The sequence below is a fragment of the Platalea leucorodia genome (assembly GCF_965183815.1).
Source record: "Platalea leucorodia genome assembly, chromosome: Z".
Taxonomy (NCBI): domain Eukaryota; kingdom Metazoa; phylum Chordata; class Aves; order Pelecaniformes; family Threskiornithidae; genus Platalea; species Platalea leucorodia.
Window position 1 is genome coordinate 72078145 of NC_138858.1, and position 69487 is coordinate 72147631.

Genomic DNA, 69487 nt, shown 5'->3' on the forward strand with positions numbered 1-69487 from the left:
GATAGGTCTGTGGAGAGGAAAACAATGCCAGGACACCTGCGTAGGGAGACCCGTCCCTTCAGGAGCTGCCTGTGGGGAATGGGCTGCATTGGCTTGGTTATGGGGCTGCTGGATGCTTTCTGCTTTGACACCCACCAGGTGCTTTAGAGCTTCTGGTGGTGTAACTGCAGAGGTCATCCCAGGATTTCGGGGTGTGGAGGCTGTGCTAAGCACTTGTGAGCGCTTGCCCCTTGTGTGATGTCTCTGGGACTGAAGCAGGAGCGGGTGTCAGTGATGTCCATCCTGTCACTGGAGAGATGGTGTTACTGGTGTCACTGGTGAAATGTCACATCTGCTGAGATGCAGAGCCTGCAGGGCTCTGGGACAGCAGCAGCGACATCTCCAGAGACACAAAAAATCCATAAATCTCCCAAGTTGAGGGTGACCTCAGGGCCTGGCCAGCCCTGTGCTCTAGGACACAGGCCCTTGGTAAGTCAGATAACAGCAACAGAGACCTCCACCCCACCTCAAGAGGAGAAAGACCCTCTGTGTCAGGACATTACAGGAAAGTAAGAGAGCCACCACCCCTGCCATGCACGGGAGAGAAGACCGCAAGACCCGAAATGTGGGAAGAGAGAGAGGGTGCCCCATTCCTTCCTGGCTTCAGGAGGAATCCTCAGTGTGTGGCTGGGGAGCCAGGGACACAGCAGCTGTGTAGAGCGGCTCCTGTCTCTGCCCTAAATGGCATTTCCCTGACAAAAGTGTATGGTTCAGCCAAGTTTCAGCCTGTCACACTGAGCTGTTTTCAACCATCTTTTGTTTGCCGAACGCAGAGGCTCAGCAAGGTCGGACTGAGGTTGCCCAGAAATTGAAAACAAAACACTTTCCAGGCTTTAGGAAAGCAAGCTGTTTACCAGAGAGGAACACAGACTGTGAGAAAGACCTTCAGACTGAAGATAATTAAGGCAAGTGACTGTAGAGTTTATCGGGTGGAGGAAGAAGGCCAAGCCAGGCAGCTCCAGCCAGCTAAAAATCACGGTGGGTTTCAGCTTTACAACACCCCTTGCATTTCTGCAAATCAGAAATGCCTTTCAGAAACATGGATGGATGCTGGTCTGCATGCTTAAACTGTGGCATGGTAAGTGCAGCCTTCCATGGGACCACCACCCAGGTGAAACAGCCTGCTAGCAGAGAGGGCAGCGGGGCTCGTGAGCTGCAGGCAGCAGGCAACTCCCAAAGGACTGCCTTTGCACAAGCAACTGCATTCCCCCTCATCATAACCTGAAAGAAGCATAGAAAGCAGAGTGATGAATAGAGCTTTATTACTTACAAGGAAGGGACTGGTCAAAATAATTTTTCAGTACGGACTTATCAGTGTTTTTCAGGCAGGAGTCAAAACATTAACCAAAATCCCCAAACATAGAATCAGAACGAAAGGTGAGTGCTATATTTGTTATCCTGGTGATCACTTTCCAGAGGAGTATCCAAATCTTCTGGTATTTCTGCTTCTGCTGCTTTCAGTGCTTCCTCTTCACCTATAAAGCATATAAGAGACCGATCATGTCATATTGGGGAGGCTCTCATGTGTTACCCCTCCATGCCATGCTAAAGCCCCCATGGCCAGGCTCCTGCGATTGCCTGTGGTATTAAGTAGCTCCTGGTGGCCTGCCTGTTTTTCAAAGGACACGGCAGTCCTAGGGGTTGTGGAGGGCAGTTGGAGAGGGCAAAGCCCCAGCGGGTTTAAAGGCAGGAGGCAAATAAATGCAGCCCTGATGCTTGCCCATTTCAGGATCTCAGAGCTGGGAGCTGGACTGGTGTGATATGCCCCAGTCAGCCCCAGTCCCCAAGATGCAGAGTGGTTGTTTTCCATGGCACGAGGGCATTGCATGTCCCTCAGCGAGATGCCTCTTCTTCTACCTGGCACAGACATAGCTGGAAATGCAGTAATCAGGGGTCAGAGGATGGTCAGCTCCTCTGAAGCAGATCCTAGGTTTTCCTGGTTTTGAAGCAACCTGCATGCTTGGCCCACTGACCGCTAAAGTAAATGTGCTCTCCTCTTCCTAAGCCAGATCTGAGAGCAACTGCTGCTGGCCGAAGCTGCATTAGCTGTAGATGGATTTCCCTAGCCCAGATGGCAATCTGGCATTCAGAGCAGCTAAGTGCCCTCCGTGCCTCAGTCCAGGCAGGTCCCATAGGGGTAGTCCCCTGCAGACACCCACCCCTTGCCCTGGTGCCCACCTCTCCCTGCCCCCCACCCTGGTGTCAGCCCCAAAACCGGGTAGGCTGTGGACAGAGCGTGTCCAGGCTTTGGCTCTCCCTAACTAGCTCTGGCCTCAAGAGACCACATCTCTCCACAGCATCTCTGCCCTAATCTGGCTTTTGGCAGAGCCACAGAGGCATCCTTGGGACAAGGAGCTATTTAGGACCAGGGACTACAGACCCCATGCCAGTGACTCTACTGACAATAGTGGGCTTTCTATCACTCCCCATGACATGGACAGCGGTATCTACCCCCACAGCCCCAACATCACCCCCACCCCTTTCACAGCTATCCAAGTCACATTTGGTGGGGTAGGGACCCGTGCCCTAGTGGTGCCACGGGCTGATAGTTGATAAGGTCGGCAGCCTTGGCTGACCATCCTCAAGAGGTGGCACTGCACTGCTCCCCAAGCCTCCACGGGGCCAGCGGCTCTCTGGCAACTCACCTGCAGGATCCTGCTTCTCGGCTGCCAGCTCCCCCTCCGCTGCTCCCGGTTGCATCTCACTGACCAGGTCTTGGAGAGTTGGCACAGGCGGGTGTTCTTGCTGCACTGGCTCAGGTGGTGCCGGTTTGGAGGGTGCCGGCCCGGCCTTCTCCTGTGAGTCTGGCTGGGTGTCCGGCTCCAATTCTGGCTCCAGGCTGGGCTCCACTACTGGCCGGCGGCCCTGTCCCCGCCTGGCTCCTCTACCTCTCCTTTGCCGTTTGTTCTTCTCCTGGTCCCTGCCAGGGGATATCACAGGGGTGAAGAGTTGTGCATGGGGTGGATGACTTTCCCTCCTGCCCCAAGGCTGCTTTGCTGGGCCCCTGGCTGTGACTGCAACCCAGTCCTTCTCAGCAGAAGCTGCACTTCTGCAGCCCTCCTCCCCAGCCCTTCATGGCAGCCTCCTGTGGCTGCACTGGGGGGTGCGAGCTTGGGCACCAAATTTTTCCCTGGCCCCATGCTGTGGTTGAGGATTGCTTGCCATCCAACCCACCACCTACATAACCCACCCCCAGCTGTCTTTGCCCCCCAATGCCTTCAGCAGCTACTGGCTGCAGGTCACCTTTCCCCACTGAAGGCTGATGGGGCCCAGGTCAGCTCTGTCCTTGTGTGAAGATGGAGGGGCTGGGCTGCCATGCCTGGGCTCAGGTTAAGTGCACCAAGAAGATGACTCCACAGCATAAGCAAGATTTACCTCAGAACCCACTGAACTGAGTCCTTCTCCTGAGCTTCTGCTTTTCTTTTCCGGAGCAGCTCCCGGTCTCTCAAGCGGCGGGTGATGATGACATCTACAAAGACAAATTGAGTGCTAACATGAGATCCTGACCAAGAGACAATTCAGTCCCTCCCTGCCTGGTGACAGAGCACTGATGCTCTTTTTGTCATGAAACGGGCCTTGATACAAAACTACTTGGGTCCTGTACTTCCAGCTCAGCCTCAGTGGGTAGGATCCGATGACACACCACCCAAAGCTCCCAGGCTCCTGTGCTGGAAGTTACTCTAAATTTCTAGCTGCAGTTTTCTTCCTGCTGCTGCGGCCTTGGGGTGACCCTTGTCCAACCTACTCACCCCTGTAGGGACCTGGAGCCTGATGGAAGCACGGGGCAGGCTTCCCATGCCATGAGGACACCATGAAATCCCTTGGCTAGACGTCACTACAGGCTGCAAGATAATAATTCTTTGCTCCATTGTTACCCTTTTCCCCAGATAGCTGCAACTGGCCACTGCTGCAATTAAGATGCTCATCTAACTAACTAACTAAGGAGAAAGCCTTGCCCCGCAGAACAGCCAGCCGTACAACATAGGAACAGGTCTGTGGGGGCGAGGGGGTGAGCCAGAGGGCACAGGCTTTCCCGTATACAGATGCTCATGTGTATTAGGCTGAGAGCCTGTTAGGGGATGGTGACCCAACCAGAGACCAGAACAGGGCTAGTACACACTGCTGGGTGTGAGGAGACTAGTCCCAAAGACCACACAATCAGCCCCAAGCTGGTCTGCAGCTATGAAGACGACCATGGCAGAGCTGAAGACAGGCTGACTCATGTGAGAAAGCTGCAATGCTGACTCTACCATTTGAGCAATATGTGCAGGTTACCTACAGCCACCAGGAGAAAGGGGCACCCCCTGGGTCCCAGTCACCCTGTGCAATGCCTTCCTAGGCCAAGGTAAATTGTGCCCATTTCACTGGCTGCAAAGGGCTCCAAATGCCTTCCTGAGGCAACGACATCTCAGCCATCTACACCTGGGCAAATGAATTCCTAAACTTCACTGAAGCCAGCACTGAACTTCCTCCCCCATATCTTTGTCCTAACAGACAACATCCCTGATGATGTGGCCATAGGTCTTGTGGTTTCTGATCCAGTCAGCCCCGAATTTTCTAGCTTGGTCTCTAGCCTATGATAATAAAGATGCGGCTTAGATCAAGTTGCACGAGACTGCTCCCTTGAGATGAAGGGCATTATTCAGGAGCAACACCACTTCCCCGGGGCCAGGAGGGAGAGAGGACTCTTCCCACGCATGCACTGAAGAGGTCACAAAAGCACTGATTTTCATAGTTTCAACAAAACCCACACAATGAAAAAGCAAAACTACGACCTGCTCCTTCCAGATGTAATCAGATCCAGCTCCTTCCACAAAAAGCCTCAGCTTACACTGAAGTATTAGGTCAAATCAGTGAAGAATGGGCATTTTGTCATTCCCTTGTCCAGCTAGGACAGCTGGCAAGGTGAAAAGGACTTCCGAGGCTGAGCTGGGACTACAGCTCTTGTATCCCAGATGTCCGTTAAATGCAAGAAAAAACATAGTCCAGGACAGAAAAAAGCAAAACTGACAGCAGTAGCCAACTTCTACCCAAAGCAGATCTTTACACAAGACACTTCTGATAATTTGTAATAGTCTTGCAGAAATTTAGCTTGGAAAGGATTTCTGTTCCAATGTCCTCATCAAAGCAGGACCAACTTTAAAATTACATCAGGCTGTCCAGGACCTTGTCCAGGGAAGTTGGGAATCCCTCAAAGCCCACCCCTCTGGTCTCTGCACCACTCTCACTGTTCATTTTTTTTCCTTTCTATCCAGCCACGTTTGCAACACGGACCTGGTGCCTCCTGTCCTTTCCCTGCGCACCCTTAAAAAGAGTCTGGCTCTCCTTTTTCTGTAACCCCTGTCAGGCAGAGGATGACTGCAATGAAATCTCCCTCTCAGCCTTCTCTTCTCCTGGCTGAACAAGCCTGGTTTCCCCTGCCTGTCCTCGTATGTGATCTGCTCCAGCCTGCAGCAGTCTTGGTGGCCCTGCACCGGACTCATCCCAGTATGCCTTTGTCTCTCCTGTGCTGAGTTGCCCAAATCTGGGCATGGTATTCCAAGTGCTGCCTAATAATAACAACAACCACCATCACAACCACAAAATAAAAAAATAATCCTACTTTCTGCTGTTGCCTGTTAGTTTTTGTGTTCTTTTATTGCAGTTTTTTGTATGGTAGTTCCAGGAGCCCCCTTTGCTCTGAGCACAGTAGAGCCATAAGATGATGGCTCCTCTTCTAAAAAAATTCCAGCCTAACCAGACCAAAGAGAAGCGGCAGAGCAGAATGCTATACAGATGTGAAGGCTGCATGCAATGACAGAGCCAGAGTTTCTCAGTCGTGGCAGGAGCATCTCGGCATGACCAGAGATGGTGTCAGCCTCTGAGATAAAAAACACTGCACTTGGACGGCACAATGTACAGCCAAGTAGACGTTCCCCAAAGGGGAGGCTGTTCCCTGATGTGAAGCAGTATCAGAGGCAGCAGGGCACAGCCAGCAGGAGATGACTCTGCCATCCACACAGCAAAAGGCAGGAAGCTGCCTGGGAAGATGAGGTTACAAGTCGCAGTAGCAGGATCTGCACAGGCCTTCAGTTTAACTGCTGAAGTACATAACCCCTTGCACATCCCTTTGCAGCCAAGGTACCTTTCTTTCCCTTTCAAAATGTCTAGTGAGCCATAAAAGCATTTTTAGCTGCTTGCAATCACTCTCCTTCTCAGCCCACCCTAAGCAAGTTGTTTTCAACAGGTAGCAAACACCCCTCATTCACTTCTAACAGGTCCAAACGAGCACTCCCACAGCTGCTCCAAAGCTGTCTGTCACCTGCTGGCACTAGGCAGGAAAGATCACAGTAACACATCTGCATCCTGATAAAAAATTATTTAGCCGAGGACACAAAGATACAGAGAAGAAACAAAAAGAAAAAAAATCCATCAAGCTAAGAGAACAATGAGACAGTATTGCCAGCCTGCAAACAAGCAATACACTGGTGCTGCCTGAGGAACTTGGTCTGAGTTGAAAAGCCTTTATAGGTGCTACTGCCTTTGTGATCTGTAACACAACACGGAAAAAAGCCACATATATTTGCAGGTAAATGTGCATCCTCCATCCCCCAAGCATAAACTGGTAATTATTAACTCCCTTTTTAGAAACCACTGGTGCCAAAGATCATTCTCTCCCCTCTTTGAAAACTCAAGTTAGGAATGGTCTCATCATTACCTGGCACAGCATACTCTTCATGGGCTGAAGACACTGGCAGGGAAGAATCCGAACAATGATGGTCTTTGCTTGAACTCTCCATTGCTCTTTGCAGTTTTAGACAGAAAGCAGCTTAGTTCCCTGGGAAGAGCATCTGGAGATACTGGTGCAGGACAAGGAGAGCTTGAAAAAAATGCAGACTGCCCGCCCCAAGCCTCTTATCTGGCCAGGCCACTAGGAGGGCAATAATATTCTCCTTATCAGAGTGCAAAGGTGTGTGAGTCTCTGCCCAGGATCTACTGTGCACTTCGCAAAACATGTTAGTGCTTTCATACAGCAAATAATTCCACTTCAGATGGGAAACTTACACTCACTGCTGCTAAACTGTGACTCAAAGACCTTCCTTTATAGTAGAGAAAAGCTGCACGGCCGGGGAGGATGCAGCACTGCCTCGCTGCTGCTTTCCAGAGTGAGATGCAGGGAGGTGTTGTTAATCCTTGAGGACTCCTTGCGAAGTCTGAAACGGGATATATGCTGTTTGCATAGGTGTTTGCATAGGTGTTTGTAAGGTGTTTGCATAGGACCCCAGCAGTGCTGGTGGGAAGGGACCTCCGTCTCCACTCCACTCCCGCTCACAGCAGGACTGTCTGCTGCATGAGGTCAGGGCAGCTGTGGCATCATATGCTTTGGAAACCCCCAAGCCAAAATGTGATGTGTCCAAGGGCTGCACCACCTTCCTGGGAAATCCAGACAGAATAATGAATCCACACGGGGACTCCCGCCAAGGGTCTGTGCATGTTGAGGACTTTCCAATGACTTGTTGGTCCAGTACTCGGTGGATCAAGGCTATGAGCAAAGCACTTCCCTTGTGAAGCAGGATGGCAATGGGCAGCCCCAGTAAAACCAGTGGGAAGACCCAGCTGGTCCCTTGCTTCCACAGGAGGCTATCCCTTAGTGGTTGCTCCTAGCTCCCTCTTGCCCATCGTGGCCCCAGACCTGCACATCATGCAGGCTCACGCAGCCTCTCTAGGACCGTCTTCGGGGCCAGTATAGCTGCAAGGGGGAAGCTTCTGCTTGGTACAATGGCTTCGATCCTGAGATCCTGCTCCTTGCTCTGTGGTCTGCATGGCCAGGCCCCCAGGTCGGTCTGCCTCAGTTTCCTGCATGTGAGATGAGGTGGGAATCCTGGCCTCCTCTGCAAACTGCCTTCAGAGTTTCTCATGCCAGGATAGCGCAGAAAAGCTTAAGATTATACCTGTGCATAACAATTCTGCTGCACCAGGGGCACATCGCCACTTTGCCAGTTTCTAACACACTCGGTGCTGGAGTATTTGGGATTCAGCTTCTACCAGCGCTTTTCAGATATTCAGATATTCATCTGCTTATGCTCTGGTGAGATGCTAGTGCTCCTAACCCCACCTCCCCAAATGAATTCAAAGTGGCTGCAAGGTTGGTAGAAGACCCAACAATGTCGCTACCCCCAGGTCCTCTGGGAATTGCTTGCCTTTCATGGCAGGGATGATCCCACCTCCTTGTGCAGTCCTAAGACTTGCCATGGAGCAGAGCAGCTCCTCAGGGGTGAGCAGATCTGGCCTGCCTCCAATTCTTGCCAGGCTTTTTTTTTTTTTTTTTAAATGTACAGCCTTTGCTCTCTGAAGGTTCTCTCTCTAGGTCCCTGGGAGCTCCAGAGTTTGAAATTCCATGCATGTGGGTTTCTTAAGACGTAACCTGGGTGTCCGTGGTCATCTCTGCTGCCTTTCTGCTTATCCCTTGAGTTACCACGTCGCTCTAGGGCTCCTCCCCTGTGTCCATTGCAGATTACATGGTACCTCCAGATAGGTGAGGCAGGTTTAACAGCCCCAAAAGAAGCAGCAGGGTGGTGGCAGCAGAGCAGATATGGAAAGGCTCTGATATGGGAGGGTGGGCCAGGAGCATGGATGGCATAAAGAGATGTGAGGCTTCCAAGTGATTCACAGGGGAGTTCCTTGTAGCTCAGTCACAAGTGAGGCAAGGTGTCCCATGCTGGTGAGCGTGTCCATGTTCCAGCACTGTGTGATGCTGCACAGCCCTGGGGTCACCCTGCCTCATGCAGACATCCTGAAAACTGTGTCTTGCAGGATGCTCAACCAAAGACAGTGCTTGGGGAGGAGGAAAACATATCACACCTCGAATACTGCGGTTGTTGTACAGCTTATTTGAGGACAGAAACTTGAATGCGGTGTTTCTTCACCGAAAGAGTTGTCAAGCACTGGAACAGGCTGCCCAGGGAAGTGGTTGAGTCCCCATCCCTGGAGGTATTTAGAAGACGGGTAGATGTGGTGCTTAGGGACATGGTTTAGTGGTGGACTTGGCGGTGCTAGGTTAATGGTTGGACTCAATGATCTTAAGGGCCTTTTCCAACGTAAATTATTCTATTCTATGATTCTATATGCCTGGATACAGAGGGACATCACATCTGGACAAGCTCTTACAAAGAGCTTGACATATTCTGGGCTGCTTGCAGGTGATATGAAACATGGAAGAAAGGGTGGAAATCCCTGGGTGTTTCAGTGCTCCATGGGAACCGGGTGCGTGCTCAGGCTGTGGCTAACTCAGCTTCTCACACACCACATCTACTCAGTCACTCCAAAGCCTGGTGAGGTCTGATAAATCACTCTTGACTCAGCAAAACATTACCATATGACACTGCAGAGCTGGTACTGTGAATGTTTCTCCATTCCAGCCATCTTCTAGCTGGGTAGATAAATAAATTCGTAAAGAACATTTGTAAAAGAGTCGCTGTGCCCTCAGAGTCTTTAGAGGTGCTTAATGGAATAGATGGGCTTTGAAATCTTACAGAGCCTATGCTTGCATCTCTTAGGGCCGACATCCCTGTAAAGATTTGGCTTTTGTGTGTGAATTAGTTTAAATCCCAAGGAAGTGATTTTATTATCCCATGGGAAGGCTTTGGTGATGGATAACAGTGTGGAAATTACAGACTCCACCATCTAGTTTCAAGTTGTCTCTGCTCTGAAGTGGAGAGACTGAGAGGCAGAGACTTGCCCACCGTGCCAGGGACACTGGGCTCATCTTAGAGCCCAGTGTTGCCACCCTGTCCCCTGCCAGCACCAGCAACACAGCAGAGCTCTGTAGCAGATGTGGCCAAAGCTGCATCCCCTTTGCTATGGACGAATTTGTGCAAGGAGGTTAAACTTTATGGCCAGTCTCAGTTGCATGAACTGTTGCAGCTGAACACTTTACAGTGTGCCAGGCACTGCTTCCCTCCCCTTTCTCTCCACGTTTTGATTCAGCTAGCCCTGGGCCACCTTCACTGATGCATCCAGTTTCCTAAGTGAGGACCTGGAGGAGCTCAACCAAGTGTCCAGCAACCTGAGCAGCTCCAGTGTCACAGACTCCTTGAGTGTCAGTGTTGCTGCTCAGTAGGGGAACACCCCCAACCTTGGGGACATCTCATTGTGCCAGCCCCCCACATGGCTTTTCACTGCCGCTTTGTCCAAGGGACAGCTGGACCTAGGGCTGTATCCTGCCACCATGCCCGTCTCCTGGCACTGTTGGGACTGCTGTCACTGCAGCCACAGCAACACCAGGCTTTGGATCTATGTAGAAGTCAAAGCTCTTTATGAGCCTCAGTGGTATCTCTGTTTACCCCTGTCTGGCATTGCTACTGCAAGGCAATATCCAGAGACCTGCCTATCCCTCCCTGCAGTCAGGGATGCACACCTAAACCCACGGTTGTCTGGGGGATCAACATGGGCAGCTGGGGAAGCAATGCCACTGTCACTCTAGCAGGGTGTCAGGGCACTTCTTCCAGTTCTGTTTTACATGACAACGACAGAGGAGCAGTCTTCAGGCTTGTCATTCACTCCCTGACTTGAGGCAGGTTTGGGGGCAACTTGCCTGGTTGCAACATGCTTCTCTGGGAGCAGGACTACCTGTACCTCTGCGTGACGAACTATAGTGCCTGTGAAAGCAGGTAATCCCTTCCTCCCTATGCCTTGACTGAAGCATGAAAAGATGGGAAACGGATAAATTCAACAAGCAAAACTGTATGCAAAAGTGCAAATCCATGTGCATACCCCCTGCCACAGACCAGTGCATTGCAGGCATCTTGCTGTCCACCAGCTGCCTCCTGAGTCTTGTCTGAGCTTGCTGGACACAGATCTGCCAGGCTTCAGAGTCAAGCTCTCTGCACCAGGCTGGATCCAGCCATCCTGCACCCACCCCTGAGGTCTGTGGTGGTGTTAAATCACTCCCTTCGCCTTCCCTTGGTCTGCTGCTTGCTCTTGAGCCATGTGAAATAAACAGGCAAATCTACCAGTTCCCAGGGAGGATGGGTATCTCTGAGTTCTCTGCGTGTAGAGTCAACACTGACCTAGTCCTGAGGCTGCCCACGCTTTGACCTTGCAGGTGTGGATCACAAGTGTGTGCTTTAGCCCTGCAGTTTCTGAAGAAACACTCCGTGTTGTGCTGGAGGCATGCGGTTTCCTTCTTCAGAAGAGCCGCCAAATTGTCTGTGTTGGTTTTTCCTAGCTTCTGCAAATAAGCAGACATGGCTCTCAGGGGATACACAGTGACGGGCTGCAGCCACGCTGCCCGTGCGGCTCGAGCCACTGTGTGGGGCTGAGGTGCCGGTGCCCCCGGGGGGAGAATGGGTCCCAGTTATGCACCATGCTGTGCTGGGCATAACCTTCCCCTCAGCCCTGGCAGAGAGCTGGGACAGAGCTGCCCGAATACATCCTGCCTGCGGCTGGGTTGGCAGCAGCAGGAGCAGAGAATCCCAGGGGGAGATGAGCAATGCATTTGTGTTGTTCACCATGGAAGTGTTTTGGGGGTGATAACCCTGCCAAAGCCCTGCCCTGCAGTGTAGGGGAGACACCATCTGAAGGTCTGCACAGACTGTCTGGGGACACAGAGAGCAATACGCAGCCAGATCTCCTCTCCCTCACTACCTGAGGACTGGAGGGGGGCAAATGGGCTTGCAGAGCCTAGTACAAATGAGCAGATGGTGTAATAGCAGCAGCTGTGGACAGGTGGGCAAGCTGTGTCCCCTCCTCTGCAGAAGTGGAAAGGGTCCAGGGAAGGAAAACAGGGATGATCAAAGCTCTGGACAACTCTGAGCAGCTAGCCAGGCTAGGACTTTTCAGCCTGGGGAAGAGCTTTTAATGAGAGAAAAACTTTTAATGACAGCAGCCACCTCTGGGCCAGAAAACGGTGGACGCTGGGTCAGATGGATCTCCCATCTGACCAAGCGTGGCTGTTTTATGCTCCTCAATACTATTTCCAGCTGCAGCATTAAATCTATCAGCAATGGCTTTATCATGCGTTAGGGTGCTGTGGTGTCCCACCTGGTGGTTCCAGGAAGGTGCAGAACTGGAAGAGGTGTGTGGGGATGGGTTACATGACCGGCTGGCCAAGCACAGTAGCTATGACATTGGCACTGCTCCCAGACTCACAGGGTGGTCACTGACTTCAGGGAGCTCGCCTGACCATATGATGCACCCTGGACCCTTACCCAGATGCCTGCAAACGAGCCATGTGAGTACAGTAGCGAGTCAGAGCAGCCTCATCCCCTGTGGGTGAGCACAGGCCTGTCCTTGGAGGGTTTTAGTTCACACTTAAGCACTTTTCAAAGCAACCCAGTGCTTTGCTGAAGCTGATCAGAAATCTCAACCAGTCATTCTGTAGAAATACAACATCTGGTGCAGGACTGAACTGAATTCAGGAGGCAAGTCCTGGATTAGCCAGTGACCTCTGATCTCTGCCACTGTGAGCCAAGGGAGCCCCTTGCGTACCCAAGCTGTACAACCTCATTACAGGTATTTCGTGAAAGGTGAGCTGTGTCCCATCTGGTAGAAGTGGGAGACGAAAGAGCAGAGGGAGCCCCAAGGACTGCTGATGCACACTTACATGGTTACCCTGGTTAGACTGTGCCCTGCCACAGTCACAAAGATGGCCCTGACACCAGGAGCAACCTAGACCTGAAATTTGGCAACTGGCTGGGAACCTGCAGCTCCTGGAGGGCATTTGTGGGTATTTAGTTCAGTTTGGAGGTTGCTCTCAAGTACTGGCACAGAGATCCAGGGTCCCTTGCATTCAGGGTCTCCACTCTGGCTTTTTCCGTGCTTCCATGTGTTATCTGGGCTGATTCCTGTTGTGAAAGGCTCTAGATAAAAAGCTGAATAACATCTAACATGAGAAGTGCAGATGTTACTATCTTCAATTTACATCAGCTCTGGAAGCAGTCGTGTTTATTGGGGAGCCAGGGAGTTGTTTTCTCCCACGCTGAAGAAACTTTACTTTCCCTTTGCTAAATTGCCTCCTACAGAAAGAAAACTGCAGTTGTTCAGTATCATCTTCTTCACCGGGATCTGTCTGTTTCTTGCTACTCCCACATGGCCTTTCTCACAGGAATGTGGGTGAAATAATACTTACAGTGCAGAGCCCTGGTTTGTGATGTGGATTTGAAATTAATGTTTTGAAATGAATGTTTGGACTGTGCGCTTTTAGTAGCCCTTTGTGGGAAATGGCTTGTGCCGTTTTCCCCCAGACTTGCACAAAAAAGTGCTGTTGAAATAAGGTTGTGCATGTCATTTTATTATTCGCCATCACTAACTTAACTGTGTAATCAGCACAGAGCACACAGGATCAATTAATCACCTGTTTCTAGGCTCAGGAAAGCTACCAGAAAGCTCAGCTATTTTGACACTCCCCGTCTTTCAAAATCCGGATGTCTTGCCTGGTTTTCCTAGAATAACATAGGAAAAAAGAGTAAGAGCTCAAAAAAAAAATACTCCTCGAGTCATACCTTGGCTCCCATCCAGCCCATGGAACAGAGCTGACTGTTATAAAATTGGCTTGCTCATTTTCCTGTCTAAAAAGCTGAGGTGACAGCAAGCCATCCTAGCCCACAGATGTCCCCTCCCCGGGTGTGCAGCACTGGTGGTGGGTCTCCAGCCCAACCTGCTCACAGCAGGGCTGTCCCCAGTGTGAGGTTATGGTGGCCACGGCTCTGTCTAAGCCCTAACCACCCCTGCCCCAAGGATGGAGACCCCCCCACACCTCCCTGGTGTACCACCCTACTGGGGAAAGGGGTTTCCTCCATGTCCAACCTGCACCTTCTGGGGCTGCTGCTTGTGGCTGTTGCCCTATGTTGCATCACCTGCTACCACCAAGAAGAGTATGGCTCCATCCCATTTGCAACCCATTTTCCCTTGACAAGCTGGTCATCCCTCTCCTCCTGCAGCCCAGCAGACAGTTTGTGTTATTTGCCATGCAAGTGTAATGCTGACCTGTGTTCAACCTGATCTTCACCCTCAGTCCTTTTCTATCAGGAACCCCTGCTCAGTCACTTCCCAACCTGGATAAAATCACTGCCCCAAAGCAGCCCTTGTGCTTCTCGTAAGGTCCCTGCTGCCCTAGTCCTCAACTTTATGGGGATATCTTTGGTTTGAAGTTCTGCCAAAAGAGGCACGAGGCACATAACTGTGCATCTGCATTTGCAGAGGTCCCTTTGAAGGACTTAGTGGTGCTATGTGACTGTCCAGACTCAATACCTAGTCGGCCTTTTTGCCCGTCTAAGTTCAGCTCTCCCCTCTCTAATTGCAGGCAGCACAGACAGTGGGACCTTCTCCCATCCTCTACAAAGCATCTGGTTTGTTGCCAGTTTGCAGGCACTTCTGTTGGAGGGTCTCCTGGCCATGGACTCCTGACCTCACCTTTTGGATCTGCTGATGATGCAGCCACAGGGCTGCTGATTTAACAAGCTGATCCAATGGATGAATATTCAGCTCTTCTGTGGGATTAGTCCCCTGCCAACACAACGAGCTAAATCTCTCAGGCTGCAGCTGCACAGTAGTCGCTAAATGCGGTGCCAAGGATGGGCAGGAACCTGCAGGCAAGGGCCAGGGGCATGCCTGCACCTATCCGCGGGCACTGCCAGAGCAGGACGGTGAAGCTCACAGGCTTCACAGCCCAGCACCTGGCTTGGTTGACATGAAAAAGTCCTCTTCCACTTTGCTAGCAGAAACACATGTGCCTCCTGTCTGTCATGGCTTTCCCCAGGCACGGGGGAGCCTGAATGGTGGTGTTTCACAAGCACCCAGTTTCAGATGGCCAAAATTAGACCCCTGGAGGTCTCTGCCAAGGGCATGACCTTACATTTTCTGCACACAGAGCTGGCATTCATTGGCGTAGGTGTTCCCATCGCTCCCACAGACAGGCAAGAGCAGGAGGGGGCAGGCCTGCAGCTCAACCATGTCGCCACACACCGGCTGGAAAGGAGAAACGGCAGCACACATTTCAGAGCCGGCAGCACCCTCTGTTCCTCCCACAGCACCCGGGCAGGAGCAAGTGCCACTGGCAGCCTGGTTCCCTCTGCCCCGGACAGGGCAGGGCGTGCACACAGAGCGGGAAAGCAGGGAGCAGAGGCCACCGCATCCCTCAGTGGGACTCACAACCTGGGCTTTCATGCAGGTTTGTTGCTGGAGCACCCGTACCCATGAGGCTGGGGTTGACTGCTGGGAGCAGCCTTTCTCCCAGGCACCCCAGGCACTAAATCCCATCTCAAGCCAGGAACGACGAAAATCAGAAACCTCTTACCCTTCTCAGGCCATTCCCTTTGTTCAGCTCTGCCCCTGAAATAGAGCAGAGACCTGTGAGCATGGCACACCTGTGACCGGTGGCAGGAGCACGAGGCATTGACAGAGGGTCACATCCAAACCAAAGGGAAGGCAGAGTTGCGCAGGGCTCACTCAGGACCCGGAGCAGTTGTGTGGGTTTCATGAGGGGGCATCAGTTTTCTGCATGCCACTCCCTCACCTTCCCAAGCAGCACAGCGCACAGCCTCCATCCGCAGCCGATCCGGCTGGGACAAAGCTGGGAACGCCTGTTCCCACTGCCTAATCTCTCTTCCGACAGTCCTCTCTCCCAGTCTCTGGACCAGGAGCTCCACAGAACACATCCCAGGAAATGTGAACCCATGCAGTGCTGCATGGGGACATGGGGTATATTCAGAGGGCTGAGGCTGGGTGACGCTGCACAGCCGGACAACAGCCATCCCCACGGAGAGCTGCATTCGGTGGGTTCCTTTTCTGCAGTCAGGCAGAGCAGCAGTAGCAACAGTTCACAGCCCGTCTGTGTGGTGCATGAATGTCCCGGGAGCATGTGGGCTCACACACAGGCTGCTACAGGACCACCACTACATGCACCTAGGTAGCACCAGTTTTCCAGAGGCTACAAACAGCTGCTTTCCACCTGAATATGCTGAACACGTAGTGCTCTTGCAAAGGTTTGCAGGTCTTCATGCAGGCAGGAACAACAGCAGCTGCGACCCCAGTTTACATGCTGTCCTCCCACATTCCCGTTCCTGTTCATATCACAGGCTATCCCCTATCCCATCCCTCTCCCAAGTGCAATATGGCCGATGAACCAGCCTGTAACCCTTGCCTCAAACTGCTAACAAGGCACGGTGTGTTTGCTGCAGTCCTTCTTCCCCACCACGCCGCTGCTGTGTTTGCTTACCCTCCTCACCTCCTCTCCAAACACAGTTTCTGGGTCTTTCTGCCCTCCCACCCATTTTTTGGTCCCCCCGTGGTTCCCAACCCGCCACCAAAGAGCCAGCTGCCGGCAGCAGAGTGGGCTTACCACTGGCAGCGACGAGAGTCACCAGTGCCGCCGCCACCACCACCAGCAGCTCCCTCAAAGGCATGGTTGGTTCAGGCGCATGCGCTCGTGCACCTCGCTCCACTCATGGCTGCCTTTATAGGGGAGGGCACCGGCTTATCTCAGCAGCGCTGGGAAAAGCAGCATTTTGAGCAGCGTTTGTGCTGGGAACAGCTGGAGCGTGCACCCAGAGGGATCACTTGGGTGCTCTCGTGCAACTGATAAGCCACCCCAGTGCCACTTGCCAGCCCCAGGTGCCAGCACTGGAGGTTGCTTTACAATCCCTTCGCACTGTAGTCTGGGTTGGGCAATGCTGCTCTTCTCCGCTCCACCCAGCCAGCTTGCTTCTGGGTGTATCTATCTCACCTGAACCAGCCCTCCGGCTTTCCAGCTGCCATTCTTCATATATGGCAGGTATCCCCGTTCGGGCTGGGAGACTTCACATGGAAAAGCCAGGAAATTCATGCTGATTTGGGTGGCTGCGCTGTGGCCTGAGCATTATCTCATGAGACCCGGCCAGGAGGATACTGAGCTGCCTGACACACTGGGCAGGACCCCAGGAGAGGGATCTTAAACACACGGGAGGCCTGCTGTCATGCTGCAGCCAGCCCACCCCGTTGCTGCATGGGATGGGAAAGGCTGGGGGTGCAGAGGGGCTGGAGGGAACGAAATTCAGCTGAGTGGGAGCAGGGAGCTGCAGGTGCAGCCACTGCCTGTGCTCCTCTACCCATCATCATGGACAGTTTAATACCTTGCTCTGCTCACCTTGCTCTTGGTCACATAAATGGTCGGAGCTGAGATTGACAGAGCAAAATTATCTTTATAATGAGATTCAGCATGAGGGAAGCGGGCTGTGTGCATGGATACACAGTTTAAATAGGCAGAGGTGGCACATACAGCAGGGAGGGGACAGAGAGGCTGGAGAGGATCATCAGTGGTAAGAGATGCCAACTCTTCAGTGAAGGACTTCTCAGCAAGCGTCACCACCCCAGAAGATGGAAGCTACTTCGCCTACAAGACTGGATGCTTGACATCAGTCTTTCTGTGTGAGCATCCTCACCACCTCTTTCTGAGAAGCTGGATTTTCGACATCCGTCTCCACCTTCCTCTGGCGAATCAAAATCAGTTGGTGAAGGGTGAAGGATGAAAAAGAGGACCACTGGGTGGAAAGTTGGTGTTGTAGCTGAAGACCAGTGTTGACCAAAAACTCCTTTGGGACAGACTTGCTGAGATGCAGTCTGGGCCAGAAGTGACAGACAGCCTTCTTCACGCTGGGAGCGGGTGGGAGGTGCTGTGTGCGCAAGGGGCAGCCGGAGGGTAGCTGTCCTACAGAAACCACCAGCAGGCTGGGAGAGCTCCAGGCACCCACAGCATGCACATTTGTGCTTACTTGCTGTGGAGCTGACCATGACCGTGCTTAGGACATTTCTTCCCCTGAGGTTTAGGAAGGTACACGCTGGCCCCAGCTGGCTGAGACAAGCGGGAACAGCTTGGTAGCATCCCCCGTGGCCAGAGGCTGCTTCCATCTTTGCCCTTGGGAGGTCTTTCCACCCAGCTCAGCAGGGCTGTGACCAGGTTTTGGGAAGGGGGAATGTGACCGATTCAGGATTCCCCTTGCAGAATCATTCCTCTGGTCTGCCGACGCAGCTGTGCACATGTTTTATATTCCCTCTTCATGGAGTTTACAGAGTTCAGTAACCTTTGGCTTTTATTATTATTCCACTTTGGAAATCCCTCAACTAAAGTAAATATTTAACTGCATTAGCGGTTGTTCCTGAGGTACATGGGGGCCTGTTGGGCTTGTTCAGACTAGTACAGGGGAGACCAAGCCGGGATCTGATAGCAGCCTGCAACTCCTGGAAGCACAGTTGATGGAGCCAACCTCTTCTTGGTAGTTCCAGGTGACAGAATAAAAAGCAACAGGCACAAACCACAGTCCTCAGATGTTCAGGTTGGTAGTTAGGAAAGAAACCTTACCCCGGAGGGTGGGCAACCCAGACCAGCAGGGAGGTGGGAGATCTCCATCCTTGGTGGGCCATGTACAAAGCTGCGGATGCCCTTACGAAGCCCTGCTGTGAACAAGGTTTTGTGGGCAAGCCCTGGAGGGCCCTGCCACCAGCACGCTGGGTCCTGGGGGCACAGCAGCTCTCTCTCTCCGGCACATGGGGATGTATTTCCTTAGGCACCTGCCTTGCAAATCTGGTCCCAGCCAACACTCAACATGGGGCCACCTCCTGCTAGCTGCTCCCACACCAACACTCAGCATAGCTCTGAATGAGGGCTATCATGGGCCTTTATGATCTTCTTCAACATTTTTACTACCAAAAAAACTACCTGATCGTAATGCCTCCGGTGCCACTGCTGTGGATAACCATGCTGTGCTGCTGGTCCCGAGCATGGCCTGGCTCTTCGGGTCATGCCAGCGGCAGTGCAGGAGTGATGGGCTGGGGCCATGCAGCTGGGACATGTTGTGTGCTCCAGATCGCTCTCCTTGGATGGAAGCTGTCAGGAAACATCTGCATCACCTCTGTGCCGGAGGCAGCAGGTCGTGCAGTGCTGGGGAAAATCTGTTGGCTGATACGAGGTTTGATCTTCCTCCACCCGGTTCCTCAATGGTATTCAAACACTGCTGCCTTCAAATTAAAATGACACACTAAGAGATAACAAAGGGGAAATCACTGCTGGCAAACTGGTTTTGTCTCTTCCTGCTTTTCTCTCAAGCACAGGCTTGCAGCCCCTGATGAAAGTCCTGCCTACTCTCCCCCTCAAAGAAGAGGTGGGGAAATCCTTCCTCGGGTGGGACAGGACGTTTTCTGGTGGCTGCTTGCCCTCACGTTGGCCACACAGCTCCAGCTACGTTTGAGAAAGTCACGCATTTGAGCCTGGGCTTTCCTCCTCCATGTCCGTATCACGAAGTGAGGCACCCTTCTGCTGTCCTCCGTGGGTCCTGGGCTCCCAGCGGTATAGCAGCACATGAGAGAGCTGCTCCCCATCCCCTGCATCTGGGGCTGCCCTTGGACTCGCCTCTGGCTTCTCCTGGGGCAGGAGTGAGGGCCCTGGCTCTGCTGCCTCCTCCCTGCACCCCTGCCAGCCACAGCCCTCCAAGAAGGGCAGAAGGGGCAGGTATGAAGGTCCCGGGCTTGCCTGCGGGGCCAGAGACTTCGTCTCGCTGCCAGCAAGGCAGAGAAACTCTGCTGGAGACGGCGGTGACAAGAAAGGATATTTCTACTTCCAAAACCAATTTCACGGTTGTTCCCTCGCGGCATTGCCCCTGCCTTTGTGTTTGTTCCCACACGCTCACCGGCACCCACCCGCCCGTGTCCGTACCGCCCGCCCGGGATCACTCCTCACATCGCGAGCCCTTATCATGCCTTTGCCTCCCAGGTGGCCGCGGCGCTGTTTGCAGGCTTTCCATCTGGCTGGGCACGGATGGCAGGAGACCAAGCCAGATTGCATCACATCGCTCTTGCTCCACATCTGCCTGGTGGCCTTATCTGTGGTGTGGCCTTGGTGTCGTCACCGCTCCACCCAGCACCTGCCGGTTCCTTGCTGTTATCTGTTGCCTTTCCTGGATTTCAGGGCTGTTCTCGGCCTCCTGGCTTGCTGCACTAGCACCAATATTTTAACTCCTGTTCTGCTGCTCTTCCCAGGGCTTTTACATACCAGCAAATGCCAGGAACCCACAAACACCGCCGTACCCCGGGAGCAGGGGTACACAGTACCTTGTGCAGCCCAAGCCCAGAGGCCACAATCTATCCTCCTGTTGTACAAGGGGGCAAGTCAAAAAAAGGAGGACAAGTACCACACTCATTTTCATCCTTAGCTCCCTCCCTGCCTCCAGATGGCTTTTACAGAGTCAATGATAGTCTCCGTCCTGCCTCTCCGCTCACCCTGAGGTTTCCCCACAAGTGGGAGGGAGAAGGACCGATTTATTCTCTTTGCACGCAAAAAAAGCAGAGATGCAGGTGACCAGAGGTTTTCCTTTGGATATACAGGGGAGCTAAAACCTCACGTCTGAGGTCTCCCTGCGTAAGTAGGGCAGGGATCAGCCACCACCACTTCCCAGCAGTTTCGCCACACTTTCAGGATCCAGATCACACCTTCAGTTGCTTCCCTCCTCTCTTTATTACTGATGGTTAAATACTTCCGTGTGGCAGGCAGTGAGCAATGCCCATTATTTCTTTCATGGTTCAAAAATTTCCCAGTGACGCTGTCAGCTGCGAGAGGGCAAGACACAGTGAATACACATACCAGCCCTCCTGCTTGCAGCAGAGCGGACAGGGCCAAGGTGGCATCGATCTGGAGAAGATCAGAGCTTCCCACCAAGCCAGGCTGTGCGCCGGACCACAGAGGTGCAGCAGGCTAGGGGGAGCATCCATTGCACACCTTTTTCCCCTGCTTCAGCTGCCAGCTGGAGTCACTGTAGCTGGGCAGAAGTTGCTGCGGCTTGCCCCGATCCAAGGACACCTGCCCCTCCTCTCTACTGGGTTTGCCTCTGCCTGGTCAGGCCTCTGGACTGCAAGACGCACTCTGAATGCATCTGTGGTCCGCAAATGCCCTGCAGCTCCTTGGCCGCTTAAGGATGGGGTTGACCTTCCTTTTTCCATGTGCTTGCACATGAGGGATGGGTGTCCAAATCCTCAGTGCAGCAGACAAAGCAGCAGAAAACCATGGATTTACTTTTTCCCCCGTAAATGTTCAGCACAGGGTAAACCAAGCCACCATGCTGGCGTAAGGGAGGGGTTGAGGCCGTGTGCCTGGGCTGGACGGGCAGAGCGCTGAGCTAGCTGGGCTGGGACCGCTGCAGGACAGTGCCCTCCTGCTCTGAGCTGACACAGTTAACCCAGATGCTGGCAGCAGGGGTAGGAATATCAGCTGTCCTAAGCATACCAATGTCCACTCTTGTTTATCTGGAAACTTGCACTCACTGTAATTTACAAAAAAAAATCAGATTTCAGAGTCTCTTTCTTCCTGGAGTTTGTTTCTGGATGAACAAACCTGTACTGGGCCTCAGTCTTTTATACCTTCTCCCTTCTCAGCCTAGCTGATGCCATCTTGTGTAGGATTGAATGCTGTCATCATCCACCATTTAGCACCATGCTGGAGGAAAACAGGTAGCACATGTGCCGGCTCCACCCTTCAACGTAGCAGCTGCTCTTGGTAAGTATTTGCAGAGGAGGTCCCTTGGCTTTTGCAGCAAAGGCTTGGTCTTCCCAGTCTGCCAGTTGCTAAAGCCCCCAAAGCTACCCCAGGAAGAAGTGATGTAAAGAGGGATGCAATGCAAGAGAATCAGGGAAGTCTTTTTGTTTCTCTGTGCATTGAGCGGATGTTGTTCAGTGATGCTGCATTTGCATGGATCTTTGGCAGCAGGATCACCCAGTCATGCCTGGCCAACTTTCCACATCGCCACTGGTAACATTCACACTTTCCTCCACTTTCTTCTACACGTCCAGGGGTGCAGCATCCAACTGAAGAAAACTCAAGGAATGAATCCCTCTCCAGTGCGCTGTTTATACAATGACCGTGCAGGCACACACACTGGTCAGCACTTTCCCTTTAGCTAAATTGCCAGAGAAGGAAGAAGCAGGTCTTACGTGTAGATACTAAAAGCAGAATGGTGTGTCCTTGAGGTTGCCTGCTACTTCTGGCTTCAGAGCCCACCTACTGTGCAGGTATGTTTTTTTTCCAAATGACCTGTTAACTGCTTGGGTATGTACAAATTAACACCAGGAAGGAGCCGCAACAAATATCTGAACAGAAGGGCACAGTCACACCCAGTGAAACCCATCCTGTTTCTTCCAGCACATTCCTGCAGGTTTGGTTTCTATTCCTTTTAAAAGTTGCAGAGTGAACTTTGCGGTTTGCAGAGCAAAGTTCTCTCTGAGACATCTCATTTATCTTGAGATAGCAATACCCTCGGTTAACTCACATCTTTGCTTTATTTTTTGCTCTCACACTATGGCCATCTAGATTTGTACTGGCGGATCAGAGCAGAACTAGAAGCATTGCAAGCAGCTTGCTTTTGAGTAGCTAGATGCTAATGCAAAGTTTCTCCTTTGCAAACCTGTCAGGCAAAATGAGCTCAATAGTGGCACCAAACCACAGCTTTGTGCGTAACCTTCATCCCAGATTCTGCTCTGGAAAATACACTGTTCAAGGGTCCAGCCAGGTCCTGGCACCTCTGGACAGATGCTATCCTTGCCACTCTCTGTCCCAGGAGGCAAAGCAGTGCATGAGGAAGAAATGCACTGCTGAAAATGACAAGCACAAAGCCTGAGCACCCTTGTAATGGATTTAGGTTTAAATTGCTGTAACACATGATTTGGGCTGTATGTTATAGGAAGTACTACAGCAGGAGCCACCCAAACCAACAGAAGATGAGCCTCACAAGGAACTGAGCAAGTGCAGCAGTGACCCAACCTGAGCTGGCTTTGCAGCCAGATTTTGGCAAGGCCCATTTAGCCTTATTTTGGTGATAGAATGGGATGTTTATGGCATCATACCTTGGGCTGAGCCACGATGTCTAGAAACAGAACCCCGAAACAGATAAAGGAACAATTCAGGTTAAAAATGCCAAAGACTATAACTAAAAATGGTGGAAGTTTCTCTTCACTTCCATGAACGTAACTGCAGGTAGAATACGGCTTCTTGCCTAGTGATGAGTTTCTCACCAGGCGAAGTTATTTCTTTTCTCTTGTACTCAACTCACACACAACCAAAGCTCTGCAGGCACCTTCCTGTGCTCGAACGGGCCTGACTGTGTGCCTCTTGCAGAGGATTGCCCTCGCTTCTCTGCCTAGGTGAGCACACAAAATGGGACCTGAGACGCGAGACACAGCTGAGCAGAATCCAGTTAAAAAGATGTGCATGTGCATTTGTCACAGGATTGCCTACAACTGAAACCAAAGTGGGAATCAGTCCCGTAGGGCCGGTAAGGAGACAGAGGCTCATGCACCTTTCCTGTCACACGTATGGAGCACCCTCAGTCTGCAGCAGGACCTGCTGGCACTATTCAGGAGGCAAGGAGGTTAGCAGTACCTGGTCTATGTCAGCACCTGCTTTTTCAGGGCTGCTTGGCGCTCTTCTCAAATTGCTGGTCTGTGCAAAACCACCCCACAAAACTCATTCACTGTTGGTAGCAGAAATCAAAGAGGAACTGTGCAAAAAGACTTCCAGGTTTGTAAGATGATGTCAGATGTGAGTCTCACACTCTGCCAAGCTGGACCAGTTTCAAGCCTTTATTTCAAGTAATATGCATTGCAAATTGTAGGCAAAGCTTGTGGTTTGGTCTCTCATGAGACTTTGTTCCATGGAGACAGCGCTGTCCCTGATTTGACTTTTCTGGGCTTTCAGCAAAGGGCAGCTGAATGTTGCTATTGGATTTCCAGAGCTTTCTGCCTCTCTTCACTTGTTCCTCTGCTGTCTGCCTGCCTTGCCTGCTACCTGTCCAGCCTCCTCCAGCTGAAGTCAGCTCTTCCCAGCCCTCCTCCTAAACCATTGCTTTGGCAGAAGAGCTCTGCAGCCCACACAGCGGCAGGCGGTGACCTCGCGGGGCAGGATCCAGAGAGCAGGGGGCCATGCTGGGACATTCAGCCTTGGGGCTCTGTGGCAGGGTGACCTGCAGGCAGCACTGCGCCATGCCCTTGCCTCTGGCCGCTGCCCTGTGGAAGCGCGCAGCTCCACACTGCTGCCACCACAGCGCTGGAAAAAACAGAGAAATGTGCCTGTCTGGTGCGGCACTGCACACCAGTGATGCTCGCCCTCCCGCCTGCTCAGTGTGCCCTGGGGTGAGGGGGAGAGAGACAGGCACTGGGAATGCCCCTGGGGTTTTGCATGCCTTGAGGGGAGCACTGACCTCAGAGAGGGTCCCCCCCATCCCACGCTGCTGGAGAGGCCACGTATGTCTGTCCCACGGGTGCTCCACGGAGCAGCTTTTCTAGTGCGGGAGCTGCGCTAAATTAACCGGAGAGCGTGGCTGCAGGCGCAGGGCCCGCCACCGGCACCGCGGGTGCACGGTGCCAGCAGAGGGCACTTGCGAACCGGGGCACCCCACCCGCGGCTCCCCACGCTGCGCGGGGTGCAGGGACCCACCGCCAGCCTCCGCCGGTCCTCGTCCTCCGGCCCTTCCCCAAATCCCCACCTTACCCTCCCGCCGCTCGTCTTGCCTGCCTCTTGCCCGAGCCGCGCTCATCCCGGGCACTGCGTTCGTGCTCTCCTGAGCAACGGGGGGCTGCAGGCTTCACCCCAGTGCGATCTGAGGCTGCCCGCGCGTACGGGGCCTGCTGCTGTCCACAGGGATGCTCAGGGCTGCCGTGACCACGCTGGAGAGCAGGGTCACAAGCCCAAACTCCCACTCTCCCTGGAGAAGCTGACAACATGATGGATGCTGAGCTTTGGGTAAGCTGGTAGGAGAGCTGCTGCAGGGGCTGTGCTTCTCCGTGCCCTCTCTGGCCAGAAAAGGGCTTGTGAGGCGTGAGACAGAGATACTCAGAAGGGCCAGACCAGCTCCTGCACACCAATTGTCCCAGCCACCTTCAGCTGCACAAGGCCAGGCGCTCAGAGGGGCCACATTTTTCTGTGGAGAAAGGGACAGGGCATTTCCATGTGGATACACCCCTGCACTGCTGGTGATGACCACACACTGCTCCTCAGGCGAGGAGTGATTGCCCCGTGGCAGCAGTTGGTGCTACCGCCATGGCTAAAACAGTGACCTCAGCATGGACCTGGAAGGCTAGATCACACTGAAACAAATCCTTCCATGAGCTGCAGCATTCATAAACCCCATTTGGCACATATTCACGTTCTTTCCTGGATTCTGCCATGCTCCCTGAGAACTTTTCTTTTCTTCTAAGAGTACAGGGCTTATAACCTCCCTCTTCCCCCTCACACTTTGATGCCTAGCTACAAGTATCTTGCCACATTACCCGTGAACTTTCACTCTGTTGCACCATGATGGCTTGTTTCAGCAAGTATTTTGGATGTTTATGCTCTCTTCCAACTGCCAAGTTTGATTAAAATCAGACTTACAAGTCATTAGGCACGATGGATGGACAGACATATTCACGTGCAGCAAGCCACTATAGTCACACAACAGTTTTTTGTAGGGAGGAAGAGGCTAAAAATTAGCTTCACCAAAAAAAAAAAAAAAATCACTACCACAACGAAGCCAGGGAGCTAGAAGTTGCTTCTGGTATGACTGGTAAAGTGACATCTCCAAGGACTCTTCACAGGTTGGGCTGGGGTGGAGATTGCAATGGTGAAAGCTGGAGAGGGCTGACACGCAGCATGCACAGCCAGACCTTGCCTAAGGTCATGCGTGTATGCATTTTTCCTTTAAGGCCTGTATTTCTATTTCCTCATTCGCAGGTTCAATAAGACATCTTACCTCTACATCAAAAATAGGTGTGCCGTTACATAGTTAGTTTGATAGACCTATATTTACCCATACACACATGATTGCACGCTTCTGTGTGTGCAGAGTCCAAACGATCCCTGTCTGCAACAGAGGCTTCTTTCATCACAAAGCCCCGCTCTGCTTCCAGGGCCATATTGAGTGCAAGCAAGACAGTGGTGCCATGGAAAAAATGGCAATATTTTTATACCACTCGCATGAAACATAGCAGGCATTCATGGTAGGGTGCTACAACGGACCTGTGGAAAAATGTGTTAGACACTTCCTAACCCTTTGATGTTTGTACTGAACACTGTGCTGTAACTTGTTTTGCTATTGCTTGCTAAATGTAAGATGTGACATACATAATAGTGTCATGGGGAATCAAATTGACTCTATCTTGAGTCACAGCTGAGGTCTGACTCTCAATGCACACAGGGAACTTTCCCTACAAGTGCCCAGTTCAAAGCTAAAAGAAAGGAAAGACAAATTTTACCAGCACAAGTCGAGGTATTTGCTGACAGCAGTGGAACATGGAAACTGGACTGATCTGCAGCTTCTGAAGAATGGATTGTCTGCTGAGAGTCACATCGCTGGGTTGTCTTTTGCTAACTGATCCATAAAAGGTGTCTGGAGAGCCTGGAAGATTTGAAAGCTGAGTTTGCTCATTGAAGAAGGCAATTTATGAGCTGGTCCTTAGTTGAATGCTGACTGAGAATATCAGCAGTGATGGCATTAGTGTCACGGACACCAGCATTGTCATCGTGATGCTCACAACATCATGTTTAACCAAAGCACAAGGTGATTATTGGACTGACTTGCAGGTGGTGTCAGAAAGTACTGAGAAACGTGTAAGTGAACAGAAAAGAGGAGGCAGATGTCTCTGGTCATGCACCTTGACTGCAGGATAACTCTTTCTCCTTGAGCTTCCTCATGGCAAAAGCGATGCTCATCTTCCAAAGGACCTTTCAGGTGGTTAGTGGAAGCCACTTGGGAAGGGCAAAGAGACACTGAGCCCTGAAGTCAACTCCTTGTTCTGCCAGAAAAAGGAAACTCCTTTGTCCCAGAGCAAGGTAGATTTGTCCAGATTCAAGATTGCTCCCAGAGATCGCTGACCATTTCAGTTTTTAAAAACGAGTGCAGACTCTCCCAGTGATGGCAACAGCCATACTTCCTGGGCATTCACTTCCCATTTCTGCTCTCCCAGCACAGCATCACCAGCTGAGACCATGCCCTGCTGGTTTTCACCATGGCCAGCAATAAAAAAAGTACGTGCGCTTGCTTGTGCATAGCATTGAACAGGTACAGTCCATGGGTCAGATGACGGAACGTCGGTCTGGTGAGGTCCAACTGGTCCAAACCTTAAGACAAACCAAGAGGAGCAGCCACGTGCAGCACCTGATCTCACAGAAGCATGCCAGTCTTGCAACTAAGAAGCAGCGGTGTTGTCAGAGGTCAAAGGACGGGACACGGTACACTTCTTCAAAGACCACAGACGGCATATTAATCTGGAAGAGTACCTGTGAGCGGTCACTGAAGGAACATTGAAGGAGCACCCAGATGCTTTGGACGAGAGCCCAGCTGCACAGAGCAGCACTCCTGCGGCCCACCAGGCAGCACCGGAGGCCGCTGAAACCAGCCGGCCACGAGGACTGGGGGAAGTGGGAGTGGTGCGTGCGTGTGCTGGGAAGCAGTTTTAACCAATGCGAAGAACGTAGATTCACTTCTTGTGGCAACTTTGCTTTCATGAGACAAAATAAACAGTAACATTAAATAGCAGCATTAAGGACTTCTGGCAGGAGTTATTTATTGCACTTGAAAACCACTTGAGTGTCACCCGGTGTCCCTGAAGCATTCTGAGGCTCATGGGGCTAGCCAGATACATGCGTCTGCCAGACCTCCAGCAGGATTTTGCCCGGTCAGCTGTCAGTCTCGCTTACCCGGTGAGTCACCGATGCCCACTGACCCCTCTCCGGTCAGCCGTGGTCAAGGTGCGGCAGTGCCCCGGGGAACAGCAAAGTTAGTACTGGCTTCCTGGCCGCCGCTGCTCTTACCGGAGGACACCACGAAACCCTCCCACCATCACCACTGCTGGCGGAGACAGGGTTACAGGGCAGCTCCAAGGAGGTTTCTTTCCAGGCTCACGGACTCACCACTTGTAAGAAACACATGTAATTTTGAGGGATGTTGGATGGTGCCCAGACCTGTTTGCCCAGGCACATCTACTGGTTTGATGATGGACATGAGGAAACTCCTTGCTCAGGAATGTGGGACAGCTCTGGGACAGGGCGCCAGAGAGGTGGAGATCCCCACGCTGGGCAGCTTTCAAGGCTCAGCCAGACAAAACCACAGCTGACTTCACCTACTGCTGGCAATAGTCCCGCTCCGAGCAGGATGCTTGGCTGCAGACCTCCAGAAGGCCCTGCCACCGGCACTGCTGGGGTCCTGTGGTTTATTCAACAAAAAGGTGGTCCTGGCCTTTTTCGCTTTGCAGAAAACGCGTTGAAACAAGCTCCACCGAGCTGACAGAAAACTACAGTTTACACTTAGTTGTGCCAAGCGAAGACTACCTGAAACCCTCCAAAGGGGGCATGAACCCAAATACAGGCTGCGCCACCCCGCAGCAGCTCTGCTAAAGCCCAGCGTTGGTGCATGCTGCTGCCGTGACCCGCACGAACCGGCAAGCCGCGGTTATTACCCGCTGTGGCCGCGCTGGAGAGCCAGCCAGAGGAGAGGGGTGCGCGCCCAGGGACGGCGCGGATGGCGGGGGGCGCGGATGGCGGGGTGGGATGTGCCGGGGGGGGTGGCGGGGCGGGATGTGCCGGGGGGGGGTGGCGGGGTTGGCGGGAGGGGGGGATGGCGGGGTGGGATGTGCCGGGGGGGGGGTGGCGGGGCGGGATGTGCCGGGGGGGGTGGCGGGGATGGCGGCAGGGGGGGATGGCGGGGTGGGATGTGCCGGGGAGGGGGGGTGGCGGGGCGGGATGGCGGGGTGGGATGTGCCGGGGGGGGGGTGGCGGGGCGGGATGTGCCGGGGGGAGATGGCGGGCCGGATGGCGGGGAGCGGGGTATGGCGGGGGGGTGGCGGGGGTGGATGTGCCGGGGGGGATGGCGGGCGGGATGGCGGGCAGCGGGGGACGGCGGGGCGGGATGGCGGGGGGGGGATGGCGGGGGGGGGGGTGGCGGGGCGGGATGGCGGCGAGCGGGGGACGGCGGGGGGGGTGGCGGGGCGGGATGTGCCGGGGGGGATGGCGGGCGGGATGGCGGGCAGCGGGGGACAGCGGGGCGGGATGCCGGGCGGGGTGCTGGCGGGGGGGCGGCTGGCGGGGAGGGGGCTGGCGGGGGGGGGGGGGGGGCTGGCGGGGCGGGATGCCGGGGAGCCCCGCCGCTGCTCCCCGCCGTGGCGGTGGGCAGGGCGCGGGGCGCGGGGCCGCCCCCCGGTGGGCGGAGCCGCCCCGTCCCGGTCCCCCGTCGGCGGCGCGGCGCGGGGCGGGCGGCGCTCCCCGCCAGCGCAGCGGCATGAAGGAGCCGTCGCTGCCCGGCACCTCGCTGCAGCGGGCCTGCCGCCTCCTCGTCGCCTTCTGCGCTCTCCACCTCTCGGCCACGCTGCTCTACTACCTGGCGGGCAGCGCCCTGGGGCCGCCGGGCAGCCCCGAGCCGCCGCCGCGCCGCCCGCCGCCCGCCAACCTCTCGCTGCCGCTCTCCCGCCCGCCGCCTCCCGCCGCCCGGCCCCGGCCCCCGGTCGCCTCGGGGCCGCCGGGCCCCTGCCCCGAGACCTCCCCGCTGCTCGGTGAGCGCCGCCCCGTCGGGGTTTGGGGGGGGGAAGTAGGGGGGGCTCCGCTTCCTCCCGTCCGCCGCGGGACGGGGGGGCCGCGGGCATCGCGGGCGGCCGCCGCCCCCGCCCCGACGGCAGCGCCGGCTGCCGGGTCCCGCCGCCGGGCGTTGGGTCCCGGTGTCCCTTCGCGGGTGCCTGTCCCCGCCGGGCGGGCGTGACAGCGTTGCGGCGGCCCACGCGTGCCGCCGTCCGGCCCGAGCAGCCGCGCAGCGCCCGGCGGAGGGGGATTGTGGGAGAATCCCCGGGGAGCCGGTGTCGGGGGGGAGCGGGGCGCGGATGCTCTCGCCGGGAAGGCGGCGGCAGCGGTGCCCCGGCGCTTTCGGGGAGCGCGCCCTGCCCGCCCGGCTGGGTTTCTTTCTGGTTGCCGGAGAGGTTGGGTAATTTCCTCTGGGAACTCTACCCAAAGCAAGCCCTCTTGCGCAACCCCACAGGAACGGCCAGACGGGCGGTGTGTGCCGTGCAGGCTTTCGCAGCCTTTTGTGTGCGCGGACCTGCTCGGTGAGCGGCGTGGATTTAAAAAGCGCTGCGAGGCAGGGTCATGAATACAGTCGTTATGCATCCCGACGGCGCTTCCCACGTATGTGGTCCTGTGATGCAGTATCCTGATACGTGGCAGCCTGGCGTGTGTTTTATCTGCACCGGAGCTGTGCTCCCCACAGGCCTTTCCCAGGACTGCGTGGGTGCTGGCAGGCCGGCTGTGGGTTGGCAGCCCGGTGGTGGTCTCATTTTCACACTGATCACCTGTAACTCTTTGGATCCACTGGCTTTGTTGCAAGGCAGAGGTGGGGGCGAGGTGAATTTCAGCTTTTTTCCTCCCCTTCCAAGGCTCTCGCCCAACTTGCTGTTTGTAGCTGCTGCTCCTCGAATAGACAGACCCTCCTATGGCGCAGGCAGAGTTCGTTACCGTGGCCTGCTGGCATCCCAGTTGATAGCCACCTGGCCACAAGCTGCTCAGGGCCTGGAGCCTGGGGATCATCTCCCTCTTCATCAGTGTGCCACGTTAGCACGCGCAGCTTTATTACCAGAGATCACCATGGGGGAAGAGACTTTTGAGAAGCTACCTGTGGTTTTCAATTTATGAAACCGACACAGAAGTTCATAGTTTCTCTTGGTGCTCGCAGGTCAGCTGTTTATGGATCAATGCATCTGAATAACAAATGACTGGTTTGTTATTTTAGGAAGGCGGTTTTGAGGTCACTAAAAGGAACTGGGCTATGTTTTTTTGTTGTTGTTTTTGATTCGTATCTTTCACTTTTTTTCCCCTAGATCACTTTAAGTTGAAAGTGGCTGTGCAAGGCTGTCCTCACAGAGTGGATGTGGGAGTCCTTTATGAACATGGCTTTGCTTTAAATGGTCTCCATTTACCCTGATCCTCTCAGGAGTGAGTCACGTGCTTTTGAAATGTCCGGAGTTTAGAGAAATGCTCTTAGTGTCCCCATGATTCAAAGCGTTTATCATCAGAGTTAGTCACTGAAGGATCAATTAAAATCAGTGCAATTTGCAGAATCCGCCAAAGGCCAGGTGAGGCTATTGGAAGTGGTTACAGACATTCCAGGAGTTACAGGGCCATGTAGAAAGTAGGTCTTCACAGCACAGTAGGCAAATGGTTTCTAGCTGTGTTACCTTCAGTGGTTGTGGGGTGGTGCAGTCAGATGCAGCCTGGCACCCTCACGGCTTCAAGGTTTGTAGCAAGCAGGTAGGTGGGAAACCTGATGGGAATTTATTTTTTTCCTGCTCTTTCCAGGTTTTGGTAGCAAATGGCATTTGTAAAACAATCCTGTCGTGCCTCAGATGTTGGTCAGAGCTGAGTCTGCCCTGATCAACATCTCATGTATCTCTAAGGCCAGTGTGGGGGATGGAGAGGTGTACACTCCGCAGGCGTTTCTGACACTTAATTCACCCACCCAGAATTCAAAAAAACCTCTTATTTTTGTGCACAAAGCTCATTATCGGTATGAATGTAACAAGCAGGAACCAGCAACGACATTCCTGTGATTCCCACCTTCCCAAAGCCATGGAGAGGTGCTCTGATGGGAATGGGTAGCTCTAACTGCTCCATTCCCTCAGCATAAACCTAAATTTATTGAAATGTGCCTCATCCTTTTTTTTTTTTTTTTTTTTTTTATTTTCTGGTCGTCCCCCCCCCCCCCCGTCGATGGGAAGCATGTGATGAATCACACAGGATCTGTGTGACTGAGCTGCTCGGGCTTTTTGAATAGTCAAATAGCCAGGTACTCATTTCAGAGGCCCAGAGTTTTCTTTCTAGTGATGTTTAGAGAGAGTAGTTTACAATCCCTGCTGTCTGGCCCTGCAGCAAATGCATTAGCTGAGTGAGGTTTAATCTCTACAAGAAGCTGCCAAATTTAAGATGCTTTTATGGTTCACTTGCCTTTATTTATAATTTAAAAGCATAAATCAGGGCTAGGGAAATAATACTATAATTCAACTTTGAATTAAAAGTCCTTAACAGCTATGAAATTCTCTAATACAAGGTAATATAAGCATTTTGGATTTATGCTCCAGGTAGAGCTGTGTGCCAGTGAGTATCTTAAATAGGGTATTGAGAAGGACAGCCTGCTTGCTGTGGTGAAACTTCAGCCTCTGAGAAGCCCAAAAGCAAGTAAATCCAGATATATCCTGCAGGTATTCATTCTTCAAACTGTTACGTTCTTTAGGAGCTATAGAACAATATTGGGTTTTCTTAAAAAAAAAAAAAAAGTTAAAAAGTTGGTCTACAGAAGTAGTATATATGTTGGCCTAAGTGCTTCCAAAACCGTTGAATGCTTTTCTTCTACATTTTCGATGAGGTCTTTGTGTTTGGTGATGGGGTAGTTACGTGCCTGCTGTTTTTAGGAGGGAGTGTGGAAGGGGGCAGGTTCTTTGCCAGGAAGATCCCGCTCCAAAAGAGCTCATCTTAAAACAGTGCTTATCTTGCAGCGCCAGAAGTCTGCAAAGTAAAATGGGTTATCTGTATTTCAGGGATGTCATTTTCAAGTCCTGCCTGCTCAAGAGCACGTGTTATTTATGGAGGTTATTTTAGAAGACAGCTGTCTCCTAGAATACAGCTGTCTCCTTAGCCATTTTTGACCCTCGTTTAGATACCAGGTGTGGCTGATCAGGGATGGCAGACCAAGGAGGTGTGTTCTTACCTTCAGCCCCATGAGCATCTCATGGCAAAGACGACCCAAGTGTGCTAAACGTGTTGCCGTCAGGTATCTGGCTCAACAGCTTTTCACCGTCAGAAAACTGACAACCCCAAACCCTAATTATTAAGGGATATTGACAAGTTTTAAGAAAATCGAGGTTAATATATGAATCAGTGAATTGTCCAAAGCACAAACCACCAGAGACACGCTTGTTTTCACTAATGTTTAAAAAGGAATACGGTTTCCAAGTGTGGCTGTTTGCTAGGAGATCTTGGGCATGCAAGAAAAACAACTGTTTGGTCGAGATGCCAGAGCCCTGGATAGCAACTGATGCTGCCCACTGTTAGCAAGGCATGTTTAAAAAAACGAGGATCGAGAGAAAGAAGCTCCTTTGGCTAGCTTGTGGGTGAGCAGCCATCAGTCGGTTGGAGGGGGAAGGACCTATGGCATGGACTTTATCTTTAACGCACCGTTTCTCATGCCTGTGTAGTCAGTGGAAGCGGTTGCTCTAAACTGTAGATGCTGAAGATAAGTGATGAGAGTATTCTGATGCTCTGAGGTTTGTTCAGAGGAGACGGGGGTAGCCTGTCAAATTGGTGGTGATGCTTAGCGCCTGTATTACAGAAGTTTTTAGAGGTTCAGTGCTGCCTGAGAGGTCAGTGAATTCACAAATAATCTAGTTTGAGGCCCCTGTATACGTGGACGTTGCATGGGCAGGGGCAGAGGATACTTTAGCACTGGCAGAATCCTAGCAAAGCGTAATTTAGGGTGAGAGAGTGAAAACCTAAGAGGTGCTGAAAACACCGTTTCTTAAGGAGCCTTTGGGTGGTGACCGTGCTGGAGGGGTTTGGTGGGTTTGGCATGCCGGGGGTCTGGTTCCTGTCACGTTGCCCACCTGCAGTCATGGGCTTTCATCTCCCTCTGGGGGGTTTCTGCCCCAGAAACTGTAGGCCTCTGAATCCATGGGGTCAGTTACAATACCAGGCGGTGGAGAAGGCATTTGCTTGCACGCAGCATCTCCCCCTTCTCTCATCCGAACTTGCTATTGTCTGCTTTGCCTTTTTTTTTTTTGTTTTGTTTCTTTGAACCTTTCCGATACAGCTGCCATCTCCGCAAGCCCTGCCTCCCGCAGCCCGGGTGCTACAGGGGTTACTTTGCTGACAGGCACAAGCTGGGATTGTGCTGTGTCCCTTTGCTGCCTGGTTTCAAAAAAGTAAAACAGAAACTCAAAGAGAAGAGCATGGAGAGGGCTGGGGGAGGGGGAGCTAACACGTGGACCAGTTTGCTCAAAGTCAGGCTTTCTTGGCCTCAGAAGAGAGGTTGAGAAACTGCATTAAACTTCTCCAAAGAATATGCTTAAGATATTTGGCAGGGAGTGGATGCGCGGTCCTGGCAACACCACCGGCAGCTCTGCAGCTATCTGTGTGGTCAGGAGCACGTCGTACCTCTGAAGCGCAGGCTTTCTCGGCGGGCAGGGAGCAGCCTCTGTGGCGAGAGCATCCCTAGCGTCCTCTTACGTGGTTAAAGTGAAGGTCAAAGACTATTAATTAGGCTTGCAAACTAAGTCGGAAAGGTACTGTGCCTTCCTGGAGAGCAGCTGTTTCAGGGACGTGGCACAACAGACGGGATGGGCTGGGGAGAAAAGGAAGGTTTTCCATCTCGTGCATCTAGTGTTTTGTGACATGCTTGTTTCTCTGCCAACGTTGATCTGAAGCCACAGCTAGTCTCTTTGGAAATTGGGCCAAGTTTGCGTTTGGAAAGAGACAGACGCTTGCAGCTTCCCAAACTTGGATGCAGAATTTGGTTAAGCTCTCAACTTTCCTCCTCTGGTGTGGAGCTCCATAGCCTGACTTCATTCAGCAGATGGAGGACATTGTCGCTGTGTTGAGGGCCCCCACCCCAAAGCGTAGCGTGCTGGGGGTGCATGGTCCTCAGCAGGGAGGTACTCTGTGCCTGGTGGCCTTGCGAGCAAGCCCGAGGTGCTGGGCTGCTGGACTCCACCGCTCACCTCCCTGCTCTCCTTGCTGTTGGACCCTCCTCTCCAGCCACCATCCTGCAGCTACTGCTCCCCTCCCTCCCTCCTGCGCACCCTTCTCTGCGGGGCAGGAGGGGTCTTGGTTGCAGAGGTTTTGGGGACAGAGCCGGCCAGTCCGCAGCAGTGCTGCAGTGGTGGGGCCAAAGATCTGGGGTTTTCTGGGACATGGATGGAGCAGCGTCAGTGTCTAGCTCGCCCCTGTCTCTCTGGGCTGGAGAAGGTCTTACTGCTCAGCCCGTCCCCACCGGGACAGTGTTTTCCTTTGTGCAAATCAGTGCCTAGAGCCCCTGCCTGCAAGGAGCAGTCCTTGGTGAGCCAGGTGTGGATTAGCACCTCTAGACGGGCAAACAGTGGCCGTGGCCGCTGGTGACGCTGGGGCATGGCAAACAGCCTTTCCAGCTGCTTCCCGGCTGCAGCTGAGCTGCAGGAGCTCGGGGCAGTCCCCAAGCCCCTGCAGATGTTTGTCTGAAAGAGGGCTACTTTTGTTACCTCCCCTACTGCCGATCCCCAGGCTGGGGTGTCACCGGACTCGCTTTGAGGGCACTTACCTGCAAACGTGTCTTGCTGAAGCTGGAAACGGCCCTGTGAAAACTTTACGGGATGGGTTTCTGCAAACCTGTGCACTCGGGGGCAGCGGGGTTTCAGCAACCATTTCCCCAGGCATGCAACACCCTGCTCCTGTCCTCACCTCCCACACTCCCCGCTGCCGGCGGCACCCCATGCTTTCAGGGGTGCCCAAGCCCTGGCTGAATTTCGGCCAGACAGATGCACCTCTGCCCCACCTGGCACCCGGTGCTCGCCTGCGCTATCTGGGGAGCACGCCCCAGTCCCGGGGCAGCGCTGGGATCCAGGTGCAGCCGCCACCGGCGGGATGGGGTGGGATGGTGCAGGGGGGCTGGAGGCTGCCTGGAGATTGGGGCTGCCGCTGGCAGAGCCACGTCCCTGGGATGCCAGGCAGCCCAGGGGAGCTCCTGTGCACCCGTCCCGTCCTGCGGTAGGGTGGGGGGTTCCTGGCAGGGGTAGCTCAGCCTTTTTCTGATCAGGGCCTCTCTGTTTGTTTGTTTTGAGTTTGCTGTTTGAGGGCCTGGAATTTAATTTTGCAGCGGCAGCGAGCAGGGCTAATCACATGCAGATTGCCCAGCTCAAAGGGAGATGGTTCAAAGCTGCTTCAGTGAGCGTGCGCTGGATTTGAGCCACCGATCAGGACTTTGCTTCTCTCCCAAAAGTACCTTCTCATGGAAAAGACAATCGTTTTTATTTTTTTTTTAAAGACACCACGTGCTAGTGTGAGACCTTGTGTTGGAATAGGCAGCGTTTGGGGTTGGATTAAGAAATTTTTTTCTCTGGCTGTAGTTGCTCAGTTAACCATGCAAACCTGCCATTGTGCAGACCCAGTGTTGCCAGTGCATGTGATGCATCCTCATTTTTTTCAGCCTGTTTCCCTTTGGGGTCCACAGTTGCAGATGCCAGATGCTGTGTGAGCCTGTCTAAGACAGGGCATGTGCTGTAGCAGGCTCAAGCTTTGCATTGGCACAGCTGACGTCTGTAAGGCGACACAACTTTGCAAGTGTAGACCAGCCAAAGAAAACACTTCCTGGTCCTTGGGAAGGCTTTTTTTTTCCTCATTGGGATATTTCTAGCCAGACCCAAGGATGGCTTTTTTTTTTTTAAATGCTCATGGAGGAGTGAGAGCTGCAGGCAGCAAGGGATAGCAGGTGCTAGCCAGTTTGCAAGGAGACAGAGGTGTCTCTGTGGCCGTTTTGGCTGGTGGGTTGCATGCCAGGACAGGGGGCTGCTCAGAGGACCCAGCTGGGTGAGGGGTGCTGGGACTGTCCCCTCCAGCAGTCCCGTCCCCCCACCACGGGGCTGAGCCTCAATTTCAGCCTGGCTGGTGCCGCCTGCGTAGGTGCTGACACAGCTCTCCAGATTAGCTGATTTTGACAAGGAGATGCTTGCCTCGCTGAGCCGTGGGATGCGGCTACCTGCCTGCCCTGGAGCTGCCACGTGGGTCTGCGGGCTGGCGCGACCCCTGCTCCGCAGCCCCGGGTGGGGGGACTTGCCCCCGCGTTTTCCGGGGTGGAGCTGGTTTTGTTTTTCCCAACCAGGGCAGACTTGGTGTGGCCGACAGGCCCTTCCCTCTTCTGCTGGGCCCCTGCAAAGAGAGTTGGGTTGGTGGTTTTTTTTTTTTTTCCTTTCTGCGAGTTCTGCTTCTCTTTTCCAGCTTTCCTTTCGCATGGGGTTTGTCTGAGTATGGCGGTGTGGGTGTGCATGTGGCTCGGCGGCTAAAGAGCAGCGCCCGGCTCTCGGCCAGGGCAATGGAAATGTTCTTTTCTGCTATGTTTGCGGAGAGACTTTTTCCAACCTCCGTGCTATACGTTTTTGCTTTCATTCTCACTAAATTAAATATCTGAGATTTGTACCTGGCTTAAAACACGCAGGTGAATTTTGCCATTCTTCCCAGTGAAGTGCTTGGGATGGCAATTCAGTCTGCTGGATCACCTCTCCAAACCCAGAACCTCTCCAGCTCTGTGAACCTAGCTGCCCTCCTTCCCATCTCCTTCTGCTGGGGCTGCACCGCCCTCCTGGGGAAGGGGGTCCCACCTGAACCCCCCGGGGCTGCCCTTTGTGGCTGCTGCCCCGTCTTGTATCACCCGCCGCCACCTTGGATGGAGCGTGGTGCTGTCCCATTCATAGCCCCCCTGGGGATGCAAGAGTACAAGTCTGGCTCTGTGGAGCATTGCTGCTTGAGTTTTCCCAACACTTCTAGTATCTGTGGTCCAGGCAGGCTGGAGCAGCCTCTAGATTTATTATAGCAGCAGGCCGAGCGGATGCTGGGCTCTTTGTGCGAGGGTCCTCTCGTTTGGGTCAGCGGGATGAGCACCGGGGCGGACGCGGGCTGGCAGCCTCCCACAGCAGGAGGTTTAGCTGTTGTGGCAAGCGTGGCCGTTGGGAAGCGGGGGACGAGAAGATCACCGGGGCTGCGGGCCAGGTTCCTGAGGCCTGATGGCTACGCTGCCACTGGCTTTTTGCAAGCCTCACCTTGTGCTTTGTGTGAGAAGCTGCTTCCTGTTTGTGTGCACCGCGACGGCGTCTGCGCCTGCACCGCGCTTTTCCTGTGCACCCTCCCTTTGAGCAGAAACGCTTCTGAGCGTCGGAGATGGGGGGCGGGAGGGGGCTGGCTTTTTTTTTGTGTATCTGTCTCTCTCTTACCCTACCACTGCCAGCTAAAACCTCCTTTTACAATCTCTGAGGTGTTTGGATGTGATGCTGGGCTGTTGTGTCTTTTGCAAGCTTCCGGCAGTTGCTTATTCATGTTTTTGAGGTTTTCTTTTGCTGAAAAAGTACGGTGGAGGTTTGTGAAGCTGCTCTGTTGGAACTTTGTAACCCAGAAGGTGTCTGCCTACAAATCCCAGGCCATATGGGTGACCGGAGCTGCAAGTCCGCATGGCTCTGCCATGCCCATCTGTTTTTAGCAGGGGCTGAAAATACAGTGGCTCCTATGTCAGGTGGTTGAGATGGAGTGAATCGGCCTGGAAAGTTTACCTTGTAAACACAGATAGGGATATGGTTTTGGCCAGTGGGACAGCACTCGCGGCAAACTTTGCACACTTTCTTGGCATTGGCAGCTCGCTTCCTGAGTCAGCATCCTTGGGAGACAGCAGCCCTGGGGCTGCTTGCTATCCAGGTAGTCAAATTTCGGTCAAAACGATATAAAATTAGCAACTGGAACTGTGACTCCAGTCACTGGTTGGAAAGCCCGTGTTTGCAGATTTGGCTTTAGCCTCATCCTGCTTGGGAGGTGAACTGAAAGCGTTGATTTGCAGCGGGTGGTATGTTGCTGTTGCTTTTGTCAGCCACATGGCTTTACGAAGTCTAGTTTGTTTTAGCCGTTCTGTATTTTGAAAACAGCCTATTCAGGTTTTTTACTTTTTTGTGTTCTTAGTGATGCCAGTGAATGTATTAACTGGGTGATTTGCATCAAGCCTGCCTCAAAAGCGGCTGCCTTGCTGTACGCGTACGGCACCGGTGCCTGGGGCCTCCTGACTGACCTGCGTGTTGGCCGTGTCTCTCGGGGCAGCGTTTCTAAGAAGGTGTGCTGCCTTGAAAACTGATTGGATTAACTGGAGGGTCGGAGCGGTATGGATCATTTCTCACCAGTGTCCTTCAAGACTCTGAAACTGTTAAATCTCTGTCTTCCGCAGCTGGTTTGTATCATGAATGTGTTTTCCTCTCTCCCAACTTTTCCTTGCCTACGTTCCAGCCTCCTGAAGGCAAACAACAAGAGCAAGTGCTGGTGGGATGAGAGGTCCACGTTTGGCCTGGGGGGCTGACGGGTGCCAGCCTGCAAAAAGCCCTGCTTGCAGTGTCCAGACACTTGTGGCTGTCCTTGCCCAGCTGGAGCTCACAAGCCACCAGCAGGAGATTTCCCCTGTAAATTCTCCTAAATGGCAAACTTTCGTTTCCTCTCCCCCCTTACACTGTGCGAGTCAGTGCGACACATTAAAAGAGCCTTTGTTCCTTAAACCAGAAAGCAGCCCCCCGCGCTGATGGGGCTTGCAGTTGTTTCTTGGAAGCAGCCACCGGGAGCGGAGGGCGCAGCCCGCCCCGGCAGGAAGGGGTTTGCTTTGCTCGGTGGGACGGCAGCCGCCCGGCGCCTGGGAGCAGGGCCCCACGAAGGGATGTGCTGCTTCCGCCCCGCTGCTTCCTGCAGCGTTCCGCAGGGTCGCTCCCGCTGCTGGCGGCGGGCTGCGAGCAAGGCAGGGAAGCAACGTCCCTGGGCACGGATGCCCAACGTAATCCAGTTTGCTGGCCATGGCCGGTTAGGTGAACCGTCCCCAGTGCAATGCCTTTTGCTGTTTTAAATGCACCAAAGTGTAGCATCATCCTAACTGTGAGTGCCGGTCTCCTAAGGGGGGTGACGCCAGGGGGCAGAGGCATGGGCAGGGGCAAGCAGGCGTGGAGGTGGGTCGAGGCCGGAGGCTGCTCTGGGAGAGCGCTCGCCACCACGGTGGGGAAGTGATAGCCAAATTCGGAGGAAACGGTGTGCTCTTTCCCCCTCCTGCCTCCGCTGGCCTCGCTGCTCTGGCGCCTGCTCCCTGCCTGTCCCACAGGCACAGGGGTGGCCGTGCCCGGCCTGATCCTGCCACCGCCGGGCCCTGGTCCCGGTCATGCCGCTGCATGTTCCTTCCTGCCCCAGTTCCTCCCATTCTTGCCTTTTCCTCCCTCTGCAGAGCGGTCTTCCAGCTCTCCCTGCAAGCTGCTTTTTGGCCAGAGAGGCTTCGTCCCCAGCCATGCAGCCGCAGGGCAGGCATCCACAGGGCCCAGCTTGCACCATGGGGCAGAGAGGGTGAGAAACCGGGCAGGCACGTTGCGGGTGCAAGTGGGAACTGCGGGAATGCTGAGAGCATGGGCAGACTGATTCCAGTGCCTGGGTGCTGAGAAATTGGTGCCTTCTTGTGTGAGAGGGAAACGTGCAAACTTGTCTATTTAACCTGTGCAAAATGCAGACACTGGGAGATCCCTTTGCATCCTGCTTACAGTGCTGGTTTCTGCAAAGTCTTGCCTGCGCTGTGCCGGCAGTGAATCAGGCAGCAAAGCTTGCTCACTACCTCTGGCGGTACACTGAGCACCTCTGCCTGTTTGGCTGGTCTCCTCCTTTCCATCTCCAGCCTGAGCGCACACAGGTTTGTGGAGCAGCACAAGCGAACTGAGGTAGCTTCTTCTAGATAAATAACCAGGGAATGAGCCATGAGCCTGGAGCATTATTTCTGCTTTTCTAGCAGTCACATGTTGGGGTATGCGCAAGGTTGGTTGTGACGGCCCCGTCTTTTAGAGCTCTGAAAATCACTTGCGCCGCCTTCTCAAGGGGCTTCCTGAGTGCAAGCATACCCACCGCTGGTGTGTGCATGCAGAAGTGTGCACACTGTGCGTGCCCTCGGAGGGGCCTGGGGGTCTCTTCAGCAAACGCAGAGAGGAGATGGTAGCTCTAAGAGCGTGTCTGAGCGCGTGCGTGCGTGTGCATGCACGTACGTGCATGTGTTCACGCGCCGATGGAGGAGAGGGGGAGGGTACAGCAGCCAAACTTTTCAGGAGTGATCCCCAGCCTGGTGCTTATGGTGAAGACCTTCTGCTTTATGCACAGGGGCCCCAGCATCCCTACGCACTGCAGAGGTTTTGCTGGCAGCTGAGCATGCGCGCAAAGCCCCATTTATTGGCTCGCCATTGCTGGGAGTAGGATGTGGCAGCAAGAGAGGTCCTTCTGCGGGCAGCTACCGCGCTCGTTAAGTTTTTGCAGCAAGTCTGTTCATCAGGGCTGGAGCGGCTGGAAGCAAATACTGCAGAAGGGCCAGCCTGGATGTTAAGAGAGAGAGGGCATCCACAAAAGGGCTGTGGTCAGCGATGCTGTGTTTAGCCCCGGACCCACATACAGCTGTATGGGAGGGACCGCTTCAGAGCCAGCGTGGCAGAGCAGAGAAGCCCTGGCAAGCAAAGAGCACTCGTGCAGCCGCGTGAGCCAAAGTCTTGCAAAGTAGGTATCATCGGCCATATCAGCGCCTGGGGCTGTCACTTCCCTCTCTCCCTGAGCTCGGCCTTAAGCAGCTCCGAGGCTGCTGTCCTCTCTGTGGTGCCAGGGCGGTTTCTCAGTTTTACACACCAGTTTTGGCACAGATGATTTTGGCGGTTTCAAAACCTGCCGCTGTTGAAACCGTGTGCAGGAATTGCTAACCTGCATGCAAATCTGGATATGCTTTTTTAGCAGTTCTAGTACAGGACTTTTAATAAATAGTGGGCATGCCTACAGAACACTGAAAGTATAAGAAAGAAAAAAAAAAAAAAAAAAACAAGAAAGGGGGTTTTGTTCGCTTTGCATGTGGCTAGCCTTGGCGTAAGTACTTACGTCGGTAGGAGAGCAGGGCTATTTTTGAAGTGCTGGACTCTCACACTGTCTGAGGTGGGTGAGAGCGCAGAGGGCAGTGCTCTCCTCTAGGCTGGTTTTGTGGCGCACGTGCCGGTGGGAGCACAGCTCTTGATTTGCCACACAGATAGGAGGATCTTCAAGACTCGCTTGGTGTCAGCGACTTGGTTAGGTTCTGATACCAAGAGGCTACAGCGTTTGAGCCTTTGCTCTGAACGGTGGTGTGCGGTTGCTTTGGGTACATCTGGTCCAGGCTTCAACACCTCCGTGCACCGCTGGGATTTTGTTTAGATCCAAACCAAACCAAACAAAAAACAAACCTGTAGAGGATGTGTGCTCAGAGAAATAGATTGTGTGTGCTAACTCGCTTTGTGCTGTGCCTCTCTTCCAGTTGGTGCACTACGTGTGGAGTTTTCCCAGCCTGTGAACCTGGAAGAAGTGGCACGACTAAACCCAGAGGTCAAAGCAGGAGGTCGTTTTGCTCCAAAGGACTGTATAGCACTTCAGAAAGTAGCAATAATCATACCGTTCAGGAACCGAGAGGAGCACCTGAAGTACTGGCTATATTACCTGCACCCAATTCTCCAAAGGCAGCAACTAGATTATGGAGTATATGTTATCAACCAGGTAAGATGCTAAAGACCCAGGGCTTTATAACACTCTCATAACAGTGCCCGTGCCCTCTAAAAAAGAGGAGTGGTTGCTTTGTCCTGAATGGCAATGGGCTGGTGGGCAGGGATAAGGTTGCTTTTTGGGAAAAAAAAAAAAAAAAAAAGGCTGTAGCGCCAAAAAAAAAAAAAAGAAAATGAACATAAGCAATTTTGATTTTGACGGAAAACCTGGGGTCCCATCCTCCGGTCAGGCACAATTCACTCTCTAAAGAGCTTCTGCTTAAGGAAACCACTTGGTGAGAAGGGAAAAAAATCCCTAATAGCGTGACCCAATCTAATTTCTCTTTCCAAATGTTCCTTTTTCCCAACTGCTGCAGGAGTTGCATACAGAGATCTTTAAGGTGACAGGGTAGCATTAATGTCTGTCTGGCATTGGGTGTGCCATAAAGCCGTAGGATTTCACTTACGTTCTCAAGCAACTTCTGTTCATGTTAGTAATAGTGCACAAAGTGTCAGGATGGAGAAAGCAAAGCTGTGGCAGTGGAGCAGTGTGTGATTGTCTTCAGGTGAATAGAACAGAAAAGAAACAAGTAGTGACAGGAGGGCTCTTTGTTGTTTTTTTTCCTCGATATCTGATGGCCTTAGACCTGTCTTTAAATAAAAAGAAAAAAGACATGTTTCACTCCAAACAAGCTGTCTTAATTTATACCATAATGGTAGTTAAATAAGTGGGTGTTGTTCACACTTGGAAAAGCTTAAAATGTGTAGGTGTTTGCATGAGCTGCAGCGTGAAAGGGCAGATGCAGTTCTGAGAGCCCCAGCAGAGACGACCGGCTGAACAATCTCACGGCGCAGTTTCTCTCTTGGATATGTATTTATATCCTGTTTTATCAGCTCTGTAAAAACTGAGATGAAATAACAGGCTTCTTTAAAGGTAACTCCTTAAATTAACGGATCAGCTGATGTGTTTGGGCGTATCAAACACCATGAATATTTAAAATGGTCGCCCAAGCGATAAATTTCCTCACAGAATTGAAAGTAAGGGGAGACCTTTTTCTAGAGAGAAAAACCAATGCTCCGTTACTACTATTTCTCTTACTTTGCTAATTTCCAGGGTGCCAGAGGTCTGGGCAAAAGTGATTTGTGGGGAATTAGCGGTAGCTCCCAAGCACAGCAGCCAAGATGCTCTGGTGTCTGCAGCCGACTGTGCTTGTGGCCTGGCAGCCGCGTTGCTGAGGGCACGAGACGTTTCTGCAGCATGCGGACTGGCATGCTGTGCCCTAAAATTAAGCCCTGTAAGGAGACCCTTCCTGTGTAATGCAAAGAGCAGCTGGTGCCGCTGTGGTCCAGCAATGCGGGGCCAGCCCCAGCCCTTCATCCTTCAGGCAGCATTTCCTTGCACGTGCAGCGTTTGTCTGTGCGAGTTACTGGTGCCACAAGGTTGCTCAAGCCACGGTCCCCACCGGTCACTGGGGTGCAGGTGGGTGAAGGTGGCAGAGCAGCATGCCTCCCTTTTCTGAGCGTGGCTCGGAAGCGAGGGTGCGATGCGGCTTCCAGCAGTGATCCTGCGGTGGGGGCTGCTGCTTTCCCAGCCAGGCGTAGCTCACCGGCCAGCTCTGTGGAGGACCAGGGAGAGCTGCCTGCCTGCAGTCCGGAGGTACCATTTGTGTGCGAGCGGCCATCTCCATTGCAAAGAGCCAGCGGTGCAGCTGGGGCTGGTATTTCCCCATCAGTGGTGTTCGAGCGTAAGGAAAGCAAGGGGCCCGATCACGTGGAGCTGCGTCGGCACCCATGAAGGCAGACAGTGTGCAAAGCCTCGTTGGAGTTCCCGCTGCTGCTGCGATGGTGCATGCTGGCTTGCATTGCCCTGCCTTGCTGGCTCCTCCTCTTCTCTGGTCCTGTCTTCCAGTGCTAGGGCTGTGGGGCTGTCTGTGTGCTCTAAAGTTAACCCTCACAAAAATTACTGAAGCAAATGTTTTTTTCAGATGTATTCCTTGAGCAAAGTTGGAGTGGGAGTGACATCCAGTACACAGGGTATATATGTCCTGGACACACCCAGCAGTCAGATGTAGGTTAGCAAGTAAGACTACTTGATTTATAAAATAAACATGCTCCTTCTGCATGCCTTTAACAAGCTGTGCCTGGAAGAGGCAGAGTGGTCAGTGGTAGTAAACCCACTGGACGCATCTCTCAAGGGTGAGTGGGAACACTGAATAGAGGGAGTTGCAGAAAATGTATTAATTCTGCCAGAAGTACAGTAGGAAAATGGTCTTATTTCTCTGCTGTCTTGACAATTGCTTTTCTCTTTTTCTTGTCTGTCCTTCCCTTTGCATCTGCCCTCCTTTTTTTTTTTATTTTATTTTTTCCTTCTAGTGGGGAAATATTACCTTTACTTGTTAATCCTGTCTGTAGCAAAGCAATCACTGAAGCAAGGAGAATTACTGTGTGATCTGGTTCTTACACGCTGCCTACGTGCTCTTCTGTGCTCTGCATCTCATAGAAAGAAAGAGGAGCGCTGAGCCCTGCTACTGCTGCACTGGTAATGTCAAACTTCTTCCTTTCAGCGCAATGTGTTTCCGTCACGAGTCCGTTGTGTCTCCACCATGCTGTTCTTGCGTGCCTGAATGCCTCAGAGTAGGATTTGGCTGAAGTCAGGGGGATGATGTTTGTAAAATGTCCAGTATGTGACAGGAGCCAGTGGAAAATATATATTATGCTTCACCCTCTGCACCCTACGCCCAGCAAAACCCAAACCCTATGCATGGAGTAGCAGCTGTAGGATCTTTCAGATAAATCTGAGAGGAGGACACACGGTTGGGCAGCAGCTTGTAGCACCCATTCGATGCTGTGCAATCTTAACTTCATCAGATGAGAAGGCAGCGACGAATTTGTGGCGTCTCCCTGAGTCCTGCTGGCTCTCACCATTACCCACACGCTCTCCGGTGCCTTCAGCCATTGCCACCTGGGCGCTCAGGTCTAGAAATGAGTTTTCTCACTGCGATTCAGCCTGTGCAAATGCTCATGCAGCCAGACTGAAGTTTGGGAAAGGGGAGACTTAGCAAATTCCCTGAAAACTATGCAATTGTTCAACAGATTTCCACTGGCCCCTGGCGTTACCCGCAATGTCCTCGGTAGCAGTTTTCCAGAGCGTGTGTGTGTGCTTGTGAGTGCGGAGTGGTTGGGGCGTCACACTTATTCATGTTATTTTGCAGGGGGTATCAGGACCCCCCAGGTATGCGGGAAAAGGAGGGAATTGTGCTCGGCTCCAGCTTACTCTCGCAGTGGTGGGGGAGGCAAGTTTCCCCTGTGGCTGCTCTCTCCTGCTGCCCGATGTAATGGTGCTGAGGCCTCAAAACATCCTCTGACAGAGAAACAGCAAAGTGTCTCCTGGTGTCTCTGTATGGCCCTGGCAATCTGTTTCTACCTGCTCAAGTCCACTGGAGTGTGGACTTTCACGTGGACATTGTGTGTATGGTTCAGGCTGACTTAGCTAGCAGCCTCCTGTTGGAGGTGATGGCTCTCTCCTAGCCGGCCAGAAACACGTATCCTCACCATGCCCTCTCTGAGACGTGGCGAGTTTAGGATCTAGGTGAGAGAGATGCAGCCATGGGTCCTCTGCACTGCTGTGCTGTCTGCAGGAGGAATCACAGAGCTGCCTCCTACATAGAAGTGGGAGGCAGGACAAAATTGGGACAGATGGCTTCTTGCTGGTTCGCAAGCCCTTTAGCTTGAGTGGCGGTTCCAAAAATATCAATTTTATCTGTCTGGCACAAAGAAAAGGCGGCATCTTTTGGTAGGTCTGGCTGAGCAAACCAGATTCAGCAAAGATAAGGGAGGGGAAGTAAAAAAGCCTGGATATTCTCTTGCTTGGGCTGATCATCTCCAGGTGTGAGAAGGAGTCAGCGTCAGACCCCGCAGGACTGAGGCAGCAGGTTGTCCCCCTTCAGCCAGTCTCATGTGGACCAGGGAATGGAGATGGACTTGGATGTGCGGGGAGAGACATAGGGAGTAAAATCAGGAGCCAGAAACAGGTGCCGGGTGCCAGCACTGAACTCAGACATGGGTTAAGTTTCAGGACAAGAGAACATAGGGAAAAAATTGTCAGGAAAAAAAAAATAGCAAAAATGTGCTTGGACTACATCTTTTCTGGTTGAAAGCCTGGGAAATAAGTGTGGAGGCTACATCTAGAGCTTGGTTGCATTGTCAAAGCAGCAGTCCCCTGTGTGTTGCCTCGCTCTTTAGGATGATGCTCCTCTGTCCAAGCAAGTCCAAACTGATCCATTTCCTTGTAGCAAATAACAGGGAGCCTCCATGGGATGAGGAGCTGCCAAGCAGAGGTGGGGGCTGGAGGTTTCTTCAGTTCTGCTTTATCTTCTCTCTTGAGGGTCACCTGTGGTGCTGTGCTGTGCCCTGCACTGACCTGGAAGGCAGCACAGAAAGGAGATTTCCCAACTCTGTTATTTTTTAATTTCCTTTCAAACAGTTGGGGATCAAAGATGGAAGCCTGCAGCACGTTTCTGAGTTTTGGGAGATTTGAATCTCAGATACTGCAAGAATGCCAGCGCTTCCACATTGCCTTAGGTAAAGAAACAGAGCTTTCTGCAAAAAGCAAAACCTCTTGTCAGTCTTTTCTTGCTCCAATACATGCTGTAAAGCCCTGCATACCTCCTGGGGCAGAAAACCAGCCTCCTGCCCTCAAAGGAGTTGAAATTGATAACAGCATTACCAGGTTTGCTGCATGAGCTGTCTGCTTGCAGTAAAGTTACCAAAAAATGGCTTGGAGAGGGATTTTTGTTTTCTTGTTTGGTTGTGTTTTTTTTTTCCCCCAAGCCTTTTGGATCCCACAGTGTGAAGTTGTGTGGCCATTTGGGAGGAGAGCAGCAGTGCCCATGTGAAGGGTTTGCCATGTGTCTGGTCCCTCTCTGCGTGCGGGACCCCGGCGTGGGCTCTGCCGGGGTCCAGTGGGTGAGGCGGCAGGAGGGGTCCCACGCTCTCTTGGTCTGGGGTTTTACGGGAGAGGTTTAACAGCACAGCCCCTCATAGCATTGTTAATCCCGAAGTGTCACCCGGAGGAGTCAGAGGCTACCTGAAGGCGTGGGTTAATTATGGCTGAGCCTCTGCTTGTAACAAAATGTGTGAAGGGTGTGAAGTGCCCTTTGCCTTGAAATTTCATTATAAAAAGAGCAGCCAAAGGGTTTGAAATGAGCACGCTCTAGGGACTGGACCCAGCAGGTGCTTTGAGGTGTGAGCACATTGCACTTTGCACCAGCACTGGGAAAAGTCCCCCTTGGGACTGTGGAGCCAGGCCTGGGTTTGGTGGGTGGGACCTGAGGAGCACTTGGCAGCTGGGGCTGGGCAGCCCCCTTCGCCAGGGGGAGAAAACCTTCCCATCCCACGGCCTCAGCCGCTCCCTCTTCCCAGCCGCTTTGTTCGACTTGCCTTCATTTTGTGCACTCAAGTTTTCACTGCTCTTGCTTATGCATGATGGTGATCATCTTCCCACCACCTTAGTTATTGTGTGAACCCTTTTGTTTCGGGTGAGGATGCTGAGAATTTGCTCAGATCCTCCTCCACGAAAGCTCACTCCTCCCTGTGAAGTCATTTATGCCCGCGGCAGGTGATGAATCCTTTGAAAACCTTGGTTTGACACTTGCATGTTAAAACCTTCATTTGAAAGGTATTTGTGGCTGTTTCAGGAACCTGCGTTCGGTCTCCAGCCACAGGTCCATTAACCAGTCTGGATTAAACAGTTTCCAAACTGATTATTTATTAACCAGGCAAAGCCATTTGGGAGGAGGTGATGTTTTAAGCTGCTGCTCCTTGGGCACAGTGTATTATCTGTCCTTTATTCATGTCTCACACCAGGTGTGGGTACTGCAGGGTGGGGGGATGGCTTGCGTGGCCACGGAGTCATTTGGCTCCAAGGGTTCGGAGGGGTAAAGGTGGGATGTGGTAGAAGAGAAAGGATTTGGCAATATTGGTTTCCACGCTGGCACAAAACTTCAGCCTCCTTCAGTGATGCCCTATGAGTTTCCTTCTGCCTGCTCTGTTCCCCTGCACAGGGTTTGGGTTTGAAGCTGCTGCTGCAAAGTTGGGTCCTGGATTGGAAATCCTTACTCTCAAACCACCAGTATTCTCAGGTTTGTGGGTACGATCCTGTTGTTTTTCAAAAGTGCTCAAGCAATTTGCGAGCCCGTACTTGTGCTCAAAGCCATGTGTGCTTTTGAAACGTTTCTGCCTGAGAGAGGCCAAACTCCTCGGGCACCTTGTTGCTTGGGGGGCAGAGCGGAGAGTTTCCTGCCCTGCTCTTGCAGGTCCCTTCATTAACTGCGCCTGCCCTGGGATAAAAGTGCCCTGCTGCGCTGTCAGCTCTTTTCAGGTCCTTCCCGTCATGGTGACAGCCCTTCTGGTTTTGTTTTCCTGGCGAGGCCCCTGGGACGGATGGTGGGTCATGCCAGGCTCCATTGGGCAGAGGAGCAGCAAAGAAGGGGCCATGCACCGCAGCAGACAGCGGCGTCCGGCGCACGAGCCGTAGCCCTTGCAGGAAGCAGCTCGCACCGGCCTGCTGTCCAGCAAACAAGGCTGCACGTCGCTGCCACGTGCCGAAACAGCAGCGCTCTTTCCAGGGTCCAGGAAGCATCCTGCTCCCGCGCGTGCATGACTGCCCAGGGCTTGGCGCGGGAGCAGGAGCAAGCGGCAGAGCGTCAGACCTTGGCTCCCGGTGCCACCCCGTGCTTTGCAAATCGGGTCTGGCGCGTGCTCACGCGTGCTGCTGGGCAGAGGCCGCGCCACGGTCCTGCAGCCGCGTTGTGGCAGAGCTTAGGAAGAGGGTGCCAAAAGCCTGGGCACAGAAAGGTTTTGGTCTGTGGTCCTTGTCCTGGCTGTAAGCTAAAGCACCGCCAAGGTTTCTCTCTGTAGCAAGGGTCTCTTCTTCCAGAGGAGCTCGTCTCTTTGCTTTTCTCCACTGCTCCAGGAAGCCCCAGCTGCTTGCCCCGGAGGTCCATAAACTTCATCACAAAATTCAGTCCCAAAATGCGTGTGCGTGGGGTGGGACGGGAGGACTGCTCGGCATCAAACCTGCCCTCTTGGAGCCTCCCACCAAGAGAGGGGAGCTGAGCTGGGTCCAGCCTTTCCTCAGCCGTTTCGGCTGCCCCCGCAGTTTGCAGCTGGCTCAGATGCCATCGTCCCGTGGGCGGCATCCAGGGGGGGCTCGCTGCGGACATCCGTGGGCGCTGCGGGGGGAGTGCTCGGGCTCGAGCTCAGTCCATCACAGGCACACCAACCCACTGCAGTGACACCGGCGTACGGCAACAGGTAAGAAACTGCTGATGTCAACTGTTAAATTTAAGTCACTTAACTGTTTTTATTTGTTTTTAAATTAGGATGGAGAAGAAGAATTTAACCGTGCTAAACTGCTGAATATAGGATTCGCAGAGGCTTTGAAAGAGTATGACTATGATTGCTTTGTGTTTAGTGACGTAGACCTCATCCCAATGGATGACAGGAACACCTACAAATGTTACAGCCAGCCACGGCACCTCTCTGTATCCATGGATAAATTCGGATTTCGGTGAGACGCCTTTTGGAGGGGCATTTTGTTCCTAATATTGCCATTAGCCTAGCAGGCCAGGCGCAGCGTTACGCATCCCCACCCACCATTGAAAGCCTGGGAAAATGTCTCTGGCAAAAGCCTGTCTTGGCCTGCTTGTCCCTGCAGGGAGCGGGTGGCTGCGAGCGGGATCGGCTGGAGGGGAGGAAGGGGGAGAAATGCAGCTGAGCGGTTTATTAAAATTCACAGCTTCTGGAAAGTGAAATGTAGGGCAAGGAAAAACTAAGAGCCCGTCATTTTCCAGATGCCCGTGTATCCCTGCTTGTGTTTCAGGGTAGAAGCTGGAAGACGGCTAGTGTTTCCACCCAGTCTGAAAAGTGAGACACTCTCACACAGCGGGAATTATGTGCAGCTTTAAAAAGACTGCATCAGACACTATTTTAAGAGCAAAATGAAATATTTTTGGCTGTTCGATTTTGGGCCAATGAGGGATCTGCTCTGGTATCTGAGAGCAACAGAAAATGTAATGCCTTTCAGCATACATGTGGGTTCAGCAGGCTGCTGCAAAGAAAAATGTGTCTTGCTTTTCCTTTATTTCTTTTTTTCTATGCCAAATCCCCAAGGGGGAGTTTAAAAGCTCATCTATAAATTGAAAACCGGTCACGACCCCATGGTGGCCAGTAGTGCTAAAGATACAGCAGTGGTTTTGGTGGGAGGACCCCTGCACGTCTCCACTCCAAACCCAAGCCCTGCTCGGAACGGGACTGTCACCGGCACCACAGGAGCTGCAGTTTTTTCTTGCAGCTAGGTAAAGCTTACAGCAGAAATGCAGGCCCCAGGGGTTTCTTCTGCTTGCGGAAGCTGAGACAAGGTCTGTGGTAGGTCCAGGTGATCCCTCTGTGGGCCCTCTCCTGGTGCTGTCGGTCTGAATTTTGTCTGTCCCTGATCCCCTGGTGAATCATCCCCCGTTTTGAGCGGGAGCTGGTTGGCTTTGTGTGTGCACGGTTACGCTGCCGGCTCAGTTTTGGGCTGTGAGCTTTCCTTTGGGGCACTGGGGAGCATGGAGGCGAGTGGGGGAGCTGCAGGAAGAGAAGGCTCTGTGGCACCTCCGATGCCTCGCTGAGCTCTTGCCACTGCCGGAGCATGCATGTTGCCCATCTGTCCTTGGGCAAGGACACCGGCCTGTCCTTTCAGGACAGTGTATTTCTTAGTTAAAGGCTGCAGTTGTTGCCAGTTGCAAAATACTTCCCAGCTGTATTTGGGACTGAGCCTACCAGCTCCCTCTGCCTTGGCCGAGTCTGGAGCACCAAAACACGTGCTGCTCCCTGCTGTGGGAAGGGACCTTGCGGTGGGTGCTGGCTCACCGTGGGCTGGGGTGAAGGGCAGCGGCAAGCCCTTTTCAAGCACGCCCACTGTTCCTTGGCTAGCACCTCTCCTCCTCTAATGGCCTTTTCTCCCTGCTTCCAGGTTGCCTTACAATCAGTATTTCGGAGGCGTGTCTGCTTTGAGCAAAGAACAGTTCAGAAAGATCAATGGGTTCCCAAACAATTACTGGGGCTGGGGTGGCGAAGATGATGACATTTATAACAGGTAAATGATGAATACCCCGCTCAGCACCCAGAGTGCCTCCAGGGTGGGGATCAGCACAGACCTGCTGCTCTCGCCCAGGTGTGGGGGGGACGCAGGGTGTTTCTTCACCTCGGCTGTGGGAGCCTCCCCTCCGGGTGGGGGACAGAGGTGGCGTGTGGGTGACCTGCTGGCTCAGCAAAAGCGTGTTCCTGCTGGGTGCTGGCACACCATTTCGCAGCTCTCGACGTGTGCTGGGGAGCGGGTCTGGCTGGAAAAATCCCACCCCTGCCCCACACACACATTGCTCGTTGGCTGCACAGTCTTGCAAGCATCCACGCTGGTGTGCGGGTTGGAGCAGCGTGCTTCTGGGTCTCCCAGCACTGGCCGAAGGAAGGGGATTCGGGGCAAGCAGTGGGGTGGGGAAGGCCTTGACCCACCTAGCCCAACACAGCCTGAGGCTTGCCTGGGTCTCCAGCCTGGTAGCAGATCCCTTTGTTCCCAGGAGAGCTTTGTTTGTCAGGCTGTCAGCGGCTGTAAATAACGCCGTGAGCCATCGCTTCCTGCCCGGCAGGAAGCGGAGCAAGGCTCAGAACTGCAGGAGAGGAGGAAAGTGTTTGCACAGGGCCGGCTGGGACCACCCCTGCCCAAAGACTGGGGCAGAGGGTGGACGTGGGGTTGTGCTACCTTACAGCTTCGCGTCCCCAGGGTGGTTGCTGTGAGAAATCATTGTGGGGAGCATGGATTTGGGAAGCCCACTTAACGTTTCTCAGTGGCAAAATCACTCTGCATGGTCTTTTCTCTGGGCTTTCTGAGCTCTTCTGGGCTTCAGGAAGGGTCTTCCTTAAAGTGCTTGTACCTTCCTGCGGTTCAGCACTTCTGTTTAATAAACCAAGCCAGGGACAACCTTCTGGTGGGGCAGGCCATTCAGAGCAAGGTGGTAGTCCTCTCTTTTTGGGGCAGTCAGGTTTTGAGGAGCAGAAGATGCTATACAGAAATAAATAAAAAGGGAGGTGCAAAGAAGAGGAAACCAGGTACTATTTCAGCATGGGTGTCTGTGAACTGCTGGTGCCTTGCAGAGAGCATGCAAACAAAGACAGGCTGCCTCTTGCCCAGCAGGTCCCATCTGGGACCATTGTGGCTCTGACTATGTGTCCCCCCCATGCTGCTTCACCACCATTCACTTTAGTTTCTACCAGCGCTGCAGCTTTCACAGCCCGAGAAACTAATGCTCTTCTGGCTCCTTTCCAGATGGGTTAAAAACTAAATGCCTCCCATTCAAATTCCAGTCTACAGCCTGGAGCAAGGTTAATGCAGGCGTTGGGTGTTGGAGGAGCTGGCGGTGCAGGTGAGGGTGCAGTGAATCAGCAGATGCTTGGTGTTGGCAGGGGGACGCCTCTTTTTCCCCATGCTGATGTGCCCACCTGGAAAGGGACTGGCTTTCTCCTCTTTTGGTGTTAGCGAGCCTGCAAAAACACTAGCAACATCTTAAAAAAAAAGGCAAAACCCCCCAAGCCAAGGGTCATTTGTGGAAGGTGTGGCACAGCATTCCACATCCATCACCTGTCACGGGTGTTTAATGTACTTGTTTTTTACAGGCTGGTGTTTAAAGGCATGGGGATATCCCGTCCGGATGCCGTCATTGGGAAGTGCCGGATGATCCGGCATTCCCGGGACCGGAAGAACGAACCCAACCCCGAGAGGTGCGTCTCCCGTCCCGCAGCGGGTTCAAGGGGCGCCTCCCGCCCCTGCTGCTCCAGCCGCTTGCATTTCCCTTCGCCGTGCAAAAACCCCCATGGCAGAAAGCCTGTGGCCCTCTCCTCCCTTGCCCACCTCTCTGTTGCCTCTCGCCAGTTTATTACTTTATTACCGACCCTTTCCCCAAGATTTCGCTATGGCACGAACGCCTCTTGCCTTTTTTTCTTCTTTCTTTTTCTTAAACGCAGCAAATTAAGCTCTGAGCAATTGTTTCCAGCTTGCCTTTCTTTGGTGTATAAAACCTGTGCTCTAGTGCAGAGCTGGAAAAGGGCCTGTGTGATTTAAAAGCTTGGCTGCTTTTTCCTGGCTAAAATTTGACCCCATAGGGATGCCTTTGCCCACTGCTCAGGCTGGCCAAATCTGGGAGTTTATGGGACCCGTACTGATAATCAGGTTTTTCCTAAAACGCCGGAGATGGCACCTGAGAGGCTATAAAAATGTCGTGCAAGTTCGGGTTGTTTAAACATGTTTTTTTTCTTTTCCTTCTTTGTTGTTTCCCCACCCCCCTCTTTCCGCAGGTTTGACCGAATTGCTCACACAAGGGAGACAATGAGCTCTGACGGCTTAAATACACTATCCTACAAGGTGTTAAGAACTGACAAGTACCCTCTGTATACAAAGATCACAGTGGATATTGGCTCGCCAAACAGCTAACATCACAGACACAAGAGAGACCTTGCCTATGTTGCCGAGGACATCTGGCCTCACTGATGCTTTATATCTGCTGGTTTTATAACAGTTGCAATGAACACAAAAAAGGCCTCTTTTGGCATGCCAAAGCATCTCCAAATTGGTTGGACAAGTGCTTTCTTCTTTTTTTTTTTTTTTTAAATTACAAACTTGACTTTACACAACTTTCTAGCTCTCCATTGTTTTGTAAGTCCAGAAGCTGTACATAAGAGTTGTAAATATTAACTTTGCTAGAAAATGTTGAATCTGATCTATTTGCTGCCGTGCTCCCCATGTTGAGTTAATTGCTGGCCCCAAATTTTACTGATTACAACTGTGATGCATCAGCAATTACTGCCCATATTTTGATATTTTAAATGAGGTTGATGAAAACATTCCTTTTAATTCATTCCTGGTTTTACTTTATGAAGGACTGTAAAATGCTGCTAAAATTGTACAAGTTTACGCTTTGCATTAGATTTTTTTTTTTAATGGAGACAATATCATAGATTTTTTTCTCATAGTGACCAAAACAAACATCTTCTCTGTGTGCAGAACAAGTGATGAACAATCTAGTCTGGATTCAATGAGTGTCATTATTTCTTTTAGTCTCAAAAGAGGCTTTAAGTGAGTTGAGCCAGAGTCTGCCAGAATTTGCCAGTGCAAATTTGCCACCCTCTGCATAGGGTGGGAGCTATACAGATGGCATCTGCAAAAACCACTGGCTTCAGTTAACCTTACTTCTGGATGTGGTAGTGACTTTTTGCCTCAGCACACCACCTGTTTTTGGGCAGGGGGAGTGGGGTGGGTTTGTTTTTTTTTTCCCTGAAATCAAGATGAATGGATTTAATTGCACAATGAAATTATGGCCTTAAAATTTACTGACACTTGTTAACAGTGGTAGAAAGTTACCAATCTATTTCAACATTGTCTGAAGCTTCCCAAAAACAAATTCTTTCTTGGAGGTCATGCATAAAACTTGAATTCACTTATTACTTTTGTTGTTGTTGTTGTAACGTTTTAATAACTTTTTCAAGTAATTTGTATATCCTAAGCAGTATATTTAATACCAGATTAAACTAGGGTGCAGCATAATAGGATATGATTCAAGGCCTCCTTTATCTTCAGACTAGTAGGCTTTTTATGTGCGTCATTATATATAAGCCATGTATTATATTTGCTCTGCATATTTGTCCATGAAATCTCCTGCGGTGCTGAGATATTCGCAGCAGGGCTGACATCCAATAGATTTTTCTTTGCTTAACGCCTGTTGCAATGTATGTCTTCTATTGGGAAACGCCCTTCGGATTTTCTCAGGCTTTGAGGGACACGCACGTTTTGGAGTACTACTTTTTGTCAGTGCACCAGGGCACCACCTGTACAGACAACCTGCTTTTCCTTCCCGTGACCGTATGAAAGCCTCAAGCGCTGACACCCTCGGAGCTGGTTTAAGTGATTTAAAGCTCTCAACCAGAGCTGAGAACTGAATTCCTTCTGGTGAGTGCTTTGCCACAAGCTCTGACCACAGCAATTTGCACTTCCTTGGCCTGTGCTGAAGGCTGTTGAAATCAGGGACACTCGTCGTATTGGGGATCATCTTCAGCACTGCCTCTTCCCCCCCCCCCCCCCCTTTTTTTTTTTTGTGGTTTTGTTTTGTTTTCTTTTTTGGATGTGACCTGAAGGTTTTGCTGAACCCTTGCACTGCAGGGGTGGGATCCTGCAGGGGCTGGGGGACAGTGCGTTTCTTAGGCCAGCAGTGGCTCAAAGTATGCACGGAGACTTTAATTACTAGGGAGACACCCAGCTGCCTTTCCAGTCTCCCTTTGAAAAAGTGCTTCTCCCCTTCACTTAAAAGCTGTTGCTGGCCAGACTTGCTGCTTCAGTCGTGCTGGGAGCTGAGCAGAGGTGGGCTTGCATGGAGCAGGAGCCAAGTACAAGGAAGCACGGTTGTGTTTAAGAGCCTCTCTCTTGTGCTTATTGTTGTGTTAAAAAAAATTACTCCTTTTTGGACGGTCCGGCTCCAGCTCTTGCAGATACAAAGGGGTACAAGAAGAGGATGTGTTACGGGAGTCAGGTCAAATGTCTACCTGTAAAACATTGGTGTAGCTGTAGTCTGCACCAGTAATGGAGACACAGGTGAGGACTTTATTTTTTATTTTTTCAAAGGTGCCTTAGAAGCAGGGCCCCACTCCCACAGGTGGCAGATCAGCACCAAAACTCATCGAGGCTCCACTGAAAATCCCAGGTCTCTGCAGAGAGCACCTCAGTTTTTGTGCTGAGCCTTTTGTAAGTTGAAGAGTCGGGACCCTCAGCTGTACTGGTGTCTTGTCTGCTAACAGGCTATGCAAAGGGGCTACCTGTTGTAATTGAGTGGTTGGTTTTGGGTTTTTTTTCATTGCCTTAGGATTCTCTGAAGATGAGAAAAAATTTAGCGTAACAACTCATCATTTCGCTGTATGCTGAAATCATTGAATATCATGGAGGTGGTCTGAGCACTTGTTTCTGGCTGTTACAATCAAAGGTTTCTACACGGGTGCCTTGAAAGAGGAGAGAAATGGAAACTGGAAAACCAGGAAACCTGAAAACCCATTTTCAGCAGAGAGACACTAGCGGTGCAAGAAACTGTCCCTTAGTTTCTACTGCTAAAGTCACAAGCCATGTAAAAGCTAAAGCTGCCTTTCGTTGCTTGTTTCGCCCTTTGGTGCTGACCCGTGATTTCCAGATCTCATTGTCCCTGTATAAACTGTATCAGTCAAACTCACGAGACGCTCTTGACTCAACCTGGACATGAAATTTCTCTCCCTGGGATTTTTGGAGGCCTTTTCTACGAACGCTCATGTTGCACAGAAGTGAATTCTGGCTGTGACCTGTGGCGGGTGGTGTTTTTTCCTCTCCGGTACTGGTAGCAACATTCAAAGTGATACTGTGTGCAACGACTGAAACCCAGAACAAACGGCTGCAAAGGAAACGCTAATGCTTGGTTTCTTCAGGATTACTGTTTGCATGTTAGGACGAGGGAGGGTCCTGGGATGCAGCTTTTCCCTGGGATGTTACTCGTGTACTGGACTGCTTATGGGTTTCTTGTAGATGGTTTTGCTTTTGCGTTTTTATCATTTATATATCAATGGATGTATAATCCAATGTTCCTACTTTACTATTGATGTCAAATAAAATATTTTCAGTTACGACGTCTGGCAGCATTACCCTGAATTACCCCTCCAGGTGGGTGGCTTTCTGGCTGATGGGGTGGACTGGGCCATGCCTTAGCCTCCTTGCATTAACTTTCTCCAGCTTTTCCCCCCTTGGGCTGCCCCCCCGAGTGAATTTCTCTGCACTGCAGAATTTTTACTAGCGTTAGAGATACAGATCCAAGACTCCCCAGATGATGCCAGAAAGCCGTAGGGTGGTTCATTTACCTGTGGGTAGGGGGACAGCATGCAAACCCCTCCTAAAGCCAGGTAGGGGATGCAAGCCCTCACCCAGGCTGTCAGCTGCTTGGGGCAAACAAGCCACTGCTTGCTCCCCGGGCGCTTGTGGGTTTGGCTACAGTATGGAAATGGAGAAGTGATTCCAGGGAAACTGATGCAAATGTTTGCTTGTGTTCCTTGGCAATTTCTCATGACAACAGTTTCCGTGGAAGAGATATTTCTGGCTGCAAGACTGTGGCTAAGGCTAGGCAGCTGGCTTGAGGTCCCCAGCACTCTCCAGGGAGAAGTGGGCCTGTTCCCAGCTGGGACCAGCTACCAGCCTCTGGGGCCCAGGCTGGCACAGTGGGCAGGACATCCCCAAACCCCTACAGCGGCTTGGAGGCATGCTCTGAAGACTGTACTGACAGAGGGCTCTGGGAGATGGCCCTGGCCTCTGCCTGTTCCATCCCTCCAGGGCTGGCTACTGGGGCACTGGGGACAGTGCAGGAGCATCGTTGTACGGAAGTTGCCAGCAGACCGGGGTGCAGCAGAGGGCTTGGACAGGGACATGGTGGGGAAGGATAGGTGGTCCCTGTGGCACCTTTCATTGGCTTTTGGACCCTGAAAGGCGTTGCACAGGAATCGTGGGCGTTTTCTTTCCATGGCTCAAAGTTTGTTACCTACAGGCAGAAAAATGGTCTGAGAGGGACCTTCCACTTTCTTCTGTGCCCAGAGTATTGAGCTGTTCCTCCCTTCTGCTCAGGGAGGGGGGGTGAGGAATAGGCAGGAGTCACACAGCTCGGTGGCTGGAAAAAGCCCTGCATGGAATTTTTGTCCCTTGCTGAAAGAAGCAGCTGAGAAGCATCAGTAGGATTTCACCCTTCTCCCCACTGGTTACCAAGGCTTCCCTGGACCAGATCAGCATGTGGATTGCAAAGGATCCCTTGACTCTTTTGCTGTGAAACCATATTTGCTCTAGCAGTGCTTCCTTTCCCACCTCCAGCTCCACCCAGCTGCCAACAGCCAGGATGGGTGAGCAGAGGTCTCTAACATTTATCCCACATGTTTATCCTGCTACACCTTCCTGTTCTCCACCCCATGGGAAAAAAAAAAAAAAACAAAACCACAACAAAAGGCTGTTGTTAGAAGGAAGAAAAGGACTAAGCTGGAGTTTGCTGACCCCTTTCACCCCCTTGGAAGGAGTCTGAAGTGGGTGTGATTGCCCTTTGCTCTTGCTCTGTGTCTTAGCACAGCAGTGCTGACACTGGATCCGTTCTTATGTGCCTACATCCCGTTTGCAGGATGCCTGTGCACTCGAGGACGATGCACCCGTACAAGACCTCTGTTTTCTGTCTACCCGAGGCAGCAGCCCCGCTCCTGGAGCCTGTTTTCCTTTGCCGTCCGCTGCTCTGAATGTTACTACCAGCAACGCAGATGTTAGCGTACAGAGACAAGATCTCTGCAGAGTCAGACGTGACTGACTTCTCAGTCACTTCTTCTGAGTAGGGAAATCAAGAGACTGGGGTTAAGTCCAAGGCCTGGACCCGTGGACTCTTCCTCGTTACCTTCCTGCCCTTCACATGCTTGAAAATGATCTCCAAGAAGTCTTGCTCCATGATTTTTCCAAGGATGGAGGTACTGCTTACAGACTGCTGTTTCCCAGATCGTTCTTGCCCTTTTTAAAGGTGGGCATAATATTAGTCTTTTCAATCAGCCCTTTCCCAGTTGCCGTGATATTCCACTGTGACTGACAGCAACTTCATTCACATCAACTAGGACTGTTAGCTCCTGCGGGTGTGTGCCATCCATTCCAGTGGATATGAGTATGTCCACCTTCTCTAAGCAGTCCTTAAACCCCACGCTTGGCCCTCCCATCTCCTTCCCAAACCATGCTTGTGAATGCAGAGATCTGGGAGCAGGCTTTGCCTGTGAAGATGCTACAAAAAACCATTGATCATTGTAGTCTTTTCCATATTGTCCAGCACCACACTGTCTCCTCCATCCATCCATCAGTGGACATGCATTTTCCCCAACTTCTAGCATACCTGTAGAGTCCTGTCATACTACCCTTGATGACCCTCCCTAGTCTGAGATGTAGGTGGTCTTGGACCTGCCTGATACCACCTCTAAGTATCCAAGCAAGCAATGCTTACTACATTCTTTTGCTGTCTACTGTATTTCCCATTCTTACGTGCGTGTTTTTTGGTTTTTTTTTTTTTGCATTTTAGTGCAAGAAGCTCCCTTTTTAGTCAAGTAGGTTTTCTACTGAAATTTCCTGTCTTCCGGCAGAAGGGAAGGCTTGGGAGACTCAGGATGGACACTGTGAGAAACCCCTTCCTCAGGAGGGTGGTGCAGCCTTGGGACAGCATACTGGGGTGGCAGGGAGTCTCCATCCTTGGGAGGTTTCAAGGGTCAGTCAGTGGTTCCCCAGCTGTCTGACTGATGCAGCAACAAAACAGCCCCTCAGGAGCACCAAGCCAGAGCCAGCAGAGCAGCAGGAGAGCACAGTCCCTGTGCAAAAGGACACTGCTGCTTTGGTGGCCAGGAGCTAGGGCCATCGATGACGCCAGCAAGCCTGGAGAAGCCTGCAGGGCACTGCCAGGGAAAGAGCATGTAGCCAAACATGCCTGTGCTTTCTAAACCCGCTTTGCACTGTGTTTCAAAAGCCAAAACTCAGCATGAAATTTACCACTGTGAGTGTCTGCCCAGCTGCAAGAGAGAAAGGGAGGAGCTGTGAAGCTTTCCATGCTTGGGTCCAACTCATCCAGAGCTGGCAAAGGGACGCTGAGCCAATGTCTGGGAGCATTTCTTCCAGGCGTCTGTGGAGGTGCTGGCTGCTGGCATGTAGGACATTGCAATAAGAGCTCACTGACTGGGGTTTTTTTACACCCTCCAACTTTCTCTTGAGAGGGAGAGAAACAGCTTGGTCAAAAAATGCAAAACATTGGCAGACTCCCATGTGAAACAGAGACAGGCTGAAAAGTTATCCCTCCAGCAGCACCCCACCTATCAAATGCCCCAGTTTTCCTTTTCCAAACCACAATCAGGAGCAGAAAAAAATCTCATTTGAAACAAAATTTAAAAAAAAAGAAGGCATCATCACCATATCTCTTTCCCATAGGATTTAGTGGCCACTCTAAGGGAAATGCACTGACAAGTCCTCACAGGGAAGAGCAGTGCTGATGAAGGGGGTCTGGGGTCAGAGCATGACTCCAGGGGCAGGATGTGCTCCGGCAGCCTGGGATGAGATGTCTGTGCAGCATAACTATTGCCTTTCCCGTTTCCACAAATACTCTGAGAGATACGTGAGCCCAATGAGGAGCATGACATGTCAGAGAAGAGACCAGCACTGGAGAAAAGCAGCTTTGAAGGCGAAAGAGATTATTTTTCTGTTGGTGGTTCAATTTCTTTGCTTTTCTGACCGCAGTACAACCAGGGCAGATGTGTTCTTACAGAGGAGACAGTGCTAAGCTCAGCCCAGACACTGGGGTCTGCATGCAGTTCATGCATCTACTCACAAAGCATCAATGCCTGGGGACATGCTTGAGACAAGGAAATGCAAAGGCTGTGTGAGGACATCAGTGGCACAGGTGAGATGGGGTGTGGAGGTGAAACAAGTCCACGGATGCAGATGTGCTCTCCAAATGCCCGAGTTTTGCCCATTTCAGGTAGAAAACACTGAATTTCCACCTTTATCTGTACAACTCACTTTTTCACCCAGCTGCTAAAAGTTTGCACCACATATTTTCCAGGTCTGGGCAGTTTTCCAAAGTTTGGTCTAAGCAGGAATCTTACTATGGAACACAAAGCTGAGGGGATGGGTTGGGTGTCTCGGGAGCAATAGGAAGGGGAAGACTATAGCTTCCACCTCACCTGGACAAACCCCCAGGTGACCTAATGTGAATTCAGATTTACCCCAGCTTTGAGCAAAGAGATGGAGCAAAAGCTCTCCAGACATCCTTGCATGCCTAAATCATTCTAAAACACCATCATTCCCTTAGAAGACACAGTTGCTGAGGCAGCAACTGACTGTGTTTAGTTACCTCTAACCTGCATGAACATTGTGGTACTTCTCACCAGGAATCCTATAGAAACAAGGTCCCAGCATGCCTCATTGATATAACGAGGATTGCCCAGATAACATGGGGAACATGAGTGGAAATGGGGATTGCTCAGGGAGGTCCACCTAGCAGCCCTCAAAGCTGTGATCTCGCTGAAATGAGAATTTCTGGTGGACAAGAAGCCAGGTGATTGCAGAGGTGGTGTGAAATCAGTGAGGGTACAAACACTTAACATGTAAAGGGCAGCTGAACATCAGAGTCAGTGGTGGGAACTGCAAACTGCAGGGCTGTACCCAGCTAACGCAGCACTCTGCCTGGGAGTTTGCCCTCTGCAAAATTAGCTGCTTCAAAAATCGGCGAGTCTAAACCACTGCCACTGGCCTGCTTTTGAAGCTTTTTACTAAGGAGTGCTCTATCCCACAGGTACTAGATTATAATGCTGCCCAACATCGTGATTAGACACATTCAGTTGATACATAATAAAGCTTCATTGAGGACTGGAGCATTAGATAAGAGAAATGTGCACAAAACCCCATGCTCAGACACACTCATAGCACCATGCACCAGCCTGGGTGACACTGGCAGCTCAAAAGGGTTTTGTCAGGGTTTGCAACCAGGCAGATGGTGAGAATCTCCATCCTTGGTGATGTTCAAATGCCACCCGGACATGGTCCCGAGCAACTGACTCTAGGTGGCCTTGCTTGAGCAGGTGGGTTGGACTAGATGATCTGCAGAGGTCCCTTCCAGCCTCAGCTGCTCTATGGCTGCATGTGGTCCCCAGGAGAGCAGGGCTGCATGGAGCAGGAGCACTCACACCCCCACAGTCGTCCTGCACCAGTGATTCTGGGGACAAAAACCCCCAGAAACACAGCACATTCAGCATCCTGGAACTTCTTCAAGGAGACCGAGTTTCTAGACAGCTCTTAGCCCTCGGCCTCCACCCCCTTCCCTGCGCGCTGCCGGCGGGTGTTGCTTTCCCACACCGCAGCAGGTGCCTGACCCTGTTGCTCAGATGTGTTTCTCATGGCTCAGCTCCTGCTGCTTTTCTTTGGTACACTTAACACAGGCTTTTCCCAGCTTTTGAGGCTGCACACCTAATCAACCGCCAGCAAGTTATTTATAGTCCTGGAGCCTCTGCTTTTGACCGGTTCCAAAACTTTCAAGGCCTCTACTGACACCATGCTTGCATTGCACATTACTAACAAGAGACACCTGGTACCGGAGGCCAGTTCACACACCAGGCACTCATGACAAGTGGCAACAAGTATGACAGGACAGGGTCCTGGTGCGGTGAGCATCCGTTGTTCTAGTTTAAGGACTGGGGCTGTTACCAGCAGCGGCAGTCTCCTTCCTGGTGGAGCCCCGGGCAACAGCAGCAGATGGTAGAAAAGCAAATCAGAAGCCTCAGAGCACCATGAAAATGCTGGCAAAAGCTCATCTTGCAACAATGCAGCAAAGCTCACTGTGGAACCCTATGGGAAGGTGTAATATTTATTTTGAAACTAAGCTGGTTTCCTCACTGCCACCCCCCACATCCCCTTACTCACAAGGATGTCCCAGATGAGAGCATCCAAGTGGTCTGTCTAGGATGCAAGCACCAAAATGCAAGCAGTCTCTCCAGGGACACGTAGCGGCCATGCAGAGTAAAAGAGACGCTCATTACTGAGGTTTTACCATGGCTCCTGGGTTGTTTACCTCAGGAACTGTGTGCTGCTTTTGCATCTTGCCTTTTTGTACCCATTAGGAGCTGATGGTGATCGTGGTCTCCTGTCTTTCCATCCTGCTCCTGTTCTGGGAACCATTAAGATGCACTTGGTGCCCTTTTTCTCTTTATCAGGATGCTTTATGTCTCCTACCCTGTTCCCTGTCTTCCCATCACTATTTTTAACAGCTTCAGTATGGCCTGCTTCAGGCTGTTGTGTATTTGAGACCATTCCTGGTTTTGGGATGGTCTGGAAAGCAGTAGGACCCCGATAAGCAGCTAATGAAGGTGCCATCCACGGCTGCCCGCCCTGTGGCTGCTCCTGCCACTTGTTCTTAGAGGTGCTCCTATACCCACAGACTAACTATACAACTCTCCATCCACACCAGCCAATGTTTTCACTGTAGTTCCTTGCAGAAAAATAAAACCAGCACAGTATTTCCAGCATGGAGATAAAAGAAGTAAGAGGAAGGGAACAGTTGGCCACTTATCCAAACATCAGTTTGGCACTCAGGATCAACAAAGAGGCTGAAAACTGCTATTGAAGTCAGCTGTGAGGGACAAACTTGTTTTCTTCTATTTTTCTTCCTTCAAAAAAAACCAAAACAGTACAGGATTATTGCTTCAATCCAATAAAGGGAACGGTGTTTCTGTTACATAATCGGATTTCCTCAAAGCATTTTTGACTTAATATCACCTGATGCTTTGGTAAGACCCATGCCTTATGCAAAAGGAACAGAGCTTAAAAAGTGGTTCAGTGACCTTTCAAAAAGTAGCTGTTAGAAAACCTTTATGAAGTTTGCAGCTGGCAGAAACATGGTGGCGTAGCAAATAATGGCTCTCTGTTACAGGAGGCTCCGGATCCGAATAAATCATTATAGTCTGGTGAAATTAACTTTAATAAATAAATGACAGAAATGCAACCGGAGGCCAATAACGCCAGATGTGAGATCTGCCTTGGAAAGCAGTGTTGCAGAAGGACTGAAGTATATCTGTGGGTAACACCATGAGCTCTTTGTGCTGCAGTTAGTAGGGATAATGCAACCTCCAGCTGTAAGCAAGTGGGTAATGGCATTAGAAACAGAGGGATCTGTGCACAGCCCTGGTAGGAAAAGCACTCAGTTGCTGTTTGTATTTCCACAGGAACAAGGAAACACGCATATTCAGAGAGGCTGCAGAAATCAGCAGGGAGTGCTACAGCAGGAAAATTGCCTTGTGACACACATCCAAAAGGGACAGAGCATCTCTGAGCCCTGCTCAGAGGAACAGGGCAGCAAAAGGGAATGTTCTGATAGTCCCCTCTGGCCTTCAGTCTTTCCATCAATAAGTTCTCTGCTTTGCTCTTTTTTTTCCCTGACACTGGGTATGTCTCTGGGGAGGAGGTATCGACAACTTTGCAGGTAACTTCTGCAGCTCTGCGTTGTGACAGAGACTATAAACCAGGGCTCAGGCTGCAGAGCCGGTTACCTGCAGGGGTCAGGAAGAACATCCCCTCTGCTGGCCAACTGCATTTTCTGTTTTAAATCCTCACAACTATTTTATCAGTGATGAAAGCGCTGAGCAAGTCTGAGACGGCAGTGAGTAAAAATGACCAATGTGTGCAGGATGCTCGAATGGCACAGGGTGGACAAGCAGAGCTCAGCTCACCTGAGAGCTGGGACAGATCTGCACAGCTGAGGCCGTTCCTCTGGGTGGATGACTTCATCTTGAAGGGCTGAAATTTTTAATTCCTAATCTTGCCTGTGCAGGCTCTTGCCAGATCTCAACACTTAGGGCATCCCCTTTGTTTCTGGGTGCACACCATAAACCCCGTGACTTGAGTGTGTCAGAAACAGCCAGGTGAATGCCGTGCGTTCACCTGCCCAAGCACTGTCTGTCCATCTTTCCTTCTGCAGGTTGTCCAGCCAAGGGACCTATTTTCTCTTGTCATTTATTTGCCAAGCCACAGATGTGCACAGTCCTGGGAGAGTGACCTCGGCTCTGCCAAATCCCTTACTGCCTGTCAGCAAGAGAACAGCCTCTCCGCAAGTGTCAGGTGCGAAAGCCGCACCGTGGGGTCAGCAAAAGTGGATGCAGACATCTGGTTTTAGCAAACCAGTTCTTCCTGAACTCCAAGCCAAGAGCAATGCAGCTTTTTCCCTGTCCCTGGGAGGAGGGGACTAGACCCTGGACCTCGGATGTTTTCCAGCAGAACATTTATACAAGGCCTTCGGCAGTCTGCCGGAGGAGCGCCACGTGGCCAGACAGACATTAAACAGAGCTGGTCCCCGAGGGGAGCAGTGGTGAAGATGGGGGAATCTTGGCAGCTGAGTGCAACATGGCCCAGGACAGGGCGGAAAGCAGATAAGCCCCCAAAAATCCTGCTGGGAGGACAGGGCAGGACAGCTGCACGGCTCTTCAAGGAGATGCCTGAAACCCACGTGTGCTTTTGGTGAAACAACCTTGTGACCACAAAGCCAGAGGGAAGCCCAGTGGACGACTGCTGAGGAGAGGAGCTGGGGTGGCTCATACTCAGAGGGGAGTGGGACAGATGCCGCCCTACCACCCCGACCCCTCTGGTGTACTTCTTCTTTCCCCGCATCTGCCCCAGATCTGCCTCCCCAGCCCCCAGCAGCAGAGCTGATGTTAATGCAGCACCGGCCGCCTGGGCCTGGGGAGGCAGGCTGCAGAGTCCTGTCCTAAACCAGCCAGAGCCAAAGGAGCTTGCTTGGTGCAGTTGTCAAGTCGACTGACTTCTCCTTATCTCTGTTGTGATTATTTCCTCCCCCCTGCTGCATTCCTCAAATAGCAACATTTGTTCTGGAAATTCCTCTCCTGAGCAGTTTCAGGCTGGAAATCTGGGAGGATGTCAGAGTGGGATGGGGACAGAGGTTGCACTTGCCCTGGCCCTGTGTGACAGGCTGCCCTTGTTTACTCACGTTGCACCCATCCGGGTGGCTGGGGGAAGCAATGCCCCAGTCCCGCAGCTGCTAAGCACGTGGCTTATGTGGTCCCATCGCTTACAGTCCCTCTGTGGCTCAGCACTTTGCTGCACAGCAGTGGTGGCACAGCAGAGCAGCCCACTCCCTCCACCCCTGCAGCCCCAAATCCCAACCCCTGCTAGCCTTCAGTGCAAGCTGAAGGAGAAAATGCTTCCTATGGCAGAAGGTCTGCAGCTCAGTCGAAGGGATCTGGCAGCAGCACTGCCAAGCCCTGTGACATGTTTTGCTCTCTCTGGTGGCCACAATACTCCATTTTGTGTTATTGCCCACTAAGACATTCATATCTGTGCTGGTTCAGGTAAGCCATGCAATCACAGGTAAGTCTGTGGGCACGGGTGTTTTGTAGGACAGTCGGTGATGAAGGGGCTCCTGGCCTGTGTTTGAGCATGCTGAGAGCGAGACTAGTCTTTGGGCTCAAAACCGTGTCCTGGGAAGTCAATAATCAAGGGAAGGAAAGGGACTGTGGCACGCTTGTACACTTTTCACCCCTGAAGAGCTGCTTGGTGTCCTGGGCCCCTTGAGAGACAGTTGCAAATCAAGTACACAGGGCACATCATGACCCAAAGAGGACTCGACGGAGGAACGGGCTGTTGGCACTGAATGGAGCAGCTGTGCTCTTAACCTCAGTCTGATGCCAGCAAAAGCTTGCCTGACTAGAGAGCAGATCAGTGTCACAGATCAGGGACTTGCCTGCCACATTGCTGGGGAGCAGAACACACCCAAATGTGCTCACGCACAGGACAAGAGCCATGGCACAGAGTCTACAAAACACCTCCCCACCTCTGAAACCCCGGGCAGGCTGAAGGAGGGACACCCGGGTCTGTCACTATGCACGTACAATGAGTGCACACCTCTTGCTGGCAGGGACCATGAGGGTGTCTATATGCCAGACAGCCTGGAGGCACTGCTGCCGGGATGCCCCAAATCTGCCTGCTACAAAGCTGTGCTGCTTCCAGCAGGCTGTGGGCTTTTTCTTCAGCCACAGAGGCACTTCATCCAACAGGAAGGTCTTTAAAGTAAGAGGGCAAGTTCTTTGAACTGTGAAGCGACCCCATCAGGTGAGCAAAAGAAGAGAAATAGCCTTCAGGACGCTCAAAAAGCCGGGCAGCATGGGGTTGGATCACAGGCTGAAAACCCTTGGTCATGCCTACACTCTCACCTGCCCAAATTTTGCACCGTGCTGTGGGTCCACACTGTGTCTGGAGCAACATCTGTGTGTTTCTTACCCTGGATCTACGATACCTGCCAAAACATCACCCCAAGGATCATGTATGTCTCTGTTCATGTATGTATTTCTGGAAGGTCCTAGTATATAAAAAGGCAGCAGAGACGTCTTGCACTGGACCACAGGACAGAGAATAAGACTGCTGGGCTAGGGAGCTGCAATTTTCATGGCTCCAGGCAAATCTGGGTAGTTGTAGAGGGTCAAAACGCCACACAGGAGGGTCAGTCCTGTGGGTCAACACACAGAAGAGAAACAACACCCTGCACAACACCAAAATCCTATGGCAGAGACAGCCTGAGTTGCAACATTTTTTGGGCAACCTCCAGGAAACAAATTACACTCGCTTCACTGCAAACACAGAGATTTACAAATATATTGCGAGACAGCTGTCAAGTCCTGGGAGCTGTAGCTGTATGGGGGAGAGGAGCTCAGGCTGTTCTGGCCCCAAGGGCAGGCTCCGCTGTTGTTTGGGACAGCCGTCCTCTGCGGCAGATGGGGGAAGCAGACTGCTTGCAGGTTACAGGAGTTCAAAGCAGCTTGGCCACAGCTTTGGAGATGGGGAAGTGTGAAACCAGCAGGCTGATGGCAACGGTCCCTTGGAAGTGAGATGCCAACACGTTCATAGCAGAGGGGGACAGGGACCACAGGGCCAAGAAGGGCGGCAGGGTTGGAGGGCAGCAATGCCTTGGGGGATGGACGTGGGACAGGTTTTTCCACCTTGCGCTTCACTTGGGCTGGTTCTTGCTAGCAATCCTGCGATGCCCCCGGAGGAAGCACAGGATGTTTCTCAGAGGAGTTTCATGTTTCCAACCACAGCTTGCTCCCAGCACACCAGTATTTACACAGCACTTACCGGTCTCAAAACAGAGCACTTAAAGAAACACCGGGGGACTTCCCCACATCCTCACAGGGCCATTTGTCACCCAGACCTGCTGCCCAGGTGGGGACAATGAACTGCTAATTTGAATCTATTCACACAGTCTGTGCTGAAGTATTCAGTCCCCACCCATCAGAAAAAAACGTATTTTGCCACACATGTAAGACTGGCCTACCTTGAATGCCAGAAAGGTTGGCTGCGCTCGCATGACTTAATGGCATTACGCCTTTTCCTGGCCCAGGGAGGAGGAATAGCCTCTCTATTTCTTACTGACTTGGCTTTGGCTCCTTGCACATCCTGAGCAGAGACACCAAATAAATCTCTTCTGGCACCCAGACGCTGCACAGTGACTGGATAGCCACTGAGTGCACAGCCTGGGCAGGGATGCCCAGCACGGGTGAGGGCACGCTGGGTGCAGTCCTGCCTTTCCAGTCAGACTTTCTCCTGACCCTCCTTTTCCCTCGTTATAAGCAGATGCTCACAGGTCAGGGCTGCGTGGTGAACTGCCTGGGAGCTTTCAGGCCCTCCAACTCCCACAGACGCAGAAGGTAGAATCTGCATCACTTCTGCTAACGGTAATTTGCAGCTCCCTGCTCCATGCAGGGCCGCAGCTGCAGTGGGTTACATACAGAGCACACGGTGGTGCTTGCTAGCCCCTCACGCTGGTGGCTCCTGCTCTCGAGCTGCAGCTGCAAAGAACAAGGCAGTTAACTCTGCCTAGGGAAGGACCATGCTTCAGCTCTCTTGTTGCTCTTGCCTACTGGTCTGAACCCTTGTGTATCTGGACACACCATTTTACACAGTTGCACAGCCCCAGCCAGCACATGGCAAGAGCACAAGCAGGTATGCTTGGAGGAAGCTAAGAGGAGCTTCACGCTAAAGCAGAGCACACGTCCTTCAGGTGGGCATGGGCAGTCCCCATTCTGGAAAAGGGGTCCCCACATTTAGCCAGCAGAAGAGCTGATTTGATCCTCTGACATATTTCCTGCTCCCAGGGTAGCTCAGACCTTGTACACGCTCCCCTCCCCTGCCCCAGCATTGCCTTTTTCTGTGCCATGCCCAGAGGGAAGCTGGGGACAGGCAGCTCTGTGCGCCACCGCAGCAGGGAGATGCTGACTCACGCCTGCAGGTTGCCATGGAAACGGCAGTCATCATGCCTGAAATGCTGTCATACTCCCTTCTGCAAACCAATCTCTGCCAGCCCCGGAAAAAATCAGCTGTGGGCCAAACCACTGCCTGGGAGACCCGGTTCCAACCCACCGCCAGCAGCCGAGACCACAGGGAGGGACTCACCCTGGCAACTGCTGCCCGGGGAAGACAGAGAGGAAGCCCCATCCCTGCCACCATCTCTCCTGCCAGCCCCACAGTGGCTAGGCAGAGCAGGAA

General features: G+C 52.3%; 3 protein-coding genes across 5 annotated transcripts in view; 1 reads left to right on the forward strand and 2 right to left on the reverse strand.

Moving 5' to 3' along the window:
• The window catches only part of HEMGN (hemogen), an 8828-nt gene extending 1913 nt beyond the window's left edge, over positions 1-6915 (reverse strand). Inside the window, exons 1-4 of one of the 2 annotated variants that reach the window (XR_014230660.1) lie at positions 6737-6915; positions 3415-3508; positions 2685-2959; positions 1310-1514 (exon numbers count right to left, since the gene is read on the reverse strand). Coding sequence is in view for 1 of the 2 variants with exons in the window: in XM_082336006.1 (XP_082192132.1) it covers positions 1405-1514; positions 2685-2959; positions 3415-3508; positions 6737-6818 (561 nt within the window). In the remaining variant the exon portion in view is untranslated. Of the gene's footprint in view, positions 1-1298; positions 1515-2684; positions 2960-3414; positions 3509-6736 lie in introns of those variants that run through there. The other variant, XM_082336006.1, reaches the window with a different exon arrangement.
• Positions 6916-13405: 6490 nt separating this feature from the next.
• On the reverse strand, positions 13406-16421 carry SPINK4 (serine peptidase inhibitor Kazal type 4; the record flags this gene model as incomplete). Its single annotated transcript, XM_082336224.1, has 4 exons — positions 13406-13460; positions 14873-14985; positions 15314-15348; positions 16358-16421. 4 exons carry the CDS (start codon positions 16419-16421, stop codon positions 13406-13408), a joined length of 267 nt encoding a protein of 88 aa, XP_082192350.1.
• A 12846-nt stretch (positions 16422-29267) lies between these two features.
• B4GALT1 (beta-1,4-galactosyltransferase 1) lies at positions 29268-56999 on the forward strand. 2 transcript variants are annotated; one of them, XR_014230757.1, is made up of 7 exons: positions 29283-29553; positions 42087-42322; positions 49689-49876; positions 51323-51445; positions 53020-53124; positions 53698-56134; positions 56253-56999. XR_014230757.1 is itself a non-coding variant. In XM_082337205.1 (6 exons), the coding sequence occupies exons 1-6, from the start codon at positions 29283-29285 to the stop codon at positions 53831-53833; spliced, it is 1059 nt and encodes a 352-aa protein (XP_082193331.1). In that variant the 5' UTR covers positions 29268-29282; the 3' UTR covers positions 53834-56999. The 2 variants fall into 2 exon arrangements, 1 of the variants encoding a protein (XP_082193331.1); XM_082337205.1 differs by having other exon boundaries at positions 29268-29553; positions 53698-56999.
• Positions 57000-69487: the final 12488 nt, after the last annotated feature.

Coding starts and splice junctions, on each gene's coding strand:
- B4GALT1 (XM_082337205.1), top strand. CDS start 29,283: ATGAAGGAGCCGTCGCTGCCCGGCACCTCGCTGCAGCGGGCCTGCCGC. Junction 29,554..42,086: donor CGAGACCTCCCCGCTGCTCG/GTGAGCGCCGCC, acceptor CCTCTCTTCCAG/TTGGTGCACTACGTGTGGAG. Junction 42,323..49,688: donor GAGTATATGTTATCAACCAG/GTAAGATGCTAA, acceptor TTTTTAAATTAG/GATGGAGAAGAAGAATTTAA.